Source organism: Mustela lutreola, chromosome 3, assembly GCF_030435805.1.
Source record: "Mustela lutreola isolate mMusLut2 chromosome 3, mMusLut2.pri, whole genome shotgun sequence".
In the NCBI taxonomy this organism is placed as follows: Eukaryota; Metazoa; Chordata; class Mammalia; order Carnivora; family Mustelidae; genus Mustela; species Mustela lutreola.
In genome coordinates, this window is record NC_081292.1 from 108162117 (window position 1) to 108233170 (window position 71054).

General features: G+C 50.6%; 1 protein-coding gene across 2 annotated transcripts; it reads right to left on the bottom strand.

The window, feature by feature from the left end:
• Positions 1-231: 231 nt before the first annotated feature.
• STEAP3 (STEAP3 metalloreductase) lies at positions 232-46204 on the bottom strand. Of its 2 annotated transcripts, none has more exons than XM_059166661.1 (5): positions 46003-46204; positions 17038-17384; positions 14522-15049; positions 8020-8184; positions 232-745 (listed from the first exon to the last, which is right to left on the bottom strand). In XM_059166661.1, exons 1-5 carry the CDS (start codon positions 46094-46096, stop codon positions 464-466), a joined length of 1416 nt encoding a protein of 471 aa, XP_059022644.1. In that variant the 5' UTR covers positions 46097-46204; the 3' UTR covers positions 232-463. The 2 variants fall into 2 exon arrangements, with proteins under 2 accessions (XP_059022644.1, XP_059022643.1); XM_059166660.1 differs by having other exon boundaries at positions 16885-17384; positions 46003-46203.
• Positions 46205-71054: the final 24850 nt, after the last annotated feature.

The following is a 71054-nucleotide window of genomic DNA, read 5'->3' on the forward strand; positions in this document are numbered from 1 at the left end:
AGAATCCAACTCCAGGTTGAGCTCTTATCTGCCCCCTTAGAGCCCCAGATCTGCAAAAGCCTCGGGGAAAGCAGCAAAAAGGGAGTGGGGACACAAACGGATCGAATCCACCAAGGTGCGTCCGTCTCTGCAGAGATCCCAACAGGGTGAGTGGCTGTTCTAACATCTGGCACTGGCTTTTTAAATCTACAAGTTGAAATCTCCAGAGACTCAACTTTTTAACTAAGTGAGTATAAATGCAAATCCCGTTATATATATGAAATCTATACGAACACCTATGTCACACCCGCGTGTGTGCCCTTCTGAATATTACACCGCGTACATCAGGGTCCCAGGAATTCAGACCTCCAACCACCGCTCTGCGCCCAATTTCACCATACCGCACGATCCAGAAAAGCAGCCCTGACAGGCCCAGGGGTACTGTCCGGCCTGCGTCTGGTTTCTGGGGCCAGAGGCAGGCACCTCACACGTGGCTCGTCTTCTGGGCCAAGGTGTGGTCCGCTGGCAGAGCAAACTTGACGCCACCATCCTTCTCCCAGCCCCTCCGGATTCTGGAGAGCTTGCGGCGGAAGCAGGGGAGCAGGAAGAGGCCTTTGGCCAGGATCACGACGCAGGGCACCAGCAGCGTGAGCGTGAACGTGGGAGGCAGGTAGAACTTGTAATGGCTGTCTTCAAAGGCGCGGGTCCAGCCATAGGTGAGTGTGTGCAAGGTGCTCAGCACCAGGGCCACAAAGCCCAGAGTGGACTGCGGGAGAAAGGAAAGCTGGGGTTAGGGACAGGCTGGTGACATGCAGTGATTCCTCCAAGCGCTTGTCTACCTGCCTGGCCAAGGGAGAGGAAGGAGGGCTGCTTCAGTAGTTGAGACTGTGGGTTCAGATCCCAGCTCCTCACACCCTCTGTGCAGGACCTTACCACTACCTAAACTCTGAGAGCTGAAGTTTCCCCAGCAGAAAAATGAAAATAATGTCTCTATCCTGCAGGTGTGTGAGGATCGAGGGAATCATGAGGATCTGATAAAAGTGATGCTGCTTTTCCCCAAACTGTGTTATTTGTACCTCTGGTGGCTGCCAGGGGAAGACTTGAGATGGAATGAAGTTCAACGACATTTAAAAATTTTTTTACAAGTTTTGTGTATAGTTTCATGTACACTAGAGTCACAGGTGTCTGCCAATAGACCAAAGCCAGAATTTCACCAATCATATTTGGCCTAAGATGAAGCCAGATAAAATAGTGGATTGGTTTCAAGTTGATTGAAACATGAACAGAAAGTAACAAGCATACTCCGTGTGTGGATTTGGCACTACGAGTGAGGGCGGCTTGAAGTCTGCGGGCCGGGTGACCTGACACCATCTGGGAAGCCTGGCTTTAGAGCATCACGTAAATGCTCTTGGTGGGGGCTGGTCTCCCACCCACCCACACCTTGACTCATCAACACCTCAGATGGAAACCCCACCAGGTTCCTCTCTTGCCTGGAATGGAGTGGATACTGTGTGGAGACCGAGACCATCGCAAACCCAAATGGAAGCGGTTTACGCCATCTTGCTGGGAAGGAGAGCGTGCCAGCCCTTTAGCCTCAGGCGGGCTTCTGTGTACCCACCCACTCCAGCCAAGGCCTCTCTTCATCGCCACAAGGGCTACACAGTCCTGAATTCCCATGGGAGCTGGGAATTCCTGATCTGTAGCTCTAGCCTGGGAATCTCTAGCAGTTTCTTATGGACCACAAGCGAGGCATTCCAGAGTCTACTCCAATGACACTGTGATCCCTGGGCAAGACACTAACTGAGCCTCAGTGACAAGTCAGTGGTCCCCAGAGCTAAAGCTGGAGATGTGGGGGAAGTGCTGTACAGATGGGCCAGGGATGATGGAGAGCATGGGGCACCCAAGAGGCAGGGCACAGAGGCACAGAGGAGAGGCACTTGGGCGCACTGAGGACCCATGGAGAGATCTGAGGCAGGAGAGCCCTGTGTTTATTACATAAGGAATGAAAATAGCAGTGACTCATCAAACCATGAACACGTATGCATTTTCTCCAAGGAGACGCCAGAAGGGTTCAACTGAAATGTGGCAGTATGACGGTACTCGGGGTACTCTTCATAGGCTGGCTTGCAGCCTTCCACAGGGAAGCTACAACTGGGCCTCCTGGATTTCCTTCCAGCCCTGCTTGTCAGCACCGATCCAGGGCTCGGCTGAGAGACATGGTCTTACTTGCACTCCCCGCCAGGCATGGTTCTAAGTGGGTCTGATTCTGCTACCTGGCCTCATTCTCACTCCTCCCTTGCATGGAGAATGCCTTGCTTATTCCCACTCCAGTACAAACACCAGGGTGGTCAACCTTGGTCCGTGGAAGAACACTGTTTGGAAGAAGTACCTGCAATACTTTTATGAAAAAACAAACATTTTCTAATGGCTCTACACTCTACATTCATAGACAGGTTCCCAAGTACAGCATTTTTAACCGCTAAAAAATACTAGGTGCCAAGAGATCCCCAGTTTCTGGCCTCCCTAGTCATCTCTGTGTTTTCTTTCTTGGCTTTAAATAACTTCGAAGATGTTTTTATCCCGTCTTTAACAATTTCCTGTTGGGAAGAGCCATAGTTGGATCTGTGCTACTACCCAGTCAGGTCATATGAAAATGGTCAGCCCCCAGAACAAAGGCTTCCTGACTGGGAGTCACAACCAGACCCTTGTCACTTCCAGAGGACTCTAAAAGGAATTCCAAATCTCCTCTCAACTTCTGACCCACACCAACTTTGTCTAAGTTCTGATCTATCGATATTGAAGACTGGGGTTAAGAAGGTCTCCAACAGGGCGCCTGGGTGGCTCAGTGGGCTAAGCCACTGCCTTCAGCTCAGGTCATGATCTCAGGGTCCTGGGATCGAGTCCCGCATCGGACTCTTTGCTCGGCAGGGAGCCTGCTTCCCTCTCTCTCTCTCTCTCTCTCTGCCTACCTCTCCGTCTACTTGTGATCTCTCTATATAAAATAAATAAATAAAATCTTTAAAAAAAAAAAAAAAAAAAAGAAGGTCTCCAACACTGAGGAAAGATTTGGAATTAATATGCAGACTATGTAGAGAACTCCCAAACTCAACAACAGAAAACCAAACACCCCAGCTTGAAAACAGGTTAAGTACTTGAATAGAAATTTCTCCAAGGGAAGTCCTATGGATGGCTAAGAAGCACGCAGAGAGATGCTCAACATCACTCATCCTCAGGGTAATGCAGGTCCAACCCTCAGTGAGATGTTGCCTCACACCCGTGAGGATGGCTATGGTCAAAAAACCCAGAAAACACGTGCTGAGAGGATGTGGAGAAATTAGAAGCCTTACGCACTGTGGATTGGTGCGGCTGCTGTGCAAGGCGGGGGCAGGGGAAGACGGGCTCCTCAGTAAATTGAAAATACAATTACTACTCACTTTGACACTCCGACTTCTCATGTACCCCCAAGGAATGGGAAGCAGCATCCTGAAAAGACATGTGGACACCCCATATTCCCAGTAGCCAAAACATGGAGGCAGCTCCAGTGTCTACCAGCAGAAGAATGGACAAGGGAAAGGGGCTATTTCTAAACAGTGGAATACGAAGAGGAAGGCAGTTCTGACACCTGGTGGGACATGAACGAACTTGAGAACCTGATGCTATGCGAAATCAGCCGGGCACGAAAAAGACAAATATTGTAGGATTGCACTTATGTGAGGTGGTGAACTCAGAGAGACGAAGTGGAATGGTTGTCGCCCAGGGCTGGGGGAGCGGACCGTGGGGGTTAGTGATTCATAGGGACAAAGCATCAGTGTTGCAGGATGAGACGAGCTCTGGAGATGGATGGTGGGGACGGACTTAGTATTGCTGAACTATGTACACTTCATCGTTAAGAGAGTATATTTTGTGTTATGTTATTTTACTGTAATAAAAAGAAACTGAGAGGGGAGGAAAGGTCCCCAGCCCTGACTGTCAGGAATAAAACTTGAACAAGCTGGACAACCACCCTGATGCTCAACTAGCTGCCCGCCCAGCTGCCCGGCCCCAAACCCTTGCTCCCCTTACTCACATGGATTTACTGGGCTTTAATCGGATGACTGGGAAGCCTTTTACTCCTGAGTCTGAGACTGTGGTTTTCAAATCTGGCTTCATGGTAAAATCACGGGGAGCCTGGGAAAAGCAGGAATGCCCAAGCCTGGCTGGCAAATGCACTTGAGATTGGCTTGGGGTGGGGCCCCCGCATCATTAGCTTTTAGGAATTCAGCGACAATGCTCACGCAGTAAGGACTAAGAACAACTGATTAAGAGACTCTCCTCACAGGAGCCTTTCCAGCGTCAGGGATGAGAAGCCCATGTGTGTGCCCCCCCCCGCCCAGGCTACAGATTACGATGGACCTGATGGACCTGATCCTATATATCATTCCACAAAGATCCACTGAGCCCTTGATGGGCCACACTCTGCACTTGGGGCTTCCCCAGATGCTGAAGCAACAAGAACCCACCCAGGCCGAGGGAGCGAGCTCTGGTGGCCCCCGGGGAGGCCTCCATATTTCCCTTAGTGACATGCACTGAGCTCCAGGGTTTGACCCACGTGGGCCACCGTCCCTAGCCCCTGATTTGGAGGGATGGATTGTGCCAGACAATGTGGATGTGCTCTGGGAGGGCACCGAGACAGCGGCTCCCATTCCCACATCGCCATCCTTTTGCCATCCCAAATTCCACGGTGACAGACGGCAGGAAGCCCCAGCCTCGGGCTAACGGTCTACAGAGGGCTAAAGCCAAAGATCAGACAGTAACAAAGGGCCTTTGGACTTTGCAATCCCAGTGGGACGCCTGGATGGTTCTGTGAGTTCATTTTCCTAAAACGCATTCCTTGGAAACAATATGAAAATCCCACACTGCCCTGCCCCCAGCCTCGACAACCCCTGCACTCACCAAGCTGAGGCCATTTACATTGTATATAATCTTGTTAGCAAATAAGAAACAGCCAAGTTCCCAGTGTCTCTTGCTCCTGGTCAATTATGGAGGTGCAGAGGGGCTGCGGACAGTCATTCATGAAGCTGGGGTCAGAGATGGTCTCTGTCATTATTTTAGGCAGGTGGCTGGCATGGGCAAGGTCACGGTAAGTCCCTCTCACTCTGGGGCAGAACTGAGTTGCTAGAGCAGAACCCTGATGTCTCTGAGCTGCCCCAACTTGGCAATTCAGCAACCTGACAAGGCTTAACTGGCTTACTTCGAGCAGTCAGCACAGCCGAGACCAAACCAAAGCCATACAGCCATAACCACAAACTCCCAAATTTATACCTGGGGAAACAGCCTCAGGAACAAAAGGATGAACAGAAACACAAGTCATCACCACAGCGTCAACACGCTGTTTTGGTGGCTTTCAGCTCCCTAAATCATCAGAGACTCAGGAGTCAGGCCAAGTGCATCGAGAAGCATGGGTCTCCATGGCCAGCGGCTCAACCTTGGTGACCCGAGGTGGTCGGGTGTGGCAGCGGGAGGTGACAGGGTCCAGGAAGCTGGCTTGGGACTGAAACCCAGAATCCAGTGGCTCCGCAACCTCGGCCTGCCACCCCAGCGGTTAGCACACACGTACACCTGTCACCCAAGGAGCTCACAACAACAGACTTCTCAAGCATCTGAGTCCTTAAGTCAGGGGTGGCTCTGGGTAACTGTAATTCTCCAAAAGAGCCTTGTGATTTCAGACGTGGAGATGGCGGCTTGTAGTTAAGAATCACATTTTTTCATTACTGTCCCGGACACAACCAGGTATACCACATATGTAAATATAACTACTAAATCAATAATTGAAAAAAAAAAATCTCTCCTTAGGACATGCAAAGCCTGCTGACATTTTTGTAACATTCTGTCCTATTTCATTTTTTAAAAAGCTGGCTGTGACCCACTGAATTCATTTCACAACCCCCCAGTGAGTATCGACCACAGTTTGCAAACCTGGCCCTGGACCATTCTGATGCTCAGGGCGGGAGTCTCTTGGCCTATTGTGAACTTAGACATTGGTAGCTTAGTCCGGGATAACGGAAATGTGGCCACATACCCTAAGAATGATAGCAAGATGCTTTCTACTTTCTTCCACAGGTCATCTCTCACCACAGCTCTGCAGGCATGAACTCTACCTTACAGGTGACGTGAGGTTCAGGGAGCATTTGTCACCTGCCCATGATTCCAGAGCTGGGACAGGGGGAGGCAGAGCTGGACTCCAGGCCCTGGGTGCTGACAGTTCCTCCTCCCCATATTAGCGCCCTCGGGAGACAGAGCATTTGTTTTCATGGACAGAATGTGGGCGTCTAACTTTCCCAAGTAAAACCCTGCCTCTTTACCCATCTCCCGGCCTTGCAACCTGCCTCCCCTTGCAGTGGCTGAGGGACTAACATATTTACGTTTCAGCTCTTCAATATGTAAAGTTGAGCCCGGCCCGAGAGGTTCCAGCCGGCTTTTGCTAACAAAATCAAATCCTTGGGCTTTCTCTGGCAGCCAGAGCCTGGCTTGTAATCTACGGCTGCTTAGTGGAGCAACTTTTCGGTGAGGGGAGCGACCTACAGTCTGTTTTAATTGCGGATAAACCATGCACTCCAGGATACTCCAAGCAGGAACAGGAAAATCCGAGATTTGGGTGTGTGACCCAAGGGGATTAACGGCAGATAAATAAAATTCTGTTTTTCCCCTGTTGCTGCTGGCATGTGTCAGCCTGGAGCATTCCTCCAGAGACCTTCGGAGATGAGCAAAGCCAGTGACGTTCAAGAAACAGACATACTTCAAAAAAAAAACCCAAAACCCAAAAAAAGCCCAAACAACCACAACTGTGTTTTGTTCTAGGGAATGTAAGCGTCACCCATCGGGAACAATTCATTTGGATTGCATAAGAGCACTGCATGGTCAGTGTCCCTCTGTGAATCCTGTACTGTGTCCTCAACATACAGAGAAGAGACGTGACAGATTTGTGTTGATACTGGGGGTGGATATGAGTGCTGTTCTCTGCCCCAATCCAGTATCAATGACAGAATGTAGCATTAGTCAGCACCCCTCCACAGAGGGATGAGTTAATCCACCAACATTTGGGGGGCTGACCGAGTACTCCGTATAGAGAACAGTGGGGGAATGCCAAAGCAATATGAAAATGGTCCCTGTCCCAGTCATCCTTGTAACTGAAACGTGGCTGTGCCTGTCTTGTTCCCTATCACACTGGAGGCCTACCACGGGGCCTGGCATGCAGTCACCACCCAATAAACACTACCCAAAAGAACACCTGCAGAAAGGCCCCAAACCCTTTAGCAGCATTTCCTAAACCGTGTCTGGTGGAATGCAGTTGCTGTTGTCTGAAAACCAGAAACAAAGCAAAAAGCCAAACCTGCAAAAGTGGGGGGAAGGAGAGTGTTCACGGTCAAAGAAGTCTGGTTAACAAGGTCGGTTTGTTGTAGACGTTACTAGAATCTTTGATGTCCCAAAAGCACACTGTGAATCTCTTAGGGAAGCAAATCTTTTCTCAAGTGTATTAGACTACAGGTCTCCTTTTCTCTGGGTGTGTCACAGGAATGGTGTCCTTTGGGACCTGCAGTTTTATCCCCTGTAAATGGGTGATCTTAATGCTCACCTCCTCTGGGGCCTAAAGGGGACAACAGAGCTGGTTGAAAGGAGGCGGCTGAGTGGTCAGCGAGCTCACTCACTGGCTCACTGACTCCTAGGCTAGACCAGTGAGATACACAATGACGATGCATCATGGAATTCTGTTTGGAAAGATTAAGAACTGTAGGAACGGAGAATGTTTTAGTTCAGGGTTCACTGTTCTGTTGTCTAATTCTTTCACATGTCTACATCTGGCTTCCCCAGATGTCCCGAGGATGAGCTTGTCCTGTAGCCCCTGTATTAGGAGACGTGGGGGAGCCCTCAAGGCTTGGGAAGGCCCCGGTGTCTGACGGAGCAGTCCTGTCGCACAGAACATGAAAGCCAAGAGGGTTCACGGAGGGTCAGGGCCAAGGCCAAACGGGCTGACGCTCACCAGCACAGGCAGAATTGCTTTACCTGAACGAAGCTGAACTCCCTCCAGTTGAGCGAGTTTGCAATAGAGGGCAGTGACGTGACAGCCAGCTGGGACAGTGTACCAAGGGCCAATACTCCCAGGGATAGGTAGATCTCCATCCGCCAGACCTCCTCCTCGATCCACAGATGACTCTTGTTGGCCAAGACCTGAGGAGGGTGGAGGAAATACCATGAGCACAGCAGCAGAGGTTCGTGCCCTGGGGTGAGGGCCAGAGGGTATTGTAGGGCTAGGGAAACACCGGAATGACTAACATTCTCGCCACATCCCACATGGGCCCGGTCCTGCTCTAAGTGCTTTTCAGGCATCAGCTCACCTAATCCTCAACCCCATGAGGTCGGGGGCACTGTTATCCCCACTTTACAGATGAGGGAAACGAAGCACGAGGATCAAGTAATTTTCCCAAGGTGACACTCTAGATGGCAGAGCCGGGGTGGGGACCCAGGCAGTCCAGGTCTTGGCTTTCTCAAATCTTCCTGGGGTCAGTCACCCAGTACAATCAGCCATGCAGACCACCGGCTTCCACTCAGGGCACACAAAGACACACAGAGACACTAAACCCCTCCGCGTTTCCTGACTCAAAGCCACCAGCTCCCGACTTCCCACTCAGTTCCCCATTTCCGCTGAGGAACAGAGCTTTGGCTCAACCATTGCCAGGCAACAGAGAGTGACATCTATCACCATCACCAAGTCGTGAGTACTTACGGGGCACCTGCTGTGTGCTGAGCCCTGGGCTGCAGGGAGCCAGGATGCCTGGCCTCCCAGAGTGCTGGGAGTCCCCACTGAGCTAGGGGTAGACACAAATCAGGGAGCCCCTGCGGGCCCAGAGGTTTCTACTGCCCACCTCCCCACTCCCAGCCCAGCCGGCACTTCCTCATACGGCACACACACTGAAGGAAGCTTTTATTAAGGTCTTTTCAGACCAGGTAGCAGAGTTCCTGGAAATCAAGGTGTTCTCTGAGAAACCCCATGAAATGCTGGTACTTTCACTCTAGCAGCAGATCAAGGAACAGTATTTTCTATTCGGAAATGTGACTCTGCCTTAGCAGGCAGGTCTCTGCTGTGCAAAACAGAATGACTCATACAAGTTTGTGAGAAACTCTTTCAGCAGGGGAAAAAAAAATAAGCCAGGCCCAGTTACCAGATATAATATTAAAAATGAGTCCGGTGGGCTGAGCGAAATTGTTGAAAAGCTGATGACACAAAGCTTAAAGAAACTGAAAAAATGCCAGCCACTGGGTACTTTTCCTGCAATTGAGAAACACGATGTCTTCAGTTCTGTTTTGGGGGAGGCTGACTCGTGTCCGTGTCCGTAAGCCACAAAAGGACCAAGGAATCTGGGGACTCAGGTTCTCATCCTGACCGCAAGTCGTATGTGACTGTGGGCAACCCTGGCCTGGAAGAGGTGATATCCAAGGTCCCTATCCCGTAACTGGGCTTGTGCACCAAGCACGCCTTGGCATTCGCGGGAGGGCTGTGACCGACACTGCCCTGCACAGGGCAGAGAGGTCTCCTACGTAACGCAACTCCAAGTCTTACTCACCCCTTCATGGTGTTGACAACTGCCACTAAGTAAGTCATCTCACTGCAAATTGTTTGTTCTTCCGATAGACTTCATTAGTCATTCCTCTCTGCGTTTCGGTAAGATCAGGCAGTTAATGTCACAAGTCAGAGTCTGGATGATTACACTCACATACCACACTCGCTTGCAAAATGTCTTGGGTTTCTTTTTTTCCTCTAATAATTTCCACTCTGCAATGCCTCCGGGAAGCAGTGGGGTGAGGTGGGCAGGCGAGCAATGGGTGGCAAGGGACCTGTGTGAGGATCTGCACCCTGGCTGCCTTCAATAGCTTGTGAGGTTCTTGCCACCTGGCTGGACCACTGTGCTGGGCTCAGGGCTCTCTGGTGTCCAGGGTCACCCACGGCTACCTGGAATGTCTATTCAGCAGCTCTACATTCCCCTGGTAATTCTCCCATGTTCACAGCTAGTCCAGCTGGCCACCTTGAGAATGACAAGGATAGTGGTTGCCAATAGGAGACGGAATAGCTCTGTTCACATGTAGGATTTCCTTTCCCTGTGGGTTGTGGGCTCTGGCCTGAAGAACCCAGGAGCAGGAGGCCCAGCTTGAGCTGGTCAGTGGCATGAGCCCCTCTCCTTGTCCCAAAGGTGGTGAGAGCGTGGCGCTGACCCCCAGGCTAGCCCAGAGAAAGTGGACACAGGATGTGTAAAGGGTGGCCTTTGGTAATGAACAATGAACACCTTCAGTCCCAAGACTGGGTGCCATGCCAACGCTGCCACGAGGGGGCAGTCACGAGACCCTGGGCAGTCCCTTCCCTGGCTAATTGCACCACGGCCTCTTCTGGCTGTTATCACAGAGGAAGAAAGGACAATATTTGTGCAGTGAGTCCCATATGACTGGCACACAGTAGGTGATTAGCACAATAAATGGCTGGTGCTTTTTTTTTTTTTTTAAGATTTTATTTGTTTGACAGAAAGAGAGAGAGACAGACGGCAGGAACATAAGCAGGGGAAGTGGGAGACGGAAAGCAGGCTTCCCACCGAGCAGGGAACTCGATGTGGGGCTCGATCCCAGGACCCTGGCATCACGACCTGAGCCGAAGGCAGACGCTTAACTGGCTGAGCCACCCAGGCGCCCAGTGCCGTTGTTTTTAACAGCAGCTAGGAAGTTAGACTAGTTCTTGCCCTAAGCTCATACCGGATATTGGGTTCACGGTGGCTAATTTAACAGCTGCTCCATGAACGTCCACTGGGAATCTCTTAGGAGCCATGGACTTTAGGGGTGGAAGGCGCAGTCACGGAACGGAATCCCTCTTCATAATGAGGGATTATGAAGAGGTACGTAATAAACATCATGGAAGTGTGGACAAAATACAGCAGATTATAGAGAGGTGGGTATGGGGAGTGGGCGAGACAGGCAGGAGGTGCTTAACAGAAGCAGGGTTGACAAGGGAAATACAGGGGGCCCCTGGATGGCTCAGTCGTAAAGCATCTGCCTTCAGCTCAGCTCATGATCCCGGAATCCTGGGGTCCTGGAATCGAGCCCCACATCGGGCTCCCTGCTCAGCAGGGAGACAGCTTCTTTCTCTCCCCAATTTGTGCGGTCTCTCTCAAATCAATAAATAAAAATCTTTAATAAAGAGAAATACAAGTTTGTCAGACAAGGTGTCCCAGGGTGGGGGGTCCGGGGCAGGAGGAATGAGCTGTGGCCACTCAGTGGGCAACATGGGACCTGAGTGTCAACAGGACCAGCGGTGGGGGCAGAGGGAGAACGCCACTGCACTGTGAAGGGTTTCTCATTACCCTGAGGATGGTGGGGGATCACTGAGCTGCTTCTCATCAGGGACAAGGTAAGATGCAAATTTTAGATTCTCCAACCGCCTAGAGGAGGGTGGTAGTAAGCGGTCGGAGAAAACAGTGTGTGGGTTAATCGTTTTCTTTGATTTTTTGTTTTTGATCTTTGATTTTGATCTTGAAAAGCATTTCTAGGGAGCCACACAAGCAAATCAGAAAGCCCTGTACAAATATTAGGTATTGTAAGGTGGTCTACTGTCGATGAACACAGTCTCAGGGACTGTGGCTAGGATAACACTCTGTGTCCAAATCTGCAGACTCAGGGGACTGAAGGGAACTGTGGAGAGTTTCCTGTGCCCAGGCTAATGGTGGTCCCTTTCCCTGCCAGGGTGGGGAGTGTTGACTTCCCTGGAGGCCCTGTTGAGGATGGCCTGGGGGCAGGCAGGAGCCTGAAGTCAGGGGCTGAATACACAGCAGCTTCAGCCACCTAGACTCAGGGCCTGAGGCCACAAACTACCCAGCCTCTCCCCCAACACCTCCCCGTTCCAGCTGCTGGGATGCCCTGCCCAGTGTTGGCCTCCTCCCCACTCCTTCCCTCTAACCCCTCCTCCTCCCCGACACTCTCACATCTGCCCTGGGTTCAGCTCCAGCTCCACCTTCCAGAACTCTGCAGGACAAGTGAAAGACCGGTGCATGACACGGCTTCACAGTCTCCAAGTGATGCTGTCCTGTGGGAGTGACGGTTGCCTGGCAACCTCCATGGTGGGGAGGTGCGCCTGCAGCCCTACAGGGCTCAGCCCTCTGCGCTCTGGTTATTTGCAAACGGAGTTAATACAACATCAAGTAGAGCCTTGGCAGGGGAGAGAATTGAGAGAATGGCAATCAGAGGGCGGATGGGAGAAGGGGGGCACAAGGGTCTGTCTTGTGCTCTAGGGGGAGGAGGAACTACCTTCTTCTCCACCCACTACCTGAAACACCTGCCACCCAGATCTGCCATCTCCTGGGCAGCAGACATTGTGCCAATCCCTGAGAAGCCCCGCAGAGCCTCCTGTTGAGCGGACTGGCTCATTTTAGAAGAAAATATCATCAAAGAGCATCACAAACAGAAGCAGTGGGAGAGGCCTCACTCTGCATTAGGGCCTTCAGGACAAACCAGGGGCTGTGTCCTGCTGAAGGTCAAGGTCTCTGTTCTAATTAGTGATGTTGGAGAGCAAGAGTTTAGGGCTCTGGCCTTCAGGCATTTTCACCACCCCCACTCCCACCGCAGAATCAGGACAGCAAGAGACAAGTCGGGTCTTATGCCATTCTGCAGCCCCAGGGCCTGGCAGAGTTGGTACTCAGGGAATGAATGAGTGAATGACCTGAGTTCTGGGATCATTTACTCAACTGTTCATTTGGACTTAGTTTCCCCAAATAAAGCAGTAAGGATCTAAGCAAGGATCTGAAGTCAAATGGCTGGATCTGAATCCCAGCTCAGCCACTTACAGGCTGTGTGACTTTGGTCAAGTGACTTAACCTCTCTGTGCCTCCATTGCTTACCTATAAAATAAGGGTAGCCTAGCACATGCATTAGAGGGATGAGGGTTAAATGAATTTCTGGGGAGTCCATGAAGCACTTAAGATGGTGCCTAGAATACAGCATATTCTTTTTCAAGGTTTGTGTCCTATTATTTTTCCCTTCTTCTCATTTACAGTGGGCGTCTTGCTTCTCCGCCTGAAGTCTGGGGTTCTTCCTTTCTCTTGGGAAAGACTCAGCCCACAGATGCAATGATGCCAGGTGTCTGTGGGTAGGGAAGGATGGGGGCACTTAAGAAACTACCAGCAGGGGAGCCCCAAGAGTGAATGGAGGGCTGAGGTCCATGGTTCTCTGGAAGCAGCCCAGACTTGCCTCCAGGTCCCGTTCTGGGAGGTTGCTGGGCTTCTGAGGGGATGGCTACATGGTGGGTCTACCTGAGGAGATCTCTGTCTCCCACACGAGAACAGGAACTGCAGAGGCCGCCTGGGCTGGAATGAGGGTCTCACTGGCAACTGGGCCAAACTATAGTGGGTAACTAGTGTCCTGTAGTGGGAAGGACCCATGTGCCTGGCCAGGGACTGGAGGTAGCATTAGCACATGGTAGGGGAAGAAAAGGCAATGTTGCTTATAGACTGGAGCCTCATAATCAGGCCCTGTAAGCTTTGTAAACCAGGGGGATCATCAGGGGACCCTTTTCTGTGGGTACAGGTGCCTGCTGGTGCTGCCTGTGTTGCTACCTGGCTTGGCCTGAAGGCCCTCTATTCCCCAGGAATCCTGCTGGCAAAGAGCACCATAGGTTTTCCTAAATGAATGAATCATTAACACCTCTCCCCAGGTCCCTCACTCCCCAGCTTGCTTCTGTGGCCTTCCGCACCTCACCTGATGGCAAGTGCCTCCATCCAGGTGCTCAGGCCAAAAACCCAGAGTCATCCTTGACCATCCCTCATCCCTTCTATTTCAAAATGCTATGCACTTTGGCTTCAAAAATTTGCCTTCAATACTTTCCTGCCCTCTGCTGCTCCTACCTTACTCCAGGCCCCTGTGACTTCTCATCTGCGCTCCTGTGCGGGCCCCCAGTGGGTCTCCTGGCATGTGCCTTTGCCCCCTGCTGCCTGTTCTCCCCACAGCAACCAGAATAAGCCAGCTAAAACATTAGGCAGAGCATCTCCCCTCCTCAAAACCCTTCCCCGGCTCCCTGTTTCACTCAGAGCCCCAGGCCAAAACCCTTCCTCTGCCTTCAGGGCCTCCCCAGTCTGGCTTCAACTATTCAGGCCTGGCCCACCACCCCTTGCTGGTTTCTTGGATGCTCCCACCAGAGAGCCTCTGCTTTGGTTGCTCCCTGGGCCAGCTGGCCGCTCTCAACCTCCTTCCGCCTCTGCTCACCTGTCACCACCTCAGCAAGGCCTCCCCTCTAACCTGCTTTAAGACAGTTCCACCACTCTCCCCTGCTTGGCTTTTTTCCTTAGCACTCAGGTCCTTCTGCGGAACCTCTGAAACTGTCCTGTGCCCATGCCCCCCACTGCTCCCAGCCTTGTGCTGTGTCCCCCAGCGTCGACACCACTCCGCCTGGCTCACCAGTCCTCGGCATCTCGTGCAGCCGCCCTGGCAGGACCCCACGGGCTGGGGGTGGGGTGGTGGCTGCACACGCAGGCCGTACCTGTTTGATGGCGAGGTTGACCACCTCGTAGCGGTTGACGCGGCCCAGGGGCAGGCAGAAGCTGTAGAGCGCGTGCAGCGCAGCACAGAAGAAACTCAGCAGGCCTATCTGCTTGCGGTGCTGCAGCCAGTGGTCCAGCCAGTCCGGGAAGCGGCGGTACTTGGTGCCACGGTGCAGCTGCAGGGCAGCTGCCAACACGCCGGGCAGGTACACCAGGGACAGCAGCACATAGGCCACGCACGGCAGCGTCGTGTTGACCACGGACACGGGCAGCTTGTAGAATTTGCTCTTGCCATCCCGCACGTAGGGCTGCAGGACGTCCCGGACAAAGTTGTAGATGTAGAAGAAGATGAAGAGCCCCAGAGCCAGGAGGGCAGGCACCTTCCAGCCTGGGAGAAGGCGCAGGGGCATGGCTTCCACCTCCCGGGCGGAGACCAGGGACCCCATGTCCACAGGCATGAAGCCCATGGCCTGCACCATCTCCGAGACCGCCCGCTTGGCTTCCGGGTGGTCACTGCAGATGGGCACCTGGGGGGAGGAGGTAAGGGGAGAATCAGAGGGGGTCACAGGCCACAGGGGTGAGCAGGGACTGGGGGGCAGTGTCTCCACCCAACTCCTCACTGAGCAGCAGAGGAAGCTGAGGCCACGAGCCACAGCACAGAAGGTGGCTCTGATTCCCAGCCCAGGCTCTTCCCCCTGGCCCCCGTAGCCTCCTGGCCCCTGGTCCAGCATGACCACGATGCAAAAAGAGGACCCAGGGCTTACCCAACAATGAGCGTTTTTGTCTAGTTCATGGCTATCAGCAGCCACAAGCAACATGGCACCTGAGGAGCCCCCAGGAGCCCCTGGAGTAGGTACTTGGAGAACGGTGGCCTGCTCTGGGGCTCGCTCAGTAAATGGCCTTTGAATATGGCCCAGAACATGCAGCCGTGGATGCAGCTCTGTCCCTCAGTTCATGAGTGTCCCCTTTGATGGTGTACCTCGGCCCCCATGGCCCTCAGCCAACACACAAACCAGTCCCAGACTCATAGCCCATGGCTTCCCACTGTGAGCTCCGGGTGGTGTCCTTGGATCTCTGAACACTGTGGCCTTGCTCACACGGCTATGGTTTGTCTGGTCACAGAATGGACTCAGCACCTTCTATGCGCTAAGCTTTACACACGTAGTCCTGCCGCCTTACCAAAAGCCTACAGGTCGGTACGGCCCCATTTTGCAGGTGAGGAAACTGAGGTCCAGAAGCTTCATTACTCACCTCTGTACCTTTGCAGGTGGTCCCCACAGCCGGGGATATCCTCCCCACTCCCTGCACCTGACACCAGGAAGTAGGACCAGGCCAAAGCTGATCTCAAAGTCTTCCCTAGCCAGCTGCTCTGTTTCCTTCTAGGCCCTGCCACCCAGTCCTCACACACTGTTCCTTGCCTGTCCACACATGGGAGTCCTACAGTGCAGGCTACATACAAGGCCCTCCAGTCAGGGGCAGTGAGACCCTTGAGCGCTCTCCCACAGAGTGGCACAGAGCTGGGCACAGGAGGCATCTGGGCTGGATGAATTGGTGGAAGTTCTCACACACGTAGAGCCTGACATCCTTTCGGCATTAAAAACCACCTTGTCGGGGCGCCTGCGTGGCTCAGTCATTAAGCATCTGCCTTTGGCTCAGGTTGTGATCCCAGGGTCCTGGGATCGAGCCCTACATTGGGCTCCCTGCTCAGCAGGAAGCCTGCTTTTCCCTCTCCCACTCCCCCTGCCTGTGTTTCCTCTCTTGCTGTCTCTCTCTCTGTGTCAAATAAATAAATAAAATCTTTAAAAATAAATAAATTAAAAACACCCTGTCTTCATAGGAACCCCTCCCGCCAACAACTGTATGCAGCTCTGGCCATTTCCTGGAGCCATTTTCCAATCCCCAGGGGAAAAAAAATCCACTATTGACTGTTCTGGAAAACTTACTCAGTTTTTGGAAGCCCTTGGAATTCGAGTGCTCAAGTTTGGGACCTGCCTGCTTCCTCGGGACTTGGCACATAAATGTGTTACTTTCCTCTTTCTAAGTCCATTCTCATAGCAGAGTCTCTCTTGACTCCAGATAGTAAAAAGAAAGCGTCTTCCACCTTGCCCTCCCAGAAATCGAGTTACCATGGAAGAAAGGACACAGGTTTCAGATTCGTATGAACTGGGTTCACATCCCAGCTCTCCAGCCATAAGACCTGGTATGCATAAGTTCATTAACATTTTCTGAGCCACAGTTTCCCACTGTGTAAATTGGAACTCTATAGTGATGTGAGATAAGCCTGGCGTACTAAGGGGCCTCAACAAAAATTAGCCATTTATATTTATTGTTTTGATGGCTGGTATTCCCCACCAGAACCTACCTGTCTGTTCCCATCCCTTGGGCCAGACTGCAGGGTCCAGGCAGAGATAACATTGAAGGCCTTGACCACTGTGCATGTAGGGAAGAGGGAAGCCAGGTACTCTGCATTGGATTCGCGGTGCCGGAGGTGCTCCTGCTCTGTGGGGTTGCTCACGTCCACGAGGATCTTGCCAGCCAGCTGGTCACTGAGGCCACACAGCGAGGAGTAGTGCTCCCGGAACATGGCCACGAAGATGACGTCAGGGGAGTCCACTGCCTCCGCCTGGAAAGTCACTTGTGCCGCTGAGGGGAACAGCCCCGCCGTGCGTTTGGGGTTGCGGCTCCCCACCACCACGCTAAAGCCAGAGCCCACCAGGCGTGTGACCAGGGAGCGGGCAAAGTCCCCGCTGCCCAGGATGCCCACTTTGGGGGCCTCACTGGGGGTCTCGGCAAGGCTCCCATCACTGTCCACCAGGCGGCAGCTGATCAGTGGCTTATCCATCTCTCCTGACACTTGGGTGGCTGGAAAGAAAGCAGGACTTGATCAGCGGAGAGCTCCCAGGCTGTCCTTCATACCACCTTCCTCTTACTTGTCCACTGTAACCACATGGTGGTCAAACATTCACCCAACAGACCTCCACGGGTGTTAACAGGTGCTGGTACTGGCTGAGCAAGGCCTTCCCCAGTAGGGCACAAACTCAGAAGAGTAAGAAGGACCTCTGCCTTCCACCCTCTTCCCAGTGTCCTGAATTATTTCCTTGGGACAAACATGTAAATTTGCGTAGTGCTGAGAAAGAAGTATATAGAACTTCCATGATGAGGGTGTCTGGGGGGGCTCAGTCCGTAAAGCATCTGCCTTTGCCTTGGGTCATGATCCCAAGGTCCTGGGATCATGTCTGTGGCGACCTCCCTGCTCAGCAGGAGTCTGCTTCTCCCTCTATTCCCTGCTCCCACTCATGATCTCTCTCTCTCAATAAATAAATACATAAATAATTTTTTTTTTTTTTTTTAAGTAATGCTTGGGGCGCCTGGGTGGCTCATTCAGTTAAGTGTCTGCCTTTGGCTCAGGTCGTGATCCCCGGGTCCTGGGATCCAGCCCTGCATCGGGCTCCCTGCTCAACGGGAAGCCTGATTCTCCCTCTCCCACATCCCCTGCTTGAGTTCCCTCTCTTGCTGTGTCTCTCTCTGTCAAATAAAGAAAAAAAAATCCTTAAAAAGATAAAAAAATTTAAAAAAGGAATGCTTAAAAAAAACCCACCAACTTCCATGATGAATGCTATGCAGTGCCATACTTCTTTTCAGAGGAGTATGTGAGAGATGGATGGATAGTGTTACTGTCCAGGAGTGACCCCCACCTCACCGCCACTGGGTATTTTCTGATTAATAGGAAGGGTGACATGTCCCTGTGCTTGTTCCCATTTTGCACTTTGGGAAGGCACCTCTGTGCTCTTCCTTGAGTAGATGACGAGCAGCTTGAAGGCAGGAACCTCATATTATTTGACTTTGGGTCTCACCATTTTTGTCCTAGGGCCTGGAGTTGGAGTTCAATGTCAGCTGAGTGAATGAATGAACACTGACCTCTGCTCTCTCAGATGGGGGCTGCAGTGGGACATGACAGTGAGCGGGACCCTGAGATTGCGTGGGTGCCCTGGGATCTCCTTTACTGAGCTGGACACATGAGTGGCCATGGTGGAAAACCTGGGCTTGAGCCAGGAGCTCACAGTGAGCTTGGGCAAGAAAAATTCTGCTGACCTTGCCACCAGCTTCAAACTGAAATTTGCCATTTCCTTCGAGCAGCAGACAGTGCTGGCAGTCAGTGCTGACCATATCCCAAGTTCTTCAAATACTATTTAAGAGTTCTTCAAATACTATTTAAACTTGTCACTCACTTAAAATTATGGTAGACATACATTTATAAATCAAATATTAACAGGTGTGAAGAAATAGATGGCAGCACAATAATGATAGGTGACTTCACTACCCCCCCAACAATGGATAGATCATCCAGAAAATCAGCACAGAAATGCTGGACTTGGACTACCGTTGAGACCAAACGAACCTAACACATACACAGAACATGCCATCCAACAGCAGCAGGATGCACATTCTCATCCATCCACAGAACACTGTCCAGGACACATCACAAATTAACTCATAAAATGAGTCCTGCAAATTTGTAAGGATTGAAATCATAGGAAGTATCTTTTCTGATCACAATGGTCTATAACTAGAAAAAGGGCAAATTCACAAATATGTGGAAATTAAGGCATACATTTTTTTCTTCTCAATTTTTTATTTAAATTCTAATGAGTCATCATACAGTGTAATACTGGTGTCAGGAGTAGAATTCAGTGATTCATCACTTACATACGACACCCAGTGCTCAACATAACAAGTCACTTCCTTAATGCCCAGCACCCATCTAGCCCATCCCCCAACCACCTCCCTCCCTCAGTTTGTTTTCCATCTTTGTCTCTTACCATTTGTTTCCCTCTCTCCAATTCTGCCCCTCTCCTTGTGTGCATCTGTTTTATTTCTTAAATTCCACACATGGGTGAAATCACACGGTATGTGTCTTTCTCTGACAGACTTAATTTTGCCTGACATACTACACTCTGGCTCCTAAAACAGACACCTAGATCAATGGAACAGAACAGAAAGTCCAGAGGGCCTTGGTGGCTCAATTAGTTAAGCAACTGACTTTGGCTCAGGTCATGATCCCGGAGTCCTAGGTTCGAGTCACACATTGGGCTCCCAGCTCCATGGGGAGTCTGCTTCTCTCTCTGACCTTCCCCCATCTCATGTTCTCTCAAATAATAAATAAAATCTTAAAAAAAAAAATAGAAAGTCTGGAAATGGACCTACAACTATATGGTCAACTAATCTTCAACAAAGCCAGAAAAAATATCCAGTGAAAAAAAGATGGGTGTCTTCAATAAATGACACTGGGATAACTGGCCAACAACATGCAGAAGAATGAAACTGGACCACTTTCTTACACCACACACAAAAATTAGTTCAACATGGATGACAGACCTAAATGTGAGACAGGAATCCATCAAAAATCCTAGAGGATGGGGGGCCTGGGTGGCTCAGTCATTAAGCGTCTGCCTTCAACTCAGGTCATGATCCGAGGGTCCTGGAATCGAGCCCCACATTAGGCTCTCTGCTCGGTGGGAAGCCTGCTTCTACCTTTCCCATTCCCCAGCTTCTGTTCCCTCTCTCTCTGTGTCTCTGTCAAACAAATAAATAAATTCTTTAAAAAAATCCTAGAGGAGAACACAGGTAGCAACCTCTCTAATCTCAGCTAGAGCAACTTACTAGAAATGTCACCAGAGCCAAAGGGAAACAAAGGCAAAAATGAACTACTGGGACTTCATCAAGGAAAAAGCTTCTGTACAGCAAAGGAAACAACTAGAAAACTAATGGGCAACCTGAAGAATGGGTGAAGATATTTGCAAATGACGTATCTGATAAAGGGTTGGTAGTATCCAAAATCTATAAAAAAAAAAAAAGTATCCAACTCAATACCCCAAAAAACCCCTAATAAACTCTTGGACAACCAATGAACCAAAGAAGAAATCAAAAGGGAAATTCAAAAATCTTGAAACAAATGAAAATGCAAACTCAGCATACCAAAACTTGCGGGATGGAGCAAAAGTGGCTCTCAGAGGGATGTTTGTAGCTTAATGTGTATCTTACAAAAGAGGAAAGATCTCACACAATCTACCTTTACGCTTCAAGGAGCTAGAAAGAGAACAATTCTGAAGTTCTAGCAGAAGGAAAGAAAAAACAAAGATCAGAGTAGAAATAAATAAAATAGAGGCTAGAAAAACAATAGAAAAGATCAATGAAACTAAGATCTGGTTTTTTAAAAAGATAAACCAAAGTGATAAAACTTTAGCTAAACTAAGAAAAAATAGACTCCAAATAAAAAATGAAAGGTATATTATAACTGATACCGCAGAAATACCAAAGATCATAAGAGACCACTACAATTATCAAACAATTATATGGCAAAAAACTGGACAACCTAGACGATATGGATAAATTCCTAAAAATCTACCCTACCATCTACCAAGACAGAATCATGAGGAAATAGAAAAGCTAAACAAGCCAATAATGAGTAAGGTGACTGAATCAGTAGTAAGAAATCTTCCACCAAGTATTTCAAGAAGATTTTTAATGTTAGCCCTTCTCCAACTGTTCCAAAAAAGTCAAAGAGGAGGGATCACTTTCAGGCTCACTTTATGAAATTAGAGTCACCCTGATACCAAAGCCAGGTAAGGACACTACAAGAGAAGAAAATTATAGGCCAATATCCCTGATAAGCACAGATGAAAAAAATCTTTGACAAATTACTAGCAAACTAAATTCAATAGCACATTAAAAGGATCCTATACCACTATCAAGTGGGATTCATCCCTGGGATGCAAAGATGGTTCAACATATACAAACCAGTAAATAAATGTGACATGCATCCACAGAAATAAAAATCATGTGAACCTACCAACATATGAAAAAAAATCATTTGGCAAAATTAATATCCTTTGGTGATGAAAACTCCATTCATAGTGAAGGAGTACTCCTCCACATAATAAAGGTCATATATGACAAGCCCACACCTAGTATCATACCCATTGGTTAAGAAGCTGAAAGCTTTGCCTCTAAGATCAGGAAAAAGACAAGGATGCCCCTCTTGCCACCTCTATTCAACATAGCATAAGAAGTCTTAGCCACAGCTCTGAGCCAAGAAAAAAGAAAGAAAAGGCATCCACATTGGAAAGAAGTAAAATTTGTTTCTGTTTGCAACTGACGTGATCTTACATATAGAAAACCCTAAAGACCCCACCAAAAAAAAAAAAATAAATAAATAAAAATGTAAAAGAAAGAAAACAAGACAACCCCTCCCCAAACAAATAATTCTGTTTAAAAATGGGCAAAGGACCTGAATAGACATTTTTCCAAAGACAACATACAAATGGCCAACAAGTATACGAAAAGATGCTCAACATCACTAGTCATCAGGGAAATGCAAATCTAAGCCACACTGATGTCTCTTCTCAAACCTGTTAGGATGACTATTATCAGAAAGATAAAAAAGTCAAAAGATAGTAAGTGTTGGAGAGAATGTGGAAACAAGAGAACCACTGCACACTGTTGGTGGGAATATAAATTCTTGCAGCTATTACAGAAAACAGCATGAAGGTTCCTCAAAATATTAGAAATAGAATTACCATAGGATCCAGCAATCCATCTTCTAAGTATATATTTAAAGGAAATAGAATCACTATTTCCTTAGAATCGCCTGGATGGCTCAGTTGGTCAGGCATCTGCCTTTGGCTCAGATTAAAATCCTAGGGTCCTGGGATGGAGTCCCACAATGGTTTCCTTGCTCTATGGGGAGCCTGCTTCTCCCTCTGCCTGCTGCTCTCGCTGCTTGTGCTCTTTCTTTCTCTGATAAATAAACAAATAAAATCTTTAAAAAAAAGAGAAAGAATCGCTTTCTCAAAGAGATATATCTGCACCCCATGTTCACGGCATTATCAGTCACAGTAGACAAGATATGGGAATAATGGGAAGTGTCCACAGGTGATGAATGGACAAAGGAAATGTGGTATATATACACAAAGGAATATTATTCAACCTCAAAAATGAAGGAAATCCTGACATTTGTGTTAACATGGATGAACCTGGAGAACATTATGTGAAATAAGCCAACACAGAACAACAAATACTACATGATCTCACTTGTGTATGTCACACTGTACACCTTAAATATATAGTTTTGTCAATCAAACTTCAATAAGGGTGGGGGAAAATAAAAATAAATAAAATGACAGTAAATATCACACCAGCGGTTAGATATTGTTATTTAATGTATTCATAAAGAAGCATGTCTATTACTATGAAACATTTAGAAACATTTGGGAACTACGTTTCACTGTAACCGGTCTCCTTTGTAACCCTATGTTATTCTGTGCATGTAGGAGCATTATTTTTTTTTTCAACTAACATCTTCTTGCTTGACATTGGAAGTGTTTATTATTATTATCATTATCATTATTAGTTTCAGGGGTAGAATTTAGTGATTCATCAGTTGCATACAACAGCCAGAACTCATTACATCACGTGCCCTCCTTAATGCCTGTCACCCAGTCACCCCATCCCCCCAGCAACCCTCAGCTTGTTTCCTAGTGTTAAGAGTCTCTTATGCTTTGCCTGTTTTCATCTTATTTGTCCTTCCCTTCTCCTATATTCATCTATTGTTTCTTCAATTCTACATATGAGTGAAATTATATGGTATTTGTCTTTCTCTAATTTTACTTAACCTAACACCCCTAGTTGCACCCGCATCATTGCAAATGGTAAGATGGCATTCCTTTTGACGGCTGCATAGTATTCCACCACACATACACATGCGCATGCACGTGCCACATCTTTACCCATTCATCTGCCGATGGACATTTGGGCTCTTCCCATATTTTGGCTGTTGTGGACATCGCTGCTATAAACACTGGGGTGCAGGTGCCCCTTTGAATCACTATGTTTATATCCTTTTGGTAAATACCTCGTAGGGCAATTGCTGGGTCCTAGGGTAGTTCTATTTTCAACTTTCAGTTTTCCTGAGTGGCTGTACCAGTCTGCAGTCCCACCAACAGGGTAAGAGGGCTGCCCCTTTCTGTAAGAACATTATTCTGAGTAGAAGTCCAGGGGTCTCACCAGCCTATGGGTCCATGGGAACCCTCCGCAAAGAAGAGGTAAGATCACTGCTACCAGTGGAGCAGCAGAGATGGCTTAATCCCCTCTTCCCACTTTCCACAGCAGCCTCTTGGGTGAGGGCTGTATATGTGTATGGTGGGTTTAGGGTCTAATGCAAGGGGGAGCAGGAGGACCAGGAGGCTGTGCTCCAGCTCTGTCATGGACCAGCTCTGTGTCCTTAGACAAGCCCCTGTGCCTTTCTGGGCCCCAGCTTCCACCCCTGCAAATGCAGATCGTGATCTCAGCTCCAAGATGACAGAGAATGCAATCTTGAAAGGTTTTGGAAAACTGACCTGGACATCTGACAAGGCAACACCACGCATGCCTATCATATGCTGGACATTTCTCTAAGACCTTTTCCACGAGTGATGGTTGTTGAGGCCTCATAGGACCCCACGAAATAGGTGCTATGATTCTCCTCCAACTTAAAGGGGGAGGAAGCTGAGCTCAGAGAGCTTGAAGAACTTGCTCCAGGGAGCACAGAGGGTAATGGGGAAAGGAGAACAGGACGCAGATCTGCCAGCCTCTGCAGTGAGCTTCACCAAGAGTCCTATTGTCCAGACAGAGGAGCTGTCCAGAGATCCCTCGTGGGTGGTAGAGTTGGGACCCTGTGGCTGAGAAGAGGGGATCACAGTAGACGGGGATGCACTGACTGTCCATTCCAAGAGTCAGAGGACATGCTTTGCAGCCAGGACCCCCAACCTGCTCACATGGGACTCAACGCGATGCCCTCATGGACATAGTACCTCCCTGCAACATGGGAGAGCATTTTCCGCCTGGTTCTGGGGACAAGGATATTTTTCCAAATGGTGATGAGCTAGCCTTTGCAGATGCCAGTAGGGCTCCCGACAATCCCTCGAGTGCAGACCTGGAGTCGTGTGTCCGTGGAAGGCCACCTTCGGCACCCAACTCTGCCTGGGTTCTACTTCTGACTCGGCCAACCTCTAACTGTGGCTGTGGGCCTGCCAGTGCCTCCTCCATCTCCCCAGCAATAGAAGGAGACAATCACAGCACCTTCCTTAATGGGAGGTTGTGGGAATAAATAAGTCAATATACGTAAAGCACTTAAAACAGCGCAGGACTCAGCGGGTGTGGCTCAGTAAGAGTAAGCAGATGCTGGTGCCAGCACTGTACCCATAGCAGGGACAAGGCAAAGGAAAGATGCAGAAGCCCTGCTAGCCCCTCTTCAGCCCTGGGAAAGTGGGGCGTGTCATGACAGAGACTGCCGGTAGCCTCGAGCTCCCAGGCCTGCATGGGGGATTTGGCTAAGCTGAATGTAAACCCCTCATGGGGACCCCAGCATTTCCCACGGTCAGTCAGGGTTTGGACAGATCCACATGGGCCTTCCCCCATCCCTGCACCGGCCACCTGAAGACACCTGCCCTGGGGCGAGGCTTGCCTTTATGGGTGGGTGGGGGGGCAAAATCACCCTGAAGCCCCCAGACTAACTTCTCCATGTCTGCTAGCAATTCAGAGGGTCCCATGGAAGTCCCTCTGGGCCAGAAGGGTCTCCTTTGCTCTCTCTTCCCAACACATGTGCTGAACATAAAGATGTGAGGGATGCCTGGGTGGCTCAGTGTTTTAAAGCCTCCAATTTCAGCTTGGGTCATGATCCCAGGGCTCTGGGATCGAGCCCTGAATCAGGAGAGCCTGCTTCCTCCTCCTCTCTCTCTGTGTACCTCTGCCTACTTGTGATCTCTGTCAAATAAATAAATAATCTAAAAAAGAGAGATAGAGAATAAAGATGAGAAAGACATGGCTCCCACTCTTGGATGGTTTGCAACTGTGCACGCACGTGTGTGGTGCGGGACACATTCCATAAGACGCATCCATCCACAACTGGACACAGAGTGCCAGAGGACGAAGCCCAGGAATAGACACCGCATCCCAGGGGGAAACCAGGGAGGGCTTCCTGGCATTTGCAGCATCAGTGGGCTAGGGGAGAAACCCTCGTGGTTTACAGCCTCACGGCAAACTAGACCGAATGGAGGAAGTCGGTGACAGCCAGACTTTGAATCTCGTCTGTGCTGAACCCCAGACTGAGCACCCCAAGGTGGAGGTGAGGAGGACTTATGTGGGGCTGGTTCCTGAAGCTCTGTGCTCAGAACCTGACTCGGTATTGCTTCCCTTCTGGGGGCTAGGGTGAAGGCAGATGTAGCATAGGGAAGCCGTGGGCAGGGGCTGGGGTTGAGGGGGCGGATCTGGGACTGGTCCTGGCTGTGCGAGGACCTGGTGGTGGGATAGCGGAGTGTTGCTGAGCCTCTCTGGGCAACTTCTCTAACTGAGTGGCTGCGCCAAATCACCTGCAGTTCCCTCCCAGGGTATTAATGGTACCACACTTAGGGGCCTGCCTTCAGTCATAGACCGCATGGAAACCAAAAACAAAGCATCCCTAAGTGTTTCTTGCCACCAAGACTGGGTCCTTGGCACTGGAAAGTGCCCGGCTGTAAATCTCTCTTGGGAGGCCTCCCACCCCAGGGGCAGCTCCGGCCACTACAAGTTCCTATGCAGGGGACTAGAGCTACCCCGGTCGGGGCACTGGGGTCACTTACTGGGGAGAACTCTTTGTGCCTCCGTCCCCTCCTTCAAATGGGGCACTACTTGTACTTCCTCCAAGGTTGTTCTGAGGATGAACTGAATTAATGGGCAAGAGGTCAGAGCCGGATTTTCTGACGCGTGTGCTGGCGTGTATGTGCATGTGCATGTATTGTGCTCTAAGGGGCTTCACAGGCAACCTCCCAAAATTCTGCCTTCCTGGTGCCCAGCACAGGGTCTGCTGTCGGCATGAAGGCCAGAGAAGGGAGAGCAAGTGGTCCAAGTCCCAGAGGCCCAGGATGAGGGGGTGGCGTGGGGCCAGCAGAGCCCTGCCGCCTGTCCTATCCTCTGGGCCCTAAGGTGAGTGACTGATTCTGGCTGGGCCCTGGCTCCCTGGTGGTTCTATTTACAGAACTGGGGGAGGGAGTGGGAAGGGTATCAAATTACAGCTGGAGTGGGGATGGCAGGCTGGGGCCTGCTGCGGCCTGTGCACAGACCGTCCACCTGCCTGCGTGCCCCACCCCCGCCGCTCCCCACCAAGCAGCGGACAAAACTCGCACTGAGGCTCCGTTGTGCAGAAACTGGCCCAGACCACAGGGCCTCATCCCCTCTGGGTGTTTGCCCAGGCTTGCCTGTTCCCTCCCACTTCCCGGCAAGGTCATGGCACGGGCTGTGTTTGTGGCTGGGAGTCATGGGGGTTCACTGGCCTGCCTGCCTGCTCCTGGCCACTCCCACCCACTCCTGCTTACTCTCAGGCAGGCCACTAATGGTGGCCAGTCACGCCACGGACAGCCTGACAGCCTCTTCTGCGAGGGCCAACCCTTAGGCTCACGTGGCCAGTGCAGTCCCTGTCCATGAAGGGGTCAGGGAGGGGTCACATGGGGGTGGGGGGTGGGATGGCTGGCTGTGGCATCTTGCGGCTGGATGGAGGAGAGGTGGTTTGTGGGTGGGCTAGGGTGCCTTCCACCCTCTCCCACGCAGAGGCTGACTTAAGCCAACATCTCCAGCCCTAGCCATCCCTGGAGACCCAGAAAGAACTAGGGTACAGCTCTTAATCTCAAGAGGCCCACCGTTATCTTCTAACTTTGTTTAGGTTTTATCTAGTCAGTAAAATTAAATTTGAGGGTTGGGGGAAGACACATTCCTCCTATTACTGCTATGTTTACTTGTAAGATAAATATATTGAAAACGTAATTTGTGCTGTATAATGTTATGCACAGAATAAATCCTATGTTAACATAAATGTCAATGTAGATACATGTGAAAGCATAAGGCTAAACATTAAAGAAACTCTAAGTATTCTTGCTGGCCCCAGGGAATGATCCTTTACAATCCAGGGGAGCCCCATACCCATCCTGGAGACCTGAGCCCAAAGGCACCAATAACTGCCCAGGTTCCTTCCTGGGACAGCTGGGGGCCGCATGTACCTGGGGCCTTGCTCAGCAGCTGGGGACTTGCAAGTCCTCGCCTGGTGGCTCCTAGGCTCACGTGAGCTGCTCTACCCTCCTGTCAGCTTTGGCAAGGGAGAGACTGCCACGTTCGGTTGCACGGCTGTTAACTCTGCAATCCAGCCCTGTGCTGGGGGCATCATGGAGGTTTCGTGTATATTTCTGAAGAAAGGCAAACATCCTGGATCTCACAGCTTCAAAACTTACTCTGCTTATCCTTGGGGACCAAAAATTCTTCCAAAATGCAGTGCGTATTTCAAGAGAAGCAGTCAGATCCTCACTGAGCACCCTGGCATCACCCCAAACTGTAAGGATGGAATGTCCTTGGGTTTTGTCCTCGTTTTTGTAAAACCCTTTCATAAGTTTACAGGTTTAAATCCTCCCTGGTTGTCAGGACATTGATCACGGCTCGCTCTCTGCCCACTTGCTCTTAAAGCCCTCCCAGGTCCTGCGGTGGACAAAGTACAGGCCACACACCACTGAGAAAGCACAAAGACAGCCCACAGAATGGGAGAAAAAAATTGCAAATCATTGATCTGATAACGGGGCTTGCTCCCAAATATATAAAGAACTCTTACAACTTGGTCCCTAAAAGACAAATAACCTATATGACCATGCGCAAAGGACTTGGACCCACGTTTCTCCCACGAAGATACACAAATTGTCATGAGGAACAGGAGAAGATGCTCAGCCTCGTGAGCCCCCAGGCCCCAGGGACAACGAATTAAAGCATGACAGGCCACTTCATACCCCCTTGGATGGCTTCATCCATCACATCACAACAGAGTATCATTCAGCAACAAACAGCAAGATGGCACGACTATGGGGCGAGGGAACCCTGAGTCTTGGAGCCACGAGGCTAAAAGAAAGAAGCCAGTCACAAAGGCCACACGCCATATGACTCCATTTACATGAAATGCCTACAAGAGGCAAGTCTACAAAGACAGAAGTAGATTAGTGGTTGCCTTGAAATGGGGCTGCTGTGGGGGTACGGAAAGTGCTCACGGTACAGGGTTTCTTCTCAGAGGTGATGACAGGATTCTAAAATGGACTGTGGTGATGGCCGCCCAACTCCATGAATATACTAAAAACCACGGGGTTATATACTTGAAATGGGGGAGTTGTATGGTAGGTGAATTACAGGTCAGTGAAGTTGCTATTTAAAAAAAGAAGAAACTGAAGGATGCCTGGGTGGCTCAGTTGGTTAAGTGTCTGCCTTGGGTTTGGGTCATGATCCTGGGGTCCTGAGATCAAGTCCTGCATCAGGCTCCTTGCTCAGTGGGGAGCCTGCTTCTCCCTCTCCCTGCTGCTTCCTCCTCCTTGTGCTCTCTCTCTCTCTCCCTAACAAATAAATAAAACCTAAAAAAAAAAAAAAAAAAAAAAGGAAATTGAGATAGTACAGCCTGATGTGTGTGAACAAACAGTGAACTTGCTTTGCATGGGAATCCAAGGCCTCCTCATGAGCTTAGAGCATGGATCCCGGGACATCAGTGCTGGTGGTTCTAAGTTATTCCCTGGTTGTGTCCCATATATCTGAGTTTCTCCGCCCCATGTCCTCTAGAAAAGTAAGTGTGTAGTCAAAACTATTAATAGCTGTTGTAGGGGAGCAGTGCCACAGGCTGGTCCTCTGGCTTCTGGGTGGAACCTGCAGGTTTTGCTCATACAGCTCCCGCTCTGAGCTCCAACCCATGCAAGCAGACAAGCCACCGAGGGCCATGGTGCACAGCACACGAGGAAGGTGCCGAGGTCTGAGGCCCGCCCTTCCAGCTCCCGGGATGCATCCATGAACAAGGCCAATGCATGCCAATGAGAGGGGGTATGGAAGCATCCTCTGCTATTCTCGCCAATGGCAGAGGGTTTTTATAAGGACACACAGCTGGAAACTAGCACCTAGCCACGAATCTGCCAGCACTAGGTTGGATCCGTTCCTTGTTCCCCCACCAAATGCATCCCCTCCTTAACGAGGGAGAGGAGCATCCCTGGGGTGCCATCAGGGTCACTGGGAGCCTGTCTGGGTGGGCTAGGCTGGCTCCCCTGAGCACATCCATCAGAATAGGGGCTGAGGAAACAGCTCGATGTTTCCGACTTATGCAGGTTCAGTGGCCTTGATAAACTGTAAGGCAGGCCAGCAAGAACACAGGCTCAGAGAGAGCTGAGGTCAGATTGCAGCCCTACCACTTACTTGCGGGGTGGCCTCAGCAAGTCCCTTTACCTCTCCGAGCTTTGGTTTCCTTATCTGTACTGCAGAATAGCATTACCTACTTAAAGGAGACTTCTGAGGATTATACGCATCAGCAAAGTGCACGATCCGAACCTGTTCAATTCACTCCCTTTTCATTTTGTTCCTTCCTGTCCAGGATTTTTGAAAACCTTCTGTCTGTGTAAAGCAGGAATAGACATGCACAAATCAATACATGGCGTTCTCTGCTGAATGGAAAAATTTACTCTGAAATTTTCTAAAAATGTGCTCTGAGATAATGGCCTGGAGCTATGCATACATTTCCCACAAAGGCAATTGTAGGGAAGGATCTGTGGCTCTTTGGGGTTCAGGGAGTGGGGAGAAAAGGGGGCGGCGGAACAGGGATGGGGAGGACAGGAGGGAGAGGCTGGGGTCAGAAGTGGGGCACCAGAGTGGTCTGGGACCAGGCTGTGGGCTTCCTGAGCTCTCAAGGATGGCTAGTCCCAACAACCGGCTCCCCCCAAGGGACAGTCGTCATGCCACCGGTGTCCCCAGACCCCCTTTCTCATCAGGACCACCAGCTCCTGGATCAAACCTGCATCAGCTGCTTCTCTGCTTCCACAGCCCTGAGAGCAGCCCCCTTCCCACTGACCGCATTGCTTTCTCTCCCGTCTGCCCTCTCCCCGGACTCTAAGCTCCTCACGCGTGGGAACTGAATCAAACTCATTTTTGTTAGCCCAGCACCCAACCCCTATCGGGTCAAACCTGAGCCTCACCGGGGTCATCTGGAGGGCTTGCTAAACTCATTGTTGGGCTCCATCCTCAGAATTTCTGACGGTGCTGCTCCAGGACCACACTTTGAAAATGACTGCAGGATACCTTTGCAAAAGGTGCTGTGTGAAGGGTGAACCACTCCAGGTTCGATTTTTTTCCTGGGTTTTTAGTCAGGCCCAGCTCTTCATCTGTCTCCTCCGTAAGTCCTCCCTGCCCCCCTGGGACCCCTCGTACCAGTGCTCTTTCCCTGTGCTCCTCCCAGCCCTGAGGGTTAGGTGCCCATGCCTCACCCCTGCAGCCCCCTTGGCCGCCCAGAGCTAGGTCCTTCCGGGGAGAAGGGGGTCAGGGCCATGGAAACATTACTCCCTGAGCCCATGAGGCAAACTCTCCACGAAGTGCTCCCATGGCCCCTCCCCCACTCCGACATGGGTCACCAGACCCCAGGAGGGTAAAGAGGGGGCAGCACTGGGCTGTCCCCATACAGATTCTGGGGACCCAGGAGCCCCCAACACCTTGACTGGGGACATCTTCCAGTTACCTGGCTGGCCAAGAATTCAGATGGCCTGATTCAGCATCCGGGGCTCTTCCGCTACCTCAGTATGACAGCGAAGCTGGGAAGAAGTGTTCAGTGGACCAGTTCATTACCACCCACGGCCCTCACACAGGAAGGATGGTGGTCCGTGCTGGTTAGAAGGAGTGGAAGGGGGACGTCCCCATGGTCAGCACCAAGGCTAGTGGCTTGATGCAGAGAAGACACTCAAGCCCTTAGGGTCCTCATGCTGCCCAACCTCAGGGGCCCCCATCCACACTGTAATCCACGTGAATAGTACCTTCTGGAATTTTGCAGTGCACAACCTGTGCAGTGTTACACAATAGTTGGTCCTACCAATCCTGAAAAATGTCCTCATTTGATATTCCCTGAAAACCTACTATGTTCCCAGTAGGTATTCTGGCAGGGAGCCAGAAAACAGTCTATCCTCTTGGGGCTCTTTAAGGAAAGGCCAGCTACAGCCTGTGGTGAGAAGAAGAGTGTTCACACGAGGGCATGCCCAGGTGCTGTGGGAGCCAGGGAGTGGCTTATCTCTACCCAGTGAGGTCAGGGCGCTGGCAGGTGGGGGCAGCCAGCTCCCGACGGGCTGGTTTATCCAGCCAGGCTGGAGGCTATGAGGCGGCAGCAGCTGAATCTGCAGTCTCAGCGTCTGGGCTTAGGTGTCTTCTTGCTTTCTAGGGATACCTGGAGCCACAGAGCCTGGGGCCAGATGTGTCTCATGGGCTCTGGCAGCCCCAGACCCCTCTCCCCTTGCCATGGTGTAGGTGTGCAGAATCAGAGATTAGAGCCCTCTGTTCCTGGGCAGAAGGAGTTGTGGAGGCAGGGAAAGGGGCATAAGCAGCTAAGACAAACCAAGGCAGCTCCAGGGGCTTTGGCCAAGGAACTCAGCCTGCCTCACTGGCCTGGTTGGGGATAGATGCATGCTTCTCCTGCTTTGTCCAGCCAATGGGACACTTTTTCAAAGAAGCCTCCTTCTGCAGCATCTTCCTCTGGGCTCCAAGGGACACTGAAGTCAGCCTCCAGTCTCCAAATATGGGTAAGGTCCTGCACTGACTTCCCACCCACCCACAATGGGCTGGCTCTGTGCAGACCTCTAACTTTGGCAAGAATCCCTGAGGGCTCAAAAGGCTGGTCCAGGCAGCCTTGGGAGACCTCCTGACTTCGTCCCAGACCCTTAAGATGGAGGGGATCTCACACTCTGGGCTTACTTTGCATTGGCATGGGACCATTGACGGCACACGCTGGTTTGCTTTTCCATCAATATGGGCCACTTCATACTCATTTCTATGTCCCTAGCACCTAGCCTGGGACCTGGCACTGACTAGGTGCTCAATTAATTTTTGTGGCTTGAATGACTCAACCTCTAGTTTCTGGGGCAGAAGGATATTCAGAGCACAGGGGCAAAGCATATTCAGAAGTCATTGGTTGTACTCCTCGGAACCTAATGGGCCCGCTTATACTAAGTGGTGATTAAATATCACGACTTTCTAACCCTTACCACGGCCCCGATCCTGTTGTTAGACCTGGTCAGGCATTTCACTATTCGATACACTTAATCACACAGAAGACTTATGTACAGATGAATTTAAACATTGAAAATAAACAGAAAAACACGAAGAGCCTCATGCAGCTCTGGCCAAAGTTGAAAATCAAACAGCAGCTGTGAGCCCTATCAGGGTACAGCCTGGTATGTGGGTTCCCACGGAAGAGGGTTTCAGGAATGCTGGGTCAATGGCCCCAGGGCCTGTGGGCTTTTGAGCCTGGAGGGGGTGAGGTGGGGGGAACAACCATTCGAGATGGTCTGCGCAGTCTCCATGAAGCAGGGGTGTCCAGGGGCTGACAAGGCCCCGTTGTGGCCTCCCCACTCACACCGCATGTTTTTTTCTGGACACAGATGTAATCTTTTTGCCTGGAAGTCCCCTTCCCTCCAAATGACAAAATTCAAGGTCCAGCAGAAAGGCTACCTTTTCCATGAAGCCCTCACGGTACCTCTTGTTCGAGACAGAACAAACCCCCCCACCCACCCCAGTTCTCTTGACTCGGCAGGGGTACCAAGATGGGACCAGCATACAATGGTGGGTACTTTCCCTTAGAGGTCCAAGGGGTGGATGGGGGTGAGGTCCTGTATCCCCCCACCCCAGTGTCTATCACCCCACACCCAGGTGCTAATGCTGACATTAAAACTAATTCCCTTTGAGAGAAATAATTCACATTTCCAAGGCAGGTAAAAAGAATAACAGTTTCTGTAAGACCTTTCCTGTCGTATGAATCTGAAATAAACAATCCAAGTAAAAAGTAGGCTACTTACTATGCAAAGAGAAGTAGCTTAAGGGAAGTCCCCTAGTTCCCCCTTCCCTCCATGTGACAGCCCTTAAAGCCACATCGTATAGAAATTCTGGGCCTCCCCGGGGCAGTAAGGTCCGTGCTGGGCCGTCCCATCCCCGCATCTAGCCTGCAATGCACACCTGCAATGCACACCTGCAATCATGGAACAGCAGTCATGGGAAGATGTGGCCAGACTCACACCGTGGAGATCTGACCCTGCACTGCACTCTCGGGGTGTGGCCTATGGAAGGCTATCGTTACTTCCATTTTACAGATGAGAAAACTGAGGTCCAGTTAGGACTTCCGTAAGGTCCCAGAGTTGGCTCCGGCCCTAGTCCCAGCCAGTTTCAGGACTCAGGCTGCATCTAAGGTAGTGAGGCCAAGCAGCTCATTGCTGCGGGAATGACTAATAGCTGGTCACCTGGTCACATGGGGCTCTAGGGTGGTCTGCTCCCTTCCTCGTGGCCTTCCTCTGCCCTGCTGAGCTGCCCAAACTTAGACTTTCCAGCCTCTCATTCTCAGCTATTTCTGCACACCCAGGGCCGCCCTCTATCCTAGCTTCTAAACCACAGCAGCTCAGGTCCCAGGCCCTCCCTCTCTCCAGCTGCGGGTTCAGGAGGCAAGAGCAAGGCCCCACCTGACTCCAGGCACCCCACCCTCTGATCGATCCTTCGGGGCTGACCTGAGGGTCGGGGGTGGGGGGACAGGATAAAGGATGCCAGTCTCAAATCAGGGTTTAAAAGCTGGATTACAGCCACACACATCTTAATTGGTCCATTTCTATGTTCTCTGTGGCCATTTTTCCTTGCTGATGGACTCTTACAAACATTTTACTGTTATATTTCTTGTAATACTGCCTGGAATCATTATTTAGACATCATAAAAAAATCATTATTATTTCTAAAAGAAAGGCTGACAACTCCTACAAAAGAGAACAGAAAAAGCTTGGGCACACACGCAAACACACACACACACACACACACACACACACACACACACTTATCCACACACAAGTACACATACCAGCGAGTTTAGTGTGACAAAAAAAAGAGAGGTCTATCAACACAATGCTTTGCAAAATAGACATGAATGAATAATTTATAGGGCTCTTTACAAACATCTAGATTTCTTAATCATTCTAGAAAAATCCGGTTTGATTACTTACAGCAGCAGGTCTGTGCTAAACCAACCCAGAAATGGTTACCAGTAAGTAAAATTTATGGTTCCCAATGGGCCAGCCTTTCACAGACCTGCACTGTAAACATCTTTTTTTTTTTTTAATACACCAGAACCCACAAAGCCATCGCTCTTACTAGCCAAAGGCACCATGTGTGATAAATCCTCAAACCCTTTACTTTGCAAGAAGGTTCCCGACTTCATGTATGGATGATCATATTTCCCGCTTTACTTTGGCAAGAACTCCATGACGCTGTGCTCTTTGCGGCCAGTTCCCAATCAGGGGTGCCTGCACTGAGGCCGCAAAGCCCTAATTCTTCCGACTCCCTGAGACGCTGAGGCACAAGGAAGCAGGCCAGGGGTTGGCAGCATCGGCGGGGAGAGGCCCACATGCCATCCCATGCCACGGTGGACCCGTGCCCTGCCCAGACTTACCAACAGCAGGCTGCTGTGACATGTGGCCAACGCCAGCGTCTGAAGCCTGAGTCCCCCAGCAACCCCGCTGTGATCCAGGCCACTGCCTCTTGCTTAGGGCTCCCTCTGATGTATGGGCAGCCTGACTCTGTCTTTGGAGTCAGGGCTCAAGCTGACCCTCCGAGGCAAGGGACCCGCTGGGCTACTGCCCTCCTCAGCTTACACTCCAGCTCCTGGCCACGGGGACCGGCTCCTGGACTGGGAGCAGTGACTGATGCCCGGTTACCGAGTGCACAGCAAGAGAGCCGTTCTGGCTGATACTTCCTGTTTGGGGAGGAAACCTCACTGGGGATAATGAGTGGCTCAGACTCCAGTGTCTTGGCCACAGGAACTGAGGCAGGACAGCCAGCAAAACCCAGGATGCCCCATCTAGGCCAGGTGGAGGCTGCCTCCCCGTGTGTGTGTGTGAGAGAGAGAGAGAGAGAGAGAGGTGTGCTTACTCCCCGTGTGTGTGTGTGTGTGTGTGTGTGTGTTTCTGTGTGTCCGTGTATCTGTGTGAGAGAGAGAGGGAGGGAGGGAGGTGCGTTTACTCTTCGGGTTACAAAGCCAAACATAATGGCTGCAGAATGCAGCAATTTGTCAATTGCCGTGGGGGTAATTTATCGCAATCACCGTGGCTGGCATTGGCTTCGTGATCATTTTCTCAGAGTTTCTGTGCCGACAAAGCTTCCATGGTCGTCCTTGCTAGTCAGTGCCCACAGTGGGGAGAAGGACAGACAGAAGGACCCACAGACAGAAGACCGCGCTGCCACAAGGGCGAAGCCAGGATGGGCGTGAGCCTGCCTCCTGATGACGGCTTTTCTAGCGACCCCAGAGGCCACGCTGGCAGACCAGAGGGCAGGCAGAGGTTTGGAGTCTTTTTGTAATCATCAAAGTTAATTATACCATGTCCAGTCATAGGACAAGTATATTCTACAGCTTTCCACTTGTTTGAAAACTGGTGATCTTGGAAAATGGAGGTTTTGAGTAACCCTGCTCATTTTGAGAACCAGAATACATATACCACCCAGCTCTGGGCAGGTCACTCTGTTATTACAAGTGGCAGAACAGGGGCTGCACAGTCATCTAACTGCTGTGTCTGTGTCCTGTCTCTTTGGCCAGAGAGAGACCTCCCATAGGCAGGGGTATTCTTGAATCCCCTGTGTCCAGCATAAATCAGGGCACACAGATTGCAGTGTGACCTTGCCCAGATGCCTTTCTCTCTCTGTTCTGATCATCCAGTTAAACAGTGAACGTGAAAGCCCCCCAAACCACATTTTGGTTTACACCTTTCCTGTGCTTTGCTGTGGGCCACTCACTGACTGCTACCCCAGAATCTCCCTCTGCTGCCTGCTGGTACTCTGGATGGAAGCTGATACTCAGCTTCCCAATGAGACTGTAGGCTCCCCAAGGGCAGGGACCTGGTGCCCTGTACCCCTAGGTATCCCCACCCCTGCTCATGGTATTCTGCTCACTGGGAGTGCATAGGTGCCTGTGGGGTCCAGGGGGGTTCTTAAGCTGCAGGTTTGGGGCAGCCCCAGCACCCCCGATTCAGTAGCTAGGGTGAGCTCTGTGTTCTCTTGTCTCCTCAAACTTCTGGGTGGTCTCCCATCCCCTTGGAGAAGCTGTACTGTCAGGACCTCATCCATCCATCCATCCTTCCTTCCTCCCTCCCTCCCTTTCAAGATTTTATTTATTCATTTATCAGAGAGAGAGCAAGCACAAGCAGGGGGAGCTGCAAGCCGAGGGAGAGGGAGAAGCAGGTTCCCCACTAAGTAAGTAACCTGATGCGGGGCTCAATCCCAGGACTCTGGGATCATGACCTGAGCCTGAGGCAGGCACTTAACTGACTGAGCCACCCAGGCATCCCAGGACCTCACCATTTCTTGTGAAAGCAAATGCTCCAGGTGTGAGTGGACAGGGACATGCCCATGGTTCTGAGAGGTCCAGGCTGGCTTTGATTCGCCCATGTCCTGGGGCTGTCAGTGAGCCAGCAGCTGTGCCCTGAGCCCCCGCTCTACCTTTGCCACATGCAGCCCTGGCAGATCAGAACACTGAAGAACTGGAGCAAAGTTTACAGGAGGACAGACAGGCCCAACAGGCAGCACACAACAGGTCACTGTCAGTTCTTCAGGCCAGGAACACCCGGAGGGCAGAGCTTTCCTGGACAGAAGTCCCCAACCCCAGCACAATCCTTGGCTGCCCTGCGCAGCACAGGTTCTTTTCCTTCCGTTCCAGTTCCGGTACTTCTAGCCAGCCGGAAGCCATCTGCAGGGACCAACCTGGTCCCACCTCTGGTCAGGGCTGATTCATCGGACAGTGGTGACTGGCTCCCCAACCCTGACCCAGCATAGGCCCCTCCCATTCCAAAAGGCCACCCTAAGTGATGCTGCATGTCACCCTGTCTTGGCACGGACTTCACCCAGAGGGCCCATGTCACAGCCAACATCCTTCCACTATGAGCCCGGAATGACTGACCTTCCGAGAGACCCTCGCCCCAACTGCCAGGCATGCTCGGACGTCCCGAGCCCACCCTCTGGACACCCTGATGGTCATACCACAAACACACGTGGCAGTCAAGGCTCATCCAGCAGAGACCCCCACACCCTGGCTTTGGAAGACCTGCTGTTCCCCCCACTCCCCACCCAGAACGGAGACTGCCCCATTCCCCAGTCCCCAAATGCCTTTATATTTCCCTGTGATTGAGTTTCTACATCTCAGGGCTCTACCTTCTACAGTTTAATCTAATGGGATAGCTCTAGAAGGCTTAAGAACATGACTGCTTACATCCCATCTGGCTCCCAGGAAGCGGGAGAGAAAGGTGGAAGAAGTTACTGCCTGATCGCAGGACAGTTGGCGCCCACCGGTCCCACGATCTGCCAGGTAACTGAGGAGGACAGGCTGATCAGGAACAGCTGTGCAACTAACTGTCCAGTGACCGTGTTCCACGTGTGAGGGGGAGGGAAGCCTTCTGCCCTGGGATGAAGTGACCATGAGGGCCTTTGTGATACTGCGACTGAGCAGTCCCCGATCCTGCCCGGCAGCCCGCTCACCCCTAGCCGATTCCCTCTCAAGTACCTGGCACCCAGTTGATTCTGGGAAATGTTTGTTGGATGAATAAATGAGGCAGAATTTGGACAAGCATGTATAGGTAGTGGTTAGGAGCCTGAAGTTTGGGGGGAAGAACGGACTGAAGCCTAGTGTTTCCTCGGGAAGTTTATACCGTCAGGAGAAAAATATTACCCAATTCCCAAGAGAGCTGAAGGTTCAAATGAGCTCACAGTTATAATGCGCTCCGCCCAGGGCCTGGCAGGTGGGGTACTGAGTGTTCAGGGATGATGACTGTCATTTCAGGTGTGATCGAAGGCGTGCCCGTGGCATGCCAAGGACGTGAAGGTGGATGTGCAGACGTCTGGGGAGCCTGGATGGCTGGTGGGCCCAGTTGCAGAGGGCAGCAGGAGGAAGCGAGAATTCTGTAGCTGAATGTTTAAAAACCACCTGGAGTGGCCCCTCCCCACCTCTTCTCTCCCACCTCCCAGTTCCGTAACCCCCACAGCCTCCTGGATTGGGGCTGCGCTGGCAAAGATAGAATATGAGTGGGAAAAAGAGGCACACGTCCCACTAACCCCCAGGAGGGATGAAAAGAGGCTGCTTGACCTTAGGTTTTAATAGCTGTTTAAAAAGGCGAGCTTCTTTGTTTTAAAGCAAGAGGCCCAATCTGGGCCCAGGGGCTAGGAAGCAATTTCATGGAGTGCCCATCTGACGCAGCCGGGACCGACCCGCCAAGCTAGTCTTAGCCACTACACGGGTGGGGAAGGCAGGAAGCGGGGAGATCCAGCCCCAGGGAGCCTGGACATCACTGTATCAACTGCTTCCCTGGCCCTTCCCAGTGTGCCTGAAAATCACCCTGGCCACCGAGATGTTCTTTTTGCTGACTGGCCAGGGAATGAAGCAGGAGCACAGACTTTTCTCCCAGTCTGGAAGACTCTGGCCAGGACAAGCAGGGAGCCTTGAGGCATGGGCCCATGGCCAGCTTTGCAACAAAGCAGCAGCCACTCTCCGGGCCTTAACCACCTTCTCTAGGGAACTGAGGGGGCTGGGAATAGAAGAGCAATGAGCCTAGAAGGTCCCCAGCTGATAAACGCTCAAATCCCTGGGGGAAGAGGGTGGGCTCTGATATTTAATTTATTGCACTCCTAAAACTCAGCACTTGACATAGCTAATCCCCCAGGCAGACATTATCGTCACTGTCTTACAGATGTATCAGGCTCAGCGTCCTTAGCAAGGTTTTACAGATGGAGGGAATGCAGGGAGTTGTGAGGACTTAGTCAAAGTCACATGGGAAAGAGCTGGGGTTCCGACTTGTTCCATGGGACTGTGAAGCCAGAGGCTCTCAGCTACGGTCTGCCAGTTCCTCGGTTCAGGTGTGCGGCTTTGCACTATAGTCATTAACTCTCGCTTTTTAACTATTTTGGAGCCCTGCCCAGTACTCTGATAAGTGCAAGGAGGGAAGGGCCACAGGGCAAGGACAGGAAACATGAATGGGAGGACATTTCACCTGTTTGTCCTAGAGCGCCCACAGATCCTAGGGAAGACAGCAGGCTTGGGACCAACCCTCTAGGAAACAGGTGGCCTGGACTGAGCTTCTTGCAGACTTAGAGGCCAGCGTCACCCCATACTGACTCCAGGCCATCCTCCTAGGTTGCCTGGCTGAGGCCAACTGGCCCATCTTTCAAGGTCTCCTTCCCTTCTGTACCCCAGGGACGCTCCCTGCTCCACTAAGGTCATTTATCCATCAGTTGATGATCAAACACCTGCTCCAAGCTGCACTCCCATCACCCCTCCCCCCCAGTCTCCGAAGGCCAGGAGGGAGAGCGACAGGCTCCCCTGAGGAAGACAGTCCTCCAGGTGCTCCTGGCTGGGTACAGGGGGTTTCATGCAGACTCAGATACAGTCAGACGTGGGGAGGATCTAGGCATCTGTGTTTTTAACAAATCATGCAGGTGACTGAAGGGACACATCCACGTGAGACCCTTTGGGCTTGTGGCTATCCTGGACCCCAGCACCACCTTCTCTGCAATGCCACCTTTGAGAACATGTCCTGTTTGTCCCACCAGCAGGCTGCCCTGGGCTCCCCAGTCAGATAAACCCAGGTGCAAATCCCTATTTCGGCAACTTGCTACCTGTGTGTTTTTGCCAAATACCCATGCTCTCTGAGGCTCAGTTTCCCCATCTGGAACAAGATGATGGCGCTGCCTTCCTGCCTTGAGGATTAACTGGGACAGTGCGTGCAAAGCAAGCTGTCTCGCACAGATAAATGCACACTAAATGTCTGCTATTAATTATATCATCACTGCACCCTGATGGACAGAAATACTTCCCTGGGGCTATTTCCAGAACCCCGCTTCTGGAGCCTGTTTCCGAAGCCTCCCTGGACACCTGGGAAGCCTTTCTGTGCCCTCCACCAGGGCTCCAGGACGACCTGCCCGCATTTTCTCCGGGGTTTTGGCCTCCTGGCCCCCAAAACGACATTAGCTCAGTACCTTCCCCTTTATCTACCCAGAGTGCCCAAAAGTTCTAACCACACCCTTGCCCCCAAATTTCGGGAAAATGGACAGGAGGGTTAAGTTTGCCGGGCAAGAGCGGGCAATGGTCAGCCTGGCCTCTTCCAGTTCAAGGTCGGGCGCCCCCGCCCTTGTCGCCGGCTCTGCTTGGGGCTGTGAAGCGGATGGGAGGCCTGACGGTAAGGTCCCGCCCCCGTTCCCCGCCCTCCCCGGATACTGGTCGGCCGGAGCCTCGGGGACCCGGGACCCGTGCCCTCAGCGGGACCGCAACGCTTCAGCCTGGGTCCGGACGCCTGCTCTCCCTAGTCCCGCCCCCCGCGGAGCGCCCCTGGCCCTGCCTCCCGACCCCGCGCACGCTGCCGGCGTCCCCCGGGGGAAGGCAGGCGGGCAAAGTTGGGGGGCCGGGGATAAGGGTTCTCTGCCGCCGAGCGCACGTGGTGGCTCGGTCCCCGCGGCCCCGGTCACCTGCAGACGCGTGGCGGCGCCGGGGCCCCCGAGCGGCGGTGGCGGGGGGCGCAGCGGGGAGCCGCCTGGGCGAGGGTCCCGGGCGGGGCACAGTCCACAGCCTGGCTACGACGCGGTGGAGGGGGTCACTCACCAGTCCGGCCCGCCGCTCGGAGCCGCGGCGGCGGCTGAAAGTCCGCGTTGGAGGCGGTGGCCCGGCCCCGAGGCTCCTCCTCTCTCCGCGCCCCGCCCGCCCGCTGGGAAGGACCTGCGGGGGGAGGTGGCCGCCCGCCAGCCCGCCGCTGCTTATCCGCCTCGGCCACGTCCACCAAGGCCGCAATCGGGGAGCTGCAGGGCCCCCCATCGCAGTCTGGCCCTGCAGCCCAGGCTGCGGCGCCCACCGCCGACCTTCCGCCCCCGGCCCGACGTTCAGAGCCAGCCCGCCCACTTCCTGATCTGCGTCCCCTCCTCCCTGAAGGGGCTAAAGTATGCAGGACTCCGGGCTGCCACTTATCCGGGACAATGAGGGCGTGGAGGCCAGGGTGACTTCCTTAATCTGGGGGACACCTCAAATCCACTGCCATTTTATAATCGAGGGTAACTGGTTGGTCAGGTTTGCACAGATGGCAAGAGACCGAGGTGTCAGACTGGAAACTGCTTCCTTCTTTTCCGCCACAGAAGCAGCAGGCAATAGAGACCCCTTCTCGACAAGGCAGCATCCAAGGCACTGTGGTCCTGGCACTTTTCCGTGCCTTGTCCGTACATGGGGTAGGCCTTTAATCCTCGACCACTGTCCCCGGGGTTTCAAGACCTGGGACCTGGTGGAGGGCGCTTAGGAGGAACTGCTGGGGACCACAGGGTTTGCTTTCCTGTCTAGATCTCCTAGGCCCCCCACACTCCCCTGCCCCTGAAAAAAGGTGACCCAGACAGTGCCTGCTGCCCTCCCTTGCTCCCTGTGGGTGGCATCACAGCACAGCACAGGTGTTTGGGGTGTCTTTCTAGAGGTGTGTGCGCCCTCCTGAAGCCTTTTCTCACCTCCAACCTCACCTCAAGGCTGGGCGCTGCTGAATTATTCCCTTCCCCTCACAGGGGATGAGATAGGGGCTCTGGTTAGGTGGTGTCCCGTTGGCATTAAGGTCCCTCATCTTCTGGGAGACTGACTGGGGCAGACCCTTGGGACTCCATCTAGAAAATGCCTGGGGGGCATATTCCACCAGCACCTTTAGATTATTCCCAGGAGCCCAGCAGGGCAGGAGAGATAAGCCCTAGGGAGGGTTATCTGAGTCGGGAGGCCAGACTCTGGGGACTGGGCCCTACAAATGGACCCCCACAGAGCCTAACAGAGGGCGAAGAGGCAGAGTTCTGACCTTCCCCCACAGTGTGGGGAATGCTGCTCCCACCTCTGCCCTCCCTGAGATCCCCCATGAATACCTATGCTTGCTCACCTCCCGCCTAGAATACTTCCCGCCCACAGCTCTCTGCAAGGCCCAGATTCCCTCCTGCCTCCTTTTGCTCCATCTGGCCCCCAGGGCAACACCCTCTCGGAGCACCCCATTCAGGGAACCCTGCCATACCACACCATGTCCCATGCACAGGGGCCTGGGAGCCCAATGTCTCACCCCTGCCCTTGGATGGTGGGTTGCTGCCGTAGTGGGTTGTAAACTTTAAGAAGACAGGAGCCTGTTCCTAACCCCCTTTGGTGCACCCCCCCACACACACACACTGGTGCTTTTTAAGTATCTCTGGCTGATGGCAATCTCTGAGCATCCTTCCTGCAGTGCTAGTGAACAGCACAAGGAGACTGAGGCACTCAGAGGTGTTCTAGCCTTCTTGGAAGGACTCTTGGATCCATCCAGCATCCTTCCAAAGAAACCTGGTGGGCCTCTTCGTGAGGCTTCCCATGAGTTGGAGAGAGAGAGAGACGAAGGCTGGCCTGACACAGGAATATAGAGGGAGGAACGTCCGAAGGGGAACATGAACTTCTACAAGAGAACACCGGGGACCTGAGGGAGACAGGGAGGGAGGTTGGTGAACGCCCTGCTGTAGGCCAAGGTGTAGGTGGAGAGAACACCACCTACTCCATTGATCTTGGTGCTTTGCGGGTCTGTATCCCCCACCAGGATTGGGAGCAGCTTGTCTGTCAGGGGGTCTGATGTGGGTATGGGCTCAGGAAATGTTTCCTGAATCCTTTGAGGGCCAAGCTCTTGGAAGCAGAGGAGCTCTGTCCTGACCTAGGGGGGAGGACAGTGCGTTGACACTGTCTGAGCACCTCCTCTGTGCCAGCCTCGCGTCTGATCAGGCCAAGGGCAGAGCAGTCAGAGCCGTTCTTTCCAGACATTTGGCAGGCAGCTCGTGTTACTTCCTTGCTCCACCCACACCCCATCCTCCCCTGGTGGCCTCCTCTCCTCCCCTCAAACAGATCAGGCAGGGTCCTCAGGCCACAGCCCTTGCTGTTACCTCTGCCCAGCCCCTGGCTGTCCCGGTGGCACCCCTTCAGGTGTGAAGGGCCTCCTTCAGGTCCTTGCAGAAATAGCGTCATCTCCATGAAACCCGCCCCATCCTCCCCCATCCAGGTACCATGTCCTATTTCTTTACTGCTTTTTGAAAGCTTTCTCTTCTAACATGCCGTGAAACATACTTTTCCCATTTGTTTTGTCTTAACTGTCTGCTCCCACAGAAATGTGAGCTCCCTGGGGCAGGGAGCTAGCTCTGCCTCATTGACGTCTGTATTCTCAGCGCCCAGTGCGGTGCCTGGCACATAGCTCAATGAATGTACCTCCAATTCTTACCTTTCTTCACCTCCCTCAGCATCTCTGGGAAACTTCCCCCACAGTTCTTGACTACCCCAGAGCCAATGTGTTACTGGAACAGAGAAAGTGTCCAGTACATGCACAGAAGCATGTCTGGGCCTAGAGTTGCCCAGTATTCTCTTCATGAAGCCCCTAGTGTCAGCCTCCTGAGATGGCCCTTTTCTCTGAAGACGAGGCTTGCCCTCTGGCTCAGAAGACAAGAGCACCCAGAAAGAGAATCTAGAGGCTCACTGCCTTCTTGGGTCAGAGAGAAGAACGTTGTGCCCTCTCAGCTTCTTAGATTGATCCAAAATTTATAGGCTAGGACAGAGCACATCCATTTCACAAAATAAACACCCTAATCGACTGTGAAGAGATGACCACGAGAAGCCATGTGCTCAGTACTCTGATGGCTGGGGGCCAGGCCTTCCTGGATCTAGAGGGTGCTCCAAGCCTCTGGGCACAGGTTGCTGCTCCCTCTCTCGTGAGGGAGGAAATGAGGCTGCAATTCTGGTGCTCGATCCTGATGGTGATCTGGGCAAATGAAAGAATTTCTCTGCCACAGTGGTGACCAATGGGTAAAACCATGTGGGAGCCACCCAGAGCTGAAGCAGCAGTCAATGGTAAGAATGGTCTGTGAGAAGAGGCCCGGAATGGGGAGGCAAGCTGGCAAAGTGTGCTTGGGGCCTGGGATTGGCACCTTATTTCAAACCCATATTGTATGGCATGGTAAAGGTGCCTTCCAGAGCCCTGGGAGCCCCAGCGCAGTACCTCGGAGCTTAGTGCTCTGGCCTAAGGCTGCCCTTCTTCCAGTCCTCTGTTGAAACGTGAGCCCTCCCGAGAGGAAAAGAGCTCTGAGCTCAGTGTAATGATCTGTGTATCCCCAGGAGATTTAACTGTGGCCAGGACAGGAGCATGGAGAAGATTCTAAAGGCAAGCACTAAAGGGGTAGTGTGAATAATGGGCGTGGGATGGGGTAGGTAGGAGCAACCATTCTTCTAAGGGAGCTCACTAGCACATAGTAGGCACTTAACTCGCTGTGTAACGTCAAGTGTCTTGGCTTGTGACCAGACCACCAGTGGCCAATGAGAATGTAGGAAGCTGCCCCAGTAACTCCAAGGAACATTCAATGAGCCCAGAAGCGGGTCCTCCTTGTGGGTCTATAGGAGTATACTTCGCCTTTAAGTTGGGGGAGTTTGCAAAAGATACACAGCTGGAGAAATCTGGGTTTTAGCCCCTTGCTCCAAAGGTGGTGTATGTGACGGCCTCAGAGAGGGTTTAAAATTAACAGAATCCCAGCCCCGCCCCCGACATCCCTAATCAGATGTGCATTTTAACCAGACCTGCCAGAGATTATGGGCACCATCAAGTTTGAGAACGCCCTGGTCTACGGTGCCCAGGAAAGCAGCAAGTCCTTGAACTCCTGGGCCAAAGCTGAGGATCAGAAGCCTAGTCCAGGCGACACTCCGCCTTGGCGGATGGCACTTTAATACTGCACTTTGTTTTCCCAGGGTTCTTATGAGCCCAACGGCCTGACTTAATCTGCTTCTGAATTTTTGTAAATAGGGATTAAATGATTCTGCCCTTCACAACACTCAATGCCTATTATATAAAGCTTCAGGAAGAAAAATGTTAGATCAATACGCTTACTCCTTTCCAATAACTGATCTTAGTTCTTGTTTTACTGTGGTGGCTAGGATACTCAGACCCACAGTCATGGACTGTAGGATCCTCGTTGAATATACTTAAGTTCTGCTTTATTCTCCCATAGTCTGTGACTTTTTTGGTGTCAAGTTTACAATAAGCTATCTTCAGCTGCTTTTGGAAAAAGTCATTTGTGTAAGTAAACTAAATAGGAAACACCTGGGTGCTGCCATGGCTAGACCTTTCTCCCCCTCGGCAGCCATCACCCTTTCCCGACAAGAGCAAGGTCACAGCACGTCCTCTGCATTAATTTTGAGAAGGGGACGGAGGGCTGGGGAGAAGGATGTGCCCTTCTGTGTATCCAGGCATCACCAAGGAAAGCAAATCCCACCAGGCAGGGGTCACATGGAGGGGGGAAATCATGATAAGGTGCTCACACCATGCCTCCCCACCCCCCCCCCCCGTTTCTGCTTGGTCCATCCCCATGCCTGTCTCACCTGATGGCGGGTGCAAGGTCCTGTCCTTCATGCCAGGGGACTCTCCACAGCCTGGGGTGGAGAAATCCTGTGCCCCCGAGGCCTCGTCCGCCATCTCTTCACGTGCGGCTCCTTCTGCCCGGTGATACACACTCGGCTCACTTGGTGCAGGGGGTAGGCGGAGGATCGACTCCGCCGAGGCGACTCACAGACTCAGACTGGGAGAGTCACAGCTCTGCAAGGCAGAGGTGGGGGGGTCACTGACCTCAGGCTCATCTACAAACACACTGCAGTTAGAGGTTAGCGGCAGAGATAAGCCCTCCCCACTCCTCCCCTCCCACTGTGTTTCAACCTGCTCCCTTCTGTTTCCTGAGTCTTGGTTCTCCAGGAAAGGTGAGGGAAGGCAAAGGACATTGGTTGAGGTCCCACCGTGAGGCCGGCGCTGGGCCACGTTTAAATCACCCCCCATAAGCTTCACTGGCTCCTGCCAGATGACTGGGATCTGCTCCATTCTTTAGATGGGGGAGGGGACCTGCTTGGCCTCATACACTGAGGAAATAACAGCAGCCCAACTCCTGGATCTTTCTACTACCTTTGCCTCGCTAGGTGGAAGGCTCCTGTGGGCAGTGGCCAGCACCCCTTTGGTGACTCCCATTAGTGCCCAGGACTGGGGCCAGCGTGGTGCTGGGAGAGGAACAGGGGCAGTCCATGTGGTGTGACAGAGGGGACATGAGCCACAGCGGGGGATTCTGTCCCCAACACTCCTCACGGTGCCTGCCATGCCTCGGTGAGGTTCCATCAGCTGTCCCCAGCCTCCACAGCGGTGGCAGCTACACGGGGCTATGTCTCCCTGAGGTTTGCAGAGCCTGGAGCAGGTCTGTGGAACGCCAGCAAGGCTGCCAAGAGCCTACTTCTCTCTGGCCTAGTGCCGGTTTCACTGACACGCACACAAGTGTGTCATCATCCTCAGAGCCACCTTCAAATGTTTGCTGGGATCGCAGTTCTATGCCAAAGGCCAGGAGCCACAGTCAGCCGGCCACGGGGTCTCCTGGGCTGAGGAGAGGGCCGGGCTTGGTCTCTGGAGGCATCTGGAGGATAAAGAAACACACTGACCTGGGTTCAGATGGGGTCTCCCCACAGAACCTTGATCTCCTCAGCAGTAATCCAAGAGAATATGCTGCCTCAGGTGATGTGAGAATGAAGTGAGAAATTTCCAGATGAGTGCCTGGCCCTTAGTGGGTGTCCATTAAAACGCTGCCAGCCAATCTGAGAGGAAAAAAAAGTGTGTTCAGGGAAAGGAAGACAGGCCACTGAAAAGCCCAGTTCCATAAGAAATATACTTCTTGGCAGGCCCCATCTTCCCTTTTGGAAAAGTCTTCTTCCTTGTCCTGCGTTCTGATCTAGATCCTCTCCTCCTCTGAGAAGTGCTCAGGGAACCCTGTCTCCTCTGACCTCATGGCAGGAAACCAGAAGGTGATGAATGCCTACCCCTCCTTCGTCCCTTGCCCCAGAGGTTGGCGGGTGCCGTGACACCCTAGTCTGGGAATCAGGAGACTTGGCCATGCTCTGCCATGGAGCTCACCATCAAATCTCCCCTTGCTGAGCCTCCCACTGCTGCCAGCTCAACGTATCTGTGAAGTGGGGATGATGAAGCGGGAGCAGTAAGCTAAGTACAGAGGGTACTCATGTTAAGTCCCTATCTCCCCTCACCTAAATTCCCTTGGCTCCTTGTCCTCTGCCACAGTCAATCCCCTAGGCCTAGGCCAAGGGTGGGACTGCAGACTGCAGGCCCTACCTTGGCCCTGATCTAAAAGCAGGGTGGAAGATGGGGTGGAAAGAGAGTCCCAGGACCCTGGGTGCACTCTGTCCCTTCAGCTGGCCTGAGGGTGGAGGGCCTGATTTGGTGGCAGCAAGGCCCAGTCTTCCCTCCACTCTCACATTCAGGGTCACAGTCTTTCCTGAAGTTCCAGATACCTTCATTCCTCCAGGGTGGAAGGAAGGATGGGAGGGACCCCTGTCTCCCCACTTCTGCTCCAGGCCCATCTGGTTGCTCTGATTCTGGAAACTGTTCTGTAACGCCTACAGCCTCCCGGGCATACTCTCCACTTTTGCTGGGTGTATGAGGATGTCAGCTCCCCTGGATTCTGGTTCCAGTTTTGCTCCAGCCACCATGACCTTAGCCAAGACCCTCCTCCTCCTCAGACCTCCATTCCCCCAGAGGTAAAATGCAGTGGGTTGCAAATGCCCAGAGGAGCCTGAGTTCTCGGCAGATGCCTCTGTGGGGTGAGGACCTAGGTCAAGGCTGCGTGTGTGTCCCACCCCTTCCTTATCTAGAGCAGGGGCCCTCTTATCTATTTATAGGTGGGATCAGGTTGACCATCCATGGGGTAGAAATCCCCAAAGTCCCCTCCACAGCTAGGATTCTCCTTTGGTTAAATTAGGGCCTCTGAAGAGTAGGAGAGGATCGGGAGTGTCAAGAATCTGGTCTCCCCAGGAAACTAATTTCTGATGGTCGCTGCCAAGGCAGTCAGGGTTCAGGGTCAGCAGGTGCTGGGAGACGGGAGGTGCAGGCCTAGGGTAGATGTTTTCTGTGCTGGGGAGGGGTGGGATGGGGCAGGGGCTGTGGGTGCCCTTTTGACACTGAAGCCCACAGGGCTGCGTCTCTCCTGGTGCCCTTTCCTGGAATGCAGTAATGCCTGAATGAATTAATTGGCTACAAGATACACGTATGCAGTGCTTATGCAAATTTATGCAAACAACATGCAAATGCAGCTGGCCTTAGGCTGGGTGCCCTGGGATGGCAGCTGGTGGGGGATGGGGTGCCCCTGTCATTTCTGACTTTGCCTAAGGCCTCTGAGGATGTCACAGGGAGAGGCCCGCCACTTTCCCTCTGCTCCACACAGTCCCTTCTCAGAGGGCTTAGACAGGAGACCGGAGACTGTGGATCGGTGGCACCTGCCCCCATGTCTATGCCCCACCGTGCAAGAAGACGCTGGGGGTACTGAGGGGACACGGGAGAGGAAGATTCCAGGCCCGGATGGCCTGGTTTGGGTCATATCCTCATTCCTTAGGAAAGGACAGGGAGGTTTGGAGAATGCACAGCTGGTGGTAGGAGAAACAGAATTTGGCCCAAGGCTGCCCGAGGCTGACTCCACGCCCTTTCCCCACAGCTGCCAGCTCCAGTGCTGTGCCCCCCTGTGTGTGTGTGGGCATGGAGCTGCATGGAGCCTCCAGACCTCTGCAGTAATGGGGCCTAGACCTGCTTAATGTGTAAGCCCCAGGCCACTCCTCCAAGGGCGGACCCAGCGCCTGGTGTTTGGCAGGTTTTCTGCAATGGTTCTCACGAAAGGCTGAAAGCCTGCCTTTAAGGTGGGTACTTGTTGCTCTTTTCTTGAGTCAGCCAGGGTCCAGGCCAGACTGCACCCTGGGTGGCTTTTTGGCTGCAGAGAATGGCCCTTCCATTAGCTAGTCATTCCCCCAGGGTGGAAAATGAGAGGGCCTCAGCATTGGGCAAGGAGGTCCCCTCTAGGCCTGAAAGCTCAGAGTTCCTGCTGATTGAGATGCACCTCTTCCCCCTGCCCCCTGGCCTGCCCTTCCATTCCAGGGAGTCACACTGGTATAGACAGGGCGATTGGAGTGACAAGGTCAGCCCGCCAGTTGTGTGAGCCCGGAGCTCTGGACTTGGGGGACCGCCAAACTTTGTGGGACATTTTGCCTGGATACACTGGTCCTGATTGCACTGCGGGCCACTGGGGATTCTGTCCCCTGTCAAGCGGAGGCAGCAGTGGTTTCTGGGGCAAGAGCCATGCCTACACAGGTGGGAGCATGGCCACCTCATGTGGTCATGGGCCATGTGGAGGCAAGACCAGACGCTGGGGAAAGGGCCTGACGCCAGAGCCCTTGCAGGCGGTCTTCTGGGAAACACTAAACGACAACAACAACAACAACAAAAAACAGTGGTGCTGGTTGGGCAGGTCTACTTTGGGTAGATGGTGGTAGGAGCTTAGACTATAATGATTTCAGCCTAAAAACCCAGGGTGCTTTCTTTTTTTTGGCAAGGGGGGTGGTGGTGGTTGGGGTGGGGTGTGTGTCACAGGCCAATGGACTTGGAGACTCACACACTCCAGCCTGCTCTCTGGCCTGGGGCCTGGCAAGGCACAGTGTGGTGAAGACCCATTGAGGCCACTGTTGGTGGTGACAGAAGGAAGAGCCAGAGCTGGCCAGGGTCCGGCCTCCTGATGGCTGTGGTGATGGTGCAGAGTCTCCAGGCCCAGAAGGCCAGTTTCCTTTTCCCATCAGCCTTGGCGCCCTAGGAGGTCTTTCCAAGCAGCACTTACTTCAGAATGTGACTGGTTCTCCAGGTGAAGTAAGACACAACTTTTGCTTCGCCGGGCTTGTCATGCAAGGACCAGGTACAATTATGGGTAAGATACGATGCCAGGCCCACGGCAGAGGCCTGAGTCCTTGGCAAAGCACACACAGGAGCCGGTGGCGGTGTGGCGGGCCTGGCAGCAGGGCAGCACCGGGCTTTCTGCCCAAGCAGGGCAGGGGGTGGAGGAGGCCTAGGCACTTAGGCAGGGGTGGAGGCCCAGCTGGCTTCCCAACCCATTAGCAAGGCAGGCAGCTCCTGAAAAATTAACCATAGGCCTCGGTAATGTACTTTGGACAGAATATCTCCTCAGGTGCTCAAGTGCAAGCTGTTGACCTGAGGGGTAGGCTGGAGGCGGGCAAGGCCTTTTGGAAAAGAAGAGAAGAAAAAGGCAAAGGAGTTTGCCCCACACCTCCCTTCTTGAGTGTGTTTGAGGCTGTGACCCTGAAGGGCGTTTTGAATGTCCCACCTTTGACCAAGCTCCAAAGCTCTGCCCTCTCCCCTTGAGGGCATCCCACCATGGGACATACTCCTAAGGCAGGACCACATTTCCTGGTCAGCCCTCAGAGGCGTTTTCTTGAGGCAGAAGCCTGGTCTTAAACACTCCTGCACAGAGCTCCTACTTGAGCCTGGGCAGGAGAGCATGCTTAGGCAAGGGCCCAGAAGACCCTGAAGTTCCTTCTGCCCACCACTGGTGGCCACTCCTTCCGGCCCAGGGGCCATCCTGCTGTCCTTGAACCCTCACTCACTGGCACGGGGCTCTCTCACTTTCATTGCCTCTGACCTCGTCATCGACAGTCTTCTGGGAAGGTCCTCCATCTGCCCATTTCTCCGCCGAGATCACTGATCCTCTAGTGGTGGGAATCGAACCCAGTCATGGGGTGGATGGTGCTCTAGGGCAGGCAAAGCTCTATGCAGCATGAGTGGGAATCTGGCCTCTACCCGTTCTCGCTATGGGGAGGTCACTTGCGTGGAGTTCTTCCTGGCTCAAGGTGTCTATTTCGGTGGGCAAATATTCATTTTTGAAAGCTTTTATTGGGTGGCTGATTTGTCACATGGGTATAAGGCAATGGCTTCCCGGCTTTTTCACAGGGTTGTACAACCTGACCCAGTACAGACCCACTTAAGTATAGATTATAGATCCATCATTGAAATGAAAGTGTTCAGAGACAGGACTTACCTTTACAACATGGGATAATATCTGATATTTTAAATTTAATTCTATTCCACTGCATTAAAGAAAAAGCTCGTTGACCCACTGCTCTAATAACACCATACACTGAAATTTGATAATGCTGGCTGGCGGCCACAGGTGTGGGGTCAGGACGTGAGGCCACCAGAGCAGGGTGGCAGCTATGTCGGTGGCTTGTGGCTTCTCAGGATCCACCAACTGGAGCCCCTGTAAGTGAGAAACAGATGGAGGATAGGCCCAGCCGCACATCTTCTCAAGCAGGTACTCAAGGGCATGGCTGGGGTCAGAGAGATACTCTGCCAGGGAAGCAGGGACCCCGGCTTCACTAACAGGCTGTGTGCTTTGACTTCTTCATCCCCATCTCCCTGCTGCCATTTCCTGCTCCAAGCACTGAGGTTAGAGCTGGAAACGTTCACGGGCCTTTGCAGCTTGGGCATTCTGGGATGGCCACAACTTAAACTTGGCTTCCTGGTCTATAAAACCCTGCTTCTTCGAGGCAGAGCCATGGAAGGCTGAGGCACTGGAGGTCGAGTGGGGGGCACAGCAGTGCCGCGGGAGCTGGGCGGCGGAGGAGGACAGAGAAGGAGGGTGGTGGGAGAGGAGAGGGCTGGAGGCTTCCTCTTGTTGCTCTGAGCACTCCGGGAGGCTTTGCAGGTATAAAACCTGCTCCTTTAGAGGATAGGTCTCCATGATACGTGCTTTTTTGGGTGTCCATGACACCTTCTTTTTGCCAGGCCTTCTCTAACCTCTTTTGCCATGCACACACAGCATGCAGGCCTTCAGGATGCAGCAATGCCGAAACCACAGTTAAACATCCGTAAGCCGTGAGCCTCTGATCAGCTCGCCCTGCTCTTCTGAAAGCTCTTCACTTAGAAGTTCCATCTCTTTCCTGCTGGAACATGAGGATTTTTTTTTTTTTTAAATGAGGATAAGAAATACATTATTTTTGAAAGCAGGCTATAATTTGAGCCACCTAGACTAGGAGGAAGGCAAAACTTCTCTGAGAGACAGAGAGAGAGAGGGAGAGGGAGATCTGCTCCTTTGGGATGCTGCCTCTAAGGACCCAGCTGGCCACAAAAGGCAAACTCCTAATTGCTCACCTCACCCCCAGGGGCAGAGGGACCAGACTCATGGGAGATAAATTGTCCTGCATTTAAATACCAAGGATTTTGAATTTCAGGCACCCTGGAAGGGAAGGGAGAGAAGTCAGACCTCTAGGCAGGCTAGGAGGAAGACCTGGAAAGAAAAGGGTCCCTGAAACTGGCGGTGGGGGGTCGGGGGGAGGGCGGCTTGGAATCTAGGAGCATCTGTCTAGAAACTGCACTGTGGGACATCCTGCTAGAAGTTGTTCCAGCCCACATGTCAGTTATGCTCCGTGTTCCCAGACCTCAGTGAGTATACTTGTCTGGGACACCTGCTTTGTAACTACTTTTGAGGGGCATGTTTTTTGGAGGCTCAGAAAAGAGAGAAAGCTGTGTTTATTCCAGGGGCCTAAGGACACACAGACTGAGCTGAATAAGTCCCAGTGATAGCTGGGGGCAGACTGCTGTATGGACTGTCCAGGAAAACATGAGCCCCTGAACATCCAAGAAGATCTGGTTCTAGAACATTCAGGCGGCCTACCCTCTGGCTTTGTGGCCGTCTCTCCAGTCAGACTTTCAGAAGTGGCCATGTGCCTCTTGCTGCCTCCCTCAGACTAGCCTGCTATTGTTCTTTGCTGCGTGTTTGCTAACTCTGCCTACATATTTTCTTTTTTAAGAAGATTCATTTATTTATTTGGGAGAGAGAGAGAGAGAGAGAGAGGGAGTGAGTGCATACACAGCATGAGGGGAAGAGGGAAAAGGAGAGAGAATCCTAAGCAGACTTCCCGCTGAGGGTGGAGTCCAACGTGGGGCCAACCCAAACATCCTGATCACAACCTGAGCTGAAAACAAGAGTTGGATGCCTAACGGACTGAGACAACCAGGTGCTCTTTCCTACATATTTTCTTTAGGCAGAGCAATCAGTAAGGAGAAACCAAGATCCCCTTAAAGGAAGCTCCTACTCCTGTTTTGCCTTAGGGTTCTTTCTCCTTGACAGACAGATAAGAGAGGTCACACTTCCATGGCCCTGACGTGCACCAGGCTCTATCACATGCACTGACATCCATTAATGATCTCATCAGGGCCTTCTGCCCAACCCATGAGCTAGGTCCATTACCAACACCCTCATTTTACCGTTGAAGAAACCGAGGCACTCCAGAGTCCATAGGCTTACCCACTCTCCCTAGTGAATAGCCCTCAAGCTGGTGTGTTTCTTGAATCATCTCTGATTAGCCCAGTTAATCTTCTCATTTGGGTCAATATTGCTGCTCCCCGCTCCCCTCCCGGGACGGGGGAATATTTGGCAATGTCTGGAGACATGTTGGTTGTCATAACAGGGAGGGTGAAGCTAGCATCTAGCAGGTAGAGGCTGGAGATGCCACAGTGTACAGAACAGCCCCTCCTCAACAAAGAATCATCCAGTTACAGACACCCATGGGCTGAGAAACCTTGGATCAACCAAAGCCCCTCTAGGGCTTTCTTCTTCTCCTTTTTTTTTTTAAAGGTTTTATTTATTTATTTTTTTGACAGACAGATTACGAGTAGGCAGAGAAGCAGGCAGAGAGAGAGGGAAGAAGCAGGCTTCCTGTTGAGCAGAGAGCCTGATGTGGGGCTTGATCCCAGGAGCCTGGGATCCTGACCCCAGCCGAAGGCAGAGGCTCAACCCACTGAGTTACCCAGGCGCCCCCCTCTAGGGCTTTCTGAGAGAAGTCCTCCTACCATTGTTCTGCTTTTGTGTTTTCTCTTTCTCGCTCCACATCCAGTTCCCTCTCTCCTGCCTGGGATTCTACTCAGCACCCCAGAAGCCCTCCTGCCTTCTTTTGGCTCTGGCTCAGATCCCTGGGACCTGTGCCTCAAGCCTGGAGTCCCACTGAGGGCAGACCACAGGCTGGCTGTGTGTACATGTATTTATTTGGGAGGGGAGCTTGGGGAGCTGAGTGAGGAGGAGGAGGAAAAGCCAAATCAAGGACACATTGTTGACTTGGTTTCCCGTCTGCTGGAAGCTTTTGGAAAGTGTGTCTGCTTGTGCCCTGCCACCCCTGTGCCATGGCCCCAGGCTGCTCTGAGGGTTCCTAACCACCCTGCACCCCTGGACCATGCACGCCCGCTTGTGGGGCAGGCTGCCCGTGTGACTCATGTCATGGTGTCAGAGAAGCCACGGGACAGGAGAGGGGGTGAAAGCCTGCAGGGGGTGGACCGGCCCTGCAGTCAGAGCGGGTGTGAGATGGACACTAAAGGTAACAGCAAGGGGCAGACCCCATGGGCCAGCGCTGAGACCCCCATCACAGACATGGAAGCAGACCCACACAGACCCCCTGACTGCTGGTGCATCATTCTCTAGCTGGGGAAAAGATAGGATTGTTCCAAATGGTTGATAAGACTGGAAGACCCTGATAATCCAGTTTCACAGCAATGGTGATGATGTCAGAGCTGGAGTTTCAAAGAGTCTTAATCTAGTCTAACCTTCTCCCTTAGAGATGAAACGATTGAGGCTCGCTTACTTATTCGGTCAACTACTGTGCCTGCTTTGTTAGAGAGAAATTAAGGGAACTCTGCAGGTGGCCTCTGCGTTGAGTGATTTACCATGAGGTCCTGGAGGGTTACGGCGAGGGGTCCAAGAGAACCGCATGGGGAGTGACGGCCCTCTGCTGACTTACCAAACCTCCGGGCACTGATTCCCTGCTATTTTGGACATACCCAAAGAGACCTGGGGCCCTTGCTAGAGCCTTTGCCCATCTCCCCCAGTTGTTAATGGGTATTGATCTCCAAAAAATGCTTAAGTGCAAGAGAGGAGGGCTCTGTTTACAGAATGGGCATCAATTTTTATAGAATACAGCGTCCTAAAGTAATATGAATACTCCTCCAGTCTGCACTTCTGGTTCTGTTTAACCTTGGATGATTCATCTTTCCTCTCTCAGAGCCTTGAGTTTCCCCAAGTTTTTAATGCAGCCAGAGTCTTCCAGGAGGGCTGATTGGTCTGATTGGTTGAATGCATGAACCAATCCATAAAATGATCAGTGGAAGCAGCCTTGGAGGCAATGCTACCTGATCCTGTTTAAAGATGGGAAAACTAAGGCCCAAAGAGAGGAAAAATGAAATGCTCTCCAAACACCCACAAGCAAATGAAGGAGGTTGGCATTTAAGCAATATGAGGTGATGAATGTTAGGGCAGAGGCATGTGCCAGGAACCTATGCATAATGAGACAGGCGTAATGCAGTCTGTCCAGCCTGGTTGGACGGTGGGAACTGGGTGGAAAACAGCCTTGAATCCCCCTCGGTGCCACAGAGGGATCTACCTCACTGTATTTCCTTCTTCCCTCCCTCACCCTTCCCCAGTCAGGGTTCCCTGGACTGGAGCACTGACTGTTTGGAACAGAATATGGGCCCTCATAGGATCTAGGAAGGATGAAGAACAAGGCAGGAAGTGCAGGCTGCCAGAAAGAGGGCTGAGGTCAGGTAACAGGCCATGTGATCAGTGTGGACACCAGATGCCACCACCCTCCCCCTTCTGCTGCCAGGGACAACAATGTCACCTCAGACAGCAGGACTTCTGCTATGCCCTGCTTTGAGCTGTCATTCATTCTAGACCTAAATTGCTGGTGGGAGCATTCCTCATCTGAACTTGGGGCACCTGCTGCCATCCAGCTGGTTAGGCTAATGAGAGCAAATTAAGGCCTTTGACGCTCTTCTGGAGGAGGTCAGGGCTATGCCTCCCCAAGACTCACCTCATGGCCCATTCCTGAAACACGCGGAGGTGGTCCAGAAACTAGGTCCATCCTACTGTGTGGTCTCCCTGTGCCCACCAGTGTAGGACATGGTCCAGGTCTTAGAGAGCTCATAGCCAAGGTGTGACAAGGCAGCTGAGACTAAATCCCTAGGAGATAGCAGCCTAGTCATAGGGCTGGCCTCATTCATTCTGGAAATACTGGAGAAGGGAGGCTGGCTCAGTGTCACAGAGCATCTCCAGAGAACATCCTGGTGGCTATTCTGACCTTGGTGCTCGGCGGCATCCCAAAGAAGCCAGGACCACAAAGAACTTCATTAGGAAAGAAGGACCTGCTGCAAAGTAGGGGGATGGTCACTCCACCCACAAACTTTGCAATGAGCCCAGAACCCTAGATCACTGGAGGGCCTAAAAAATAGTACCGGCTCTTCTCTTCCCTCTGTGCACATCACAAACGGGGGCAAATGACATGCACAGGTCTACACCTTGCTTTTCCCCACTCAGCATTGAGTCCTGAAAATTGCTCCTATCAGGGCATTAGGATTCTCACTCCTTGTGATGGCTGCAAAATGTGCCTGGTTTATTTATCTCCTTTTTGATGGAAAGTCCAGTGGTTTCCATGCTTTGCTTTTACAAACAATGTTTATAGGTTTTTGTGGATTTTTTTGTACATATATGTAACTGTATTTGCAGGATGAATTCCTAGGAATAGAATGCATAGATCAAGTGGTATGCACATTTAAAGTGTTGCCAGATATGGCCAGATTGCCCTTGACCAGAGGGTGTATCAGTGTGCCCTCCCAAGAGCAACATACAGGAGTGAGGGCTCTCATCCCACACCAGGAGGAATCTGGAATGTGGGGGAGATAGGGAAGGTGGAGTAAGCTTGCCAGTTCCCTTCAGACCCCACCAAAATGGCATTGTCCCATGCTTGGCTGGGCAAATATTTCCTAGTACTCTGGCTGTGTTATAAATGTTAATTTTCTGAATGCAAAGTGTTTCTCAGGGCTTTTCCTTCCTGATGGCAGAATTGGTCTGGAGGGCCCGTGTTAGCCCTCAAGGTGACGGCTGTCAGGGTGAAGGAGAGACAGCAGAACTTTCCTTTGGCCATACTCTTTCTTGCATTTAAAGTTAATCAGCCCTGTGGCAAGCTCACTGCTCAGCCAACAAGAAGTAGCAGTGGCCCAAATAGGCAGGGGACACCAGAGCAAGCACTCTCTCCCTTGCTCAGGAGCTCCATCTGTCATTCCACATATTTGCATATGCAAATTCAAGTATGTATGCCTGCATCCACACGTGCATCCAGCCATGCATGTCTGCACCCACACGTGCATCCATGAAACACCAGCCCTGTGTTCCGCACTGTTCTCTGTGCTTGGAGAACGGGGAGGTGAGAGAAGAGGAGGGATATAGAAATGCAAATGAGCAGGAACACTGCGATGTCTTCTGTGCTGACACAGGGGAAGGTTGGTTACAATAGATCCCACTTATTGAAGAGCCCAGTGTATTGGGCCCTTGCTAGGTCCACAGGATGCAGAAATGGTGAAAAATTTGCCATCTCTCCCCTAAGGAGCGATCAGGGGCTCCTGGGGAGGAAGGACAGTCACATTAAGAACAATTATCAGGGAAATGTACTCCATGCTGCAGGAACACTGAAGAAAGGGATTCGTTCTTGCTGGGGGTGAAAGAATGTCACATTATTTCTTTACTGCTTTAAGTCAAATTAAACTGGCTGCAAGCCCCCATTTGTTAAGATAGATGAGAAATCCTATCTGTTGTGTTTGGGGCGGGTCGTGGAGATTCAGGAGAAAAGTCCCCTGGTCTTCTGCTCTCATTGATAACTCTGACTAAGTCTCATTCCAGCAGGCGTGGTCCCTCTGCTTCCAGCAGGCTGAAGCTGGAGGTCTTTATCAAGGTCAGGACCCTCAGGATTTAAGGTCAGCCTCCATGTGAGGCTTTGCCAGTCTTACTTGCCGTGTGACCTTGGTCATTTGAGCACTCTAAGCCTTCCTTTTTATATATACAATGAGGGCAATATATATATTGCGTCCATAAGGTGAAGGCAATAACCATACTTCATTTCTTCGGTACTGTAAAGATTAGGTAAGTTATGCAAACAAAGAGCGTAGCATAGGAGCTGACCCATGATACACACAGAGGAAACACTAGCCATAGTTGTTATATTTATATGAAGAGGGGCGGAAGGAACTGAAGATATTTGAATTGTCTACTCCACGGAGACCTAATGTGTATTTCAAGATCCAGACCAAATGGGAAGATCTCCTATTGATCCATTATTCTTTTCCCTTCAGCTTAGAATTGGCCAGCCCCTCTGGAGGCATCCCGTGCCCTGGAGTGGATGCTGTGGTGGGCTGCACCTTCTGGATGGAGGTACTTGCTCCCCCAGCCCCCCTGAGTATGGGCTCAATGGTACACGGAAGCAGCTCTCTCTGGCAATTGCCGTCAGTGGGAGGCAGTCGCCTTGGCCAAGCCCACACTCCTGCTGGGAGCAGCCCTCATTCTATGGGATGGGAGTGGGGGAAAGGCCAGTCCTCTTGCCTCAATCTGAAAAAACTCTGAAGGGCCATCGAGCTCATCAGTGGGCTGGCTGAGGACTCTGTCGTGGCCACCTCTCAGCTTAACTCCACCCTCCACCCAGTTTTGTTGCTGTCATTCCCTTGCCAGCATCGACTTCTGGCATGAAGACCCAACCGAAGACACACCTCATGCATTTTCTCCATGGCTATTAGTTTCCTCTGGTAACTCTGGGAACTTCATGAGGATAGAAATTAACTCTATGTTCTCCTCACTGCTGTCCATGGCATGTAGCCCAGAATAATACAGTGCATTAAGGTTTGTCCAGGTGTTGGCAGAACCCAGTGGGGAACATGTTCACCTAAGAGGATTGGCTTCCAGGGGTGATGGCTTCTGAGCTGAGGTTAGCACTAGCCTCATGTGTACCAGCTAAGTACAGAGGACTCAGCTTGGGTGAGGGGCTCCAGCAATGTTACCCATCAGGGACTACAGGTCCCCAAAGAGGGTGGCAATTCCGAACCGTGGGTGAGAATTCCCAGGCTGAGAAGCATGGATGGTCAATTCCACAGCGAAAAGTTCGGCCATGCAGAAGGAGGCCAAGCTGACCCTGGGGTGTCCCACCAGAAAAGCAGGAAGATCAGCTCCTGGTTACCTCCTATGCTGCTTCTGGTAGAGGGTGTGGGGGAGGGTGGGTGAAAGCTTTGCAAACGCACCTCTGGAGCTGAGGAGAAGTTTGGGGAGAGCAGGACACACAGACTGGACACACATGGGTGTAGAGATGAGAGCTGAAACTCGGGAAGCCAACTGGATAAAGTTGAGTGAGAGAAGGCTGAAGATCCAACCCAGCGTCGGGAGACGGGGAGGAGGGCAATGTTGGCCAAGAGGGGAGGGTGGAAGGGAAGAGAGACAGAGAAGAACCAAGGGGGTTTCCAAAGTCAGAAGGGTCAAACATTGCTTGGATGCCAAGGGGCTAAAGCCAAGGGGAGCCGGGAGCTTGATTTGGGGAGGCCCCCACTGGCTTTCAGAAGGCTGGCTAGGGCAATGATTGAGAGCACGGGTTTCAGAATCAGAGCTGGGTTCAGCTTTTATTTGCTGCCTGTGTGACCTTGAGCAAATCACTCAACCTCTCTGCTCTCCATATCTCTACCTATATAAAATGCGGTCATCGCTGAGATAAAGGACACATAGTTGGGGGAGCACTTGGCAAAGAGCCTTGCTGTGGGGAGTGGAAGTCACCAGCAGTTGGCATTATTGCCAGGTACAGCAGCTCCTATGGAGAGTGGGGTGGGGAGGTGAGGAGACTTTAAAGGAGACCAGGGCGAGAAGGGCTTTGTGGGGCTGAAGCCCAGGGGGTTACTGCCGAGGCGAGGGGCCCGGGCATGGGCAGAGTGGGAGATTCACAGGTGAGAAGGGGTAGCTGATCCTGGGGGCATGGCAGAGTCACAGGTCCACAGAAGGGAGAGCCTGGAAGTGTCTCTGTGTCCCTCCAGGCTGGGAGGAAGCTGGGCCCCTTGTTGGCAGTGGCATGAAGCCATTTCCCCTCATCATGGGTCTGCACATAGCCATAAAATATGGGATGACACTGGATTTGGTCATTAAGTAAATGGGATAAAGAAATAATTGGAAAATGGATCCCTGCCTGGAAGGAGTGGAGTTGTTCCCTGTGCTATTGTTGTCTATGCCCTCTGAGTAATCTGCAAAGCCAGGCGAGTAAGGACGTCAGGTTTAGGTGTGATGAGAAACTCCGCCTTGCAAAGAGCCTGAAATTACCCATGACAGTGGAAGAGCCTTTGTCTCCTGCACAGAATGAAGAGGGGAAAAAAACCCCTGAATGTTTTTCCTGGAGTGGGAAGAAAGGGAAGGAAGGGAGGGCAGTGACGAGGAGTGCTTGACTGTGAAACCGAAACCCCCTGCTTCTCCCTGTGGGGGCCAGGCAATGCCCACCGCCCCACCTGGGGAGAGGCCAGGGGTCTAGGATTGGGCGGGGCACTCAGGCCCTGTGGCAGGGGTGCAGCTGGAGGAGGTGGCACCAGCTTTTGCCCCCAAGGCAATTTAGCCATCTCTTGGCTTGCAATTTACATCCCCCTACACTTGGCCCTCAGCACACGCCCCAATCCAGAGCTGCTCCTTGGCACTGTGGACAGAAAGCTGGGGTAAGATTATCCACGCCACAGCTCTGGGAGGAGAAACCAGTTTCCTTGTGGAGGAGGTGCTGGAGAGGTTGATGGGACCCTTTCCCTTTCCAGAACCCCAGATCCTATATGAGGAATCCATACCGTTGTACCAGAATGTGGTGTTCCTGTCTGCTGCCCCAGAGCCGCTCGAGACTGCAGCTGCAGGCCTCACACGGGGGCTTAGACCCCATTTCGTACCCCATCCCACCGTCGATTGTCAGAGGTCCACTGTGCCTTCATGTCAGCAAGCACCGAATTAGGCACTTGCTGGCGTTTGAAATGTTTCTCTTCCTCCCTTTAGTTAAAGTCAGGGGCCGCCTCCAACAGAGCCTTCCGACTTGAGTCAAACACACAGCACAGTACCTCGGTTTTTCCATCTCTAGATTAGACCAGCATGTCCCGCGGGACTTGTAGCCTGAGCCTGTAGCCTCAGGCTCTCTTTGTGCACTTATTCATAATGCAGATTCCTAGGCCCCCCAGAGCCCCAGAACCAGAACAATAGTTAAATAACAGCATACCTGACTTCAGGGAAAAGTCTCCACTTAGAGTGCTGTGTCCCCTCCTAAAGACAGATCGTCCTACAAGAAACAGCTGCCCCCCAAAGTGGCAAAGTCATCCCTATCTCTGTGAAGAAGTTGAAAAGCATTGAAATTCTCCAAATAAGATGTGCAAGGATCTGTCGTTGGTCAGCAGATAGAGCAAAAACGGTTTACTGAAAGATAAAGATAAAAGTGGGAAGCGCCAGCCAGTAACAGAGAAAGGAGGAGATTTTACAAAATCAGGTTTTCTTCCCCCCACCCGCATGTCCTTTCGATATCCATCCAAAGAGATCACTGGTCATGTAGCAGACAGAGAAAAGTGCGGTATACTTGCGCACTTGCCTGGCTGGCTTTCCATACCATAAAGGACGTAGAAGGATGGAGAAAATAGGGTAAGGTCCTCAGGGTATGGTGGACCCCTCTCGCTTGCTGCTGGGACATAGCAATTTTTTTTTTTTTAAGGTTTTGTTTATTTTTGTGAGAGAAAGAGAGAATGAACGGAGGAAGAGGGAGAATCAGACTCCCTGCCAAGCAGGGAGTCCGATGTGAGACTCGATCCCAGGGATGATGACCAGAGCTGAAGGCAGATGCTTAACTGACTGAGCTACCTAGGCATCCCTGGATGCAGCAGTTCTGTTCACACCCTCCCTGGGCTGCTCTGTGAGCTATGCCTTTTCTACCGCCTTTGTCCCAGCCTGAATCTGGGCTCACTAAAGAGAGTAGCTCAGGCCTCTTCTCTGAATACCTCATTGTCGAACCTCTGACCCTATTCCTTTCACACAGATATGAGAGTTGTTCTCAGGTCTGCCCCTCTCCCTGTTCTCAGGGGCCATGGCCCGTGCTGGAACCCCCTCAGTTGTCCACAGAAGAGGGACTCACTCTGCACCAGAGGAGCACCTATGCGACATGGCTTGCTTCTGTCTTTCTACTGTGTTCTCCAAATGGTTCTGATGGTTCACACAATGGTTCACACTGAGTTGAGGAAGCAGGGAACGTGATGTCTGAGACCGGTCTCAGGCTTTCATGTCACTGTTGTCTTTCCAGTGGAGCCCTGGTGGGTCCTTCCGCCCAGTCCTTGCCCACCCTGAGCCCTCCTGCTATGGCTGCCTCATATCGTTGGCTTGAACTGTCACCCTAACCCTCCTAAGTCCAGCTACAGCCCTGATCTAGCTCCTGCCCTTTTGCTCCCAGATTCCATGTTCCTTTTATTCACTTTTAAACATTTAACTCCATACAGGAAAATCCACACTTTTCATTTGACAATGTAGTCATGTAATCACTCCCATAATCAATTTACGGAACAGCCCCAGTGCCCGTTATGACCTCTTGATGTCTCTTCTGTGGCATTTTCTCCCCTAACCTCTAGGCCCTGACAGCTACTGATTTGTTCCTATAATTTTGCCTTTTCCAGAATGTCGTAGAATCATACTAGAATGTCATGGAATCATACAGTATGCAACCCTCTGAGTCTGGCGTCTTTCACTCAATGGAATGTGTTTGAGATTCATCATGTTGTCTGTATATGTGCTGCTGAAGCAAGCACCATTATGTTGTCTGTATATCAGTAGTTCATTTCTTTTTCTTTTATTTAAGTGAGGATTTTATTTATTTATTTTTAGAGAGAGTGAATGAGAAACAAGGAGCAGGGAGAGGGGGAGGGGCAAAGGCAGAGGGGGAAGCAGAGGCCCCGCTGAGTGAAGAGTCCCATGTGGGACTCGATCCCAAGACCCTGAGATCGTGACCCCAGGGGAAAGCAGACTCTTAACTGAATGAGCCACCCAGGTGCCCCAGTAGTTCATTTCTTTATCTTACTGAGCAGGGATTCCTTGTCCACATGTATTATAATTTATTTATCCGTCCACCACCTGAAGGACACGGTGGGTTGTTTCCAGTTTTGGGTGATTAGGAACACAGCCACTATAAATGTATATAGGTTTTTGTGTGAACATATGCTTTATTTCTCTTGGATTCGTACCAAGGAGTGGGATTACTGGGCCATGTGATAAGTTATGCTTAACACTGTAAGAAACCGCCAAGCTCTTTTCCAAAGTGGCGGAACCGTTTTGTATGTGTGTACCCACAAACAATGGGGGAGAGTATGTATGTGTGTACACATAGACACAAGTATTTATTTGTATTTGTATGCACGAACATACAATGTGTGAGACTATGTATGCATATATATACACACACGTTTGTATTTATTGATTTATTTATTTTTTAAAGATTTTATTCATTTATTTGAGAGAGAGAGCATGTGATGGGGGAGGGTCAGAAGGAGAAGCAGAAGGAGAAGCAGAACCCCCCCCCCCCCACCTCCCCTGAGCAGGGAGCCCAATGTGGGACTCCAGGACCATGACCTGAGCAGAAGGCAGACACTTAACAACTGAGCCACCCAGGTGGCCCGCCTCTGTATGTATCCACATGTATATACAAGCAGCATATGTGAGTATGTATGTACATATACACACACATTTGCATTAGTAGGTCTGTGCACATGGGCATTGCACTGGCTAGGCCCGCCAAAACAATGTTAAGTCAAGTGATGAGTGGACATCCTTTCCTTGCTCTTGAACTCAGGGGAAAGCTTTCAGTCTTTTACTGTTCGGCATAATGTTAGTTGTGTGCTTTTTGTAGATGCCTTTCATTGTGTTAAGGAGGTGCCTTTCTGTTCCTAGTTGGCTGAGAATTTTCTTTTCATTGTGAATGGGTATTGAAATTTGTTACATGCTTGTTTTGAATCTCTTTTGATTGATATACATGTTTTCTTCTTTAGTCTTTTATTTGGTAAATTACTTTGATTTTTTAAAAAAAGATTTTATTTATTTATTTGACAGAAGGATCACAAGTAGGCAGAGAGGCAGGCAGAGAGAGAAGGGGAAGCAGGCTCCCCTCCAAGCAGAGAGCCCGATGTGGGGCTCGATCCCAGAACCCTGAGATCATGACCTAAGCCGAAGGCAGAGGCTTAACCCACTGAGTAAATTGCTTTGATTGATTTGAAATGTCGAAAAACCCTTGCATTCCTGTGATAAATGCCCATGGTCATCATAAATGGTCATGATGTATTATCCTTCTTATATTGGGTTGGATTTAGTTTGCTAACATTTCATAGATTTTTCCATCCATGTTCATTTTTTCATTCTTGATATTCAAAATTTGTTTTCTTTTTTTTCTTGGTCAGCTTGGCTATAGATCTATCTATTTTATTAATCTTCTCAATAAAACAGTTTTTGGTTTCATTGACTCTATTGTTTCTAACATATCGTTTCAGTGAAAGAATTTGTTTTCTGATCTTATTTTATTATTTCTTTCCTTCTGCTTGCTTTCGGTTTAATTTGTTCTAATTTTTCTAGCTTAAGTTGGAAGCTAATATTATTGATTTGAGATCTTTTTTTCCCCTAATATAACTACTGAATGCTCTGAACTTCCCTAGAAGTGTTACTTTGGCTGCATCTCATAAGTTTTGATGTATTGTTTTCATTCAATTCAAAATATTTTCAAATTTCCCTAGTGTAATCATCTATGAAAAACATTACAAGTTTGTTGCTTAATTTTCATGTATTTGGGGGTTTCCCAGGTAATTTTTGATTTCTAATTTAATTTTGTTAGGTCAGAGAAGATACTTTGTATGTTTTCAATTCCTTTCAATTGTTTAAGTTTTTTTCCTCCCAAATGGGCCAGAATATGTTTTATTGTGATGAGTGTTCTGTGTGCCCATGTGAAGAATGTATTCTGCTATTGTTGGGTCAATTAGGTCAGGGCTGCCAATGATGCTGTTCATTCCTTCTATATCCTTACTAATTGTCTGTCTATTTTTTTCTTAATTACTATCAAGTATCCTAATATAATTGTGTATTTATGTATTTCTGTGTTTACTCCAATCAGTTTCCCTTGCATGTGTCTTAAAACTTTGTTGTTATGTGCATACATATTCAAGATTGAATTGAATCTTTTATCACTATATAATGTCATGCTTTGTACATGATAATATTCCTTGTTCTGAAGACTACTTTGATATGAGAGCAGTCAATTTAGTTTCTTCTGATTAATATTTGCATGGCATATCTTTTTCCACCTTTCTGCTTTTAATTTATTTATATCTTTATATCTAAATTTTCTTTATTGAAGACAGTATATGGGAGGGTCTTTTAAAAAAATCCAATCTGAAATCTCTGCCATTTGATTGGTATTTAGGTTACTTACATTTAATGTTTATATACATATGTGTATATAAACATTATATATGTTTATATACATATATACACACACACACATATATGTATCAGATGATGTATATATTTGCATTTAATTCAACCATTTTTTTTAAGAGAGAGAGAGAGAATGCATGCATGTGTATAAGTGGAGAGAAGGGCAGAGGGAGAGAGAATCTAAAGCAGGTGCCACACCCAGCACAAAGCCTGACATGGGCCTCAATCTCACAACCCTGAGATCATGACTTGAGCAAAATCAAGAGGCTGATACTAACTGACTGAAACACCCAAGTGCCCCATTTCAGCCATTTTATGATTTGTTTTCTATTTATTCCTCTGTTTTTTCCCCCTGCTTTCTGGATTTTTGCCTTCTTTTGATTATTTAAATTTTTTTATTATTTTATTTTAGTTTATTGGCTTTTCACCTACATCTATTTATATTTTTTAATGGTTGTGCTACAGAATCTAATATATATAACTGTATTATTTCCTCGGGTGGCTGTAACAAGGTATCATAAACTGGGTGGATTTAACCAAGATTTATTCTGGAGGCCTGAACTCCTAAGACCAAGGTGTTGGCAGGGCCATGCTCTCTCTGAAAATGGTAGGGAAGGATCTATTTCAGACCTCTTTTTTTTTTTTTTTAAGATTTTATTTATTTATTTGACAGAGAGAGATCACAAGTAGGCAGAGAAGCAGGCAGAGAGAGAGAGGAGGAAGCAGGCTCCCCGCTGAGCAGAGAGCCTGATGCGGGACTCGATCCCAGGACCCTGAGATCATGACCTGAGCCGAAGGCAGCGGCTTAAACCACTGAGCCACCCAGGCGCCCCATAACTCCAATCTTTAATTGGTGTTCTCCCTGTGTCTGTGTCTTTGTGTCCAAATTTCCCCTTTTTATAAGGACAGTCATATTGGATTAGGGCCCATCCTAATGACCTCATTTTAACGTGATTATTTCTGTAAATACCTTCTCTCTGAAAAAGGTCACATTCTGAGGTCTTCAATGTATGAATTTGAGGGAAGACACTGTTCAACCTATAACAATAATTAACTTTTACAGTCTATTTAGAGTTAATAATTTACCACCTCACTTTATTTTATGTTTAAAAAATTTTTAAAAATTTATTTGCCAGAGTGAGAGAGTGAGTGAGCACGGACAGGGTGAGGGGCAGGAGGAGAAGCAGTCCCCCTGCTGAGCAGGGAGCCCCATGCGGTACTTGACTCCAGGACCCTGAGATCATGACCTGAGCCAAAGGCAGATGCTTAACCAACTGAGCCACCCAGTTTTCCCTACCACTTCATTTTTTTAAAAGATTTTTTATTTTTATTTCTAAGTGATCTCTATACCCAACATGGGACTTGAACTCAAAACCCCAAGATCAAGAGTTGTATGCTGTACTGACTGAGCCAACCAGGTACCCCAATATTTCACCACTTCAAATCAAATGTGGAAGTAGCTATATAGGTCCTTTTACCCTCCCCCACTGGACTTCATTTAACAGTTGCAAGTAATACATGTCTGACATGAAAACTACTCCAGATACCATTTAATTTGTGCTTTGAATTGTCATAACTATCTTAAGAAAAGTATTTTATATTTACGAAGATATTTGCACTTCTATTGTTCTTCCTTCATTTCTGGACATTTCCAGTTTTTCTTTTATATCATTTACTTCATTTTCATTTATATCATTTACTTCAGCCTGCAGAACTTTATCATTTCTTTCAAAGCAGGTCCACTAGCAGTGAATTCTCTTAGACTTCTTTATTTTCCGCACCCTGGATTTGTTCCTCATAGTTTGTCTGGGAAGAGAGGCCTAGATCTACTGGTCCAGATGGGCAGAGAAGGAAAGGCAGCCAGTTCAGGCACATAGGAGTTCTGTGATTTGGTTTATTGAAGTCTCAATCTTCCTTCTTGTCTCAAACTCACCCCCTAAAGTGTGGACATTCCAGAACGTCTGAATCCAAGTCCTTCTGCATAATTTGGGTGTTGAGAATCCAGGCAAGGAGAGTAAATGGTGGTGGGAAGGGGCTGTGAGAAGGAGGTTGGGCGGGGGAGGAGTTACATGCAGGAACAGGTTACAAGCATTTGGCCAGTCGCCACTAAGACCATCTCAGGCTATGTGGATATTCTGGCCTTGAGGCTCAGAGAGCAGGTTAAGGTGAAATCAGATGGAATCTGGAGTCCAGAGCCTACCAGAGACTTCCAATGGCTTAGCCCATGCCTGGCTGCTGTCTTAAAGAAACATAGGCAGCCAAAAGGCAGGTTGTGATGTAAAACTTACAAAAGCCTAGTCACCTATGCAGAAGCTGGGAGCTGTGCTTGGATTCTGATTCAAGTACAGCCAATCGGGGTTTCTGGCCATCATTAGATAGCTGGTATTACCTCCCAGAATTGATATCTTACCAGACAACAGCAAAGAACTTGACCTTCGGTTAATTTTGATGTTTTACTGGTTGCATGGTTTCCATTTTGCTTCCTGAAATACTGAAAATAATTTTTCAACTGCCATCTTGGAGCTATAGCATTGGGATCTACTACAGTAAGGGATGAGTCAAGAATGACTCCAAGATTCATGGTCTGGAAGAAGGGTTGTTTCTCCTGAAAAACTGGCACAAGCAGGGCTGGGGAAGAGTTGAGATTACCTTTAGACGTGGGAAGATTGAGATGAAGAGGGAAGCTTCAGAATGAAGCAGGTAGGAGGCAACTGGGTAATATTTTTATCTTCTAAATTTTAAGTGACTAGATTTGCAAGATAAGGTTAGGCCTGGAAATAGAGGTTAGGGAGCCATTGTTTCCAGGTGGAGACCTTGAAAAAAAAAAAATGAATGAACTCCCAAGGGAGTTTGGGAAGCCTGGGAATTTGTGATGCCGGCAAGGGATGCCAATGTCTGAAAAGAAAGATTGTTAGCATTCTCAGTCCAGTCCCTCATCCAAATTCACCTGATTATAACAACTTGGGTGCCAAGAAGATGAATTTTTTTTTTTAATGGTGGGTATTAGGGGTTGAATTGTGTCCGCCAAAAAGATATGTTGAAGCTCTAAACTCTTGTATCTTTTAGTGTGACCTTATTTGGAAATAGTGTCTTTGCAGATGTAATCAAGTTACAATGAGGTCATTAGGATGGGTCCTAATCCAATATGTCCTTATAGGAAGAGAGAAATTTGGGCCCAGAGACACAGGGAGAATACCATGTGACAACAGAGGCAGAGATGGGAGAGATGCTGCCACATTGAAAGCTACAACCCGAAACTAGGTAGAAACAAGGCAGGATTCTTCCCTACTGGGTTCAGAAGGAGCATGTCTTTGCCCACACTTTGATTTTGGAATTCTAGCCTTCAGAATTTTGAGACAATTAATTTCTGATGCTTTAAGCCATCTGGATTGTGGTACTTAGTTAAGACAGCCCTAAAAAAGTCATCCAGAGTGGGAGACTTCCTTTTTCTGAGAAGTGTTCTGGTCTCCTCCTGTGCGGAGTGAAATAACAATGGTCAATGTTTATTGATCACTTACAATGTACCAGGCACTGTCCTGAGCACTTCACATGATTAACTCAATCCTGTAGTGAGATTATTCTTATTATCCTCACTTTATAAATGTTAAATTTGCTGCTAAGGGGTTTCCTACAGTCCCCCAGCTAGCACCTGGCAGAGCTGGAACTTGAACCCAGTTCCCTGTGTTTCCAAAATCCTTGCTATTTTTAGACCACCCTCATTTTCTTTCAGTACCAGGCTGCTTTTAATCCCTGGACATTCTTCTCGACCCTGTACCAGCTCAACTCTGCTCTGTGGACGCGCCAGGGTAGACAGGACAGTAAAAGCTAGAGGGGAAATGGGGCAAGATAGCAGTAAGGGGGAGATGAAGAAGAAGGAGAAGGGGAAACAGAACCTTACACCCAGCTTCCCCAGAATCAGGGAAATAAACATCAAAGAGTAATTGGAGACTGAATCAGGGAAACAAAACTTCAAGGGGGCATGGTGGCAATTGCATGAGAATCCTGTAGCAGAGGCAGGGAAGAGGGCTAAACAGAGAAGGAGCTCAGCTGGGGAGGGCATAGGAAGTAGAAATGTCTAGGTGATGCAAAAAAGAGACAAGGACCATGCCCAAATCCTCATCCTCTTGGGTATTTTGAATTGTCTCCTAGTCGTCATGAGCCACTAGTCATCTTCTTCATAAAGTCCAGTGACCATTCACTGATATCTGCATTCATTGTTCCTGAGACTTCAGGCTGGTCCTGAAGTAAGAACAGATTTCACATTGGTTCCCTCAGGTCTTTCCAGGATAGGAGGCTCTAAGTGGTGAACTGTGTGCCAGGTACTTCCTTCCTATTTAGCTGCAGGCTCCTGAGCCAATGGCCTCAGTCTTGCTAATGCTCAGAGTAGACATCTGCTTCTAGTTTACTGAAGGCACCACCTGATGAAGAGTGCTGTTGACACTAGGGACCTAGTGACCAAGTTGACGGCACTCATTCTCCACTGCCTGGACCACTATGGTTGTTGACATGGACAATGCCTTGCACCTTTTTATCCTTACCAGTTATGGAGAACTAGCTCAACTGGTGTTCACACACTATTTTCTTGCTTTACATTTATTGAATGTCTTCTAGCACCATATCCTGTGTTAGGCATTAGGAATTCATGGGTGTGTAAGACTCAGCTTCTGTCCTCATTGAGGACAGGGTGATTAGACAGGAAAAGAAATTCTAGATTTTTCAATCTGTGTTCTGAACAATAAACGCATGGCTCTAAAACCTCATTACAAACTGTGATATGGGTATTAATGCCCCCATTTTCCAAGAGATGAGGTCCACAAGGGTTGGATGTCTTGTTCAAAGTCACACAGCTGGTGAGCAGCAGACAGGGTGTGCCTGGCCACTGGATGTACACTCACCCTGCCAAGACCATCAGTACTCCCAATGTCATTATCACACTCTTGAAGAATTGAACAAATGGGTTGTGCCCTTGTCCTCTTTTTCTCATTGATGGCAGAGTTAGCTTGATTTTTATTTTTTCATTAATTCCCTCCTACCATCACTTTATTTTTTTTAAAGATTTTATTTATTTGTCAGAGAGAGAGAGACACACACACAGACAGACAGCATAAGTGGGAGAAGCAGCAGGCAGAGGGAGAAGCAGGCTTCCCACTGAGCAAGGACCCTGATGTGGGACTTCATCCCGGGACCCTTGGATCATGACCTGAGCTGAAGGTGGATGCTTAACCAACTAAGCCACCCAGGCTTTCCCTA

What these genes read in the sequence shown, in the direction of transcription:
- STEAP3 (XM_059166660.1), bottom strand. Translation starts at nt 46,096, where the DNA reads ATGGCGGACGAGGCCTCGGGGGCACAGGATTTCTCCACCCCAGGCTGT. An exon ending in GACCTTGCACCCGCCATCAG is followed by an intron (nt 17,385 to 46,002) that starts GTGAGACAGGCA and finishes CTTTCTTTCCAG; the next exon opens with CCACCCAAGTGTCAGGAGAG. An exon ending in TCAACCTCGCCATCAAACAG is followed by an intron (nt 8,185 to 14,521) that starts GTACGGCCTGCG and finishes CACCCTCCTCAG; the next exon opens with GTCTTGGCCAACAAGAGTCA.